The sequence below is a fragment of the Erythrolamprus reginae genome, chromosome 1, assembly GCF_031021105.1.
Source record: "Erythrolamprus reginae isolate rEryReg1 chromosome 1, rEryReg1.hap1, whole genome shotgun sequence".
In the NCBI taxonomy this organism is placed as follows: domain Eukaryota; kingdom Metazoa; phylum Chordata; class Lepidosauria; order Squamata; family Dipsadidae; genus Erythrolamprus; species Erythrolamprus reginae.
In genome coordinates this window covers 282004280-282076368 of record NC_091950.1, presented here as the reverse complement: position 1 = coordinate 282076368, position 72089 = coordinate 282004280, and the positions used below count along the sequence as shown (strand labels likewise).

Here is a 72089-nt window from a genome sequence, read left to right as displayed (position 1 = left end):
GCCTATCCCTATTGAGACCATCTACTAGCCTTCTCCAGCTGTGGTGGAAGCTGAAGAGGCCACGGAGAGAGAACGCCAGTCAGGGGCTTGCCACAAACAGTTGACCAGCATGGGCTTGTTCAAAACAGATCATGCCTGATTGATTGATCATGCATGACTGATTAATTTATTGATTGGTTGGTTGGTTGATTGGTTGGTTGGTCTGTCTTATATGCCGCCCTTCTCTGAATACTCAGGGCAGTTCACAACATATAAATAATGCAAAGCAACAATTCTGAAGCCCAATTACAAAAAGATATATAATTTAAAACCAATCTAAAACCCAGGTCATAAAATCAAGAAATCCCACTCGTTCACCTCTCAATCATACTAACAGTCATACTAAACTGCAATGTTGGAGCTTAACGGCCCCAAGCCTGCCAGCAAAGGTTGAGTTTTTAAAACCTTCCAGAAGGCCAGGAGAGTGGCGATGGTTCGAACCTGTTGGGGAAGTTGGTTCCAGAGAGTCAGAGCCAGTGTTCTCTCTAATAGTTTTTGGGGGTGGGCGGAAAAGTATAGTGTCTGAGCGGCAGTCCCTTCGGGACTGGGCGGCACAGAAATATTAAACAAACAAACAAACAAACAAACAAATAAAAAACCCACCCTGTTTTGCCTCAGAGAATTTCAAAATAAAATACTGTACTGTGTGTCTATAACAGTGAGCTCATAATAGGGCAACTCTATCAATATCAAAATGCCACTTAAATAGTTGAGCTAGTTTCAAACTAGATTTTGATTTTCTTTCTCTCTTCCTTACTCCCATTCTTTTTCTTTCTCTTTTCCTTCCTCTCTTTTTTCTATCTGTTTCTCTCTCTTCCTCTCTCTCCCCTCTCACTCTTTCCCTCTCGGCTTCTGGGCAGGTTTGAAAAACTCTGAGTTGATGATGATTTTTAAGTGAGCGATTGCTCACTGCTCAGCTTAGAGGGAACTATGGTCAGAGCTGCCCTTGATCTTCCCCTAGGCCTTGCCAGATGGCATTGCTTGGCTGACAAGACCTAGAGATGGCCAACTCTGTGGGCTCTGACGGGTCACTGGGATATATGAGTCTGGAGACAGTCCTGTAAATAACTTGGTCCTAAGCCACGTAGGGCTTTATAGATCACGACCAACATGACCAACACTTTGAATTGCATTCGGAGACTAATAGACAGCCAATGCAGCTCGTGGAGTGTTGGAGATACATGGGCAAAATTTGGTAAGACTATGATGGCTCTCACGGTTGCATGTTGGACTAGCTGTAATCTCTGGACGTTCTTCAAAGGTAGCCCCATGTAGAGGTGTTAGGTTTAGAATGTTTAGGCAGGGACCCTTGGCTGCTCCTCCTGTACCCCCAGCCAACTGCTTCAACTTATTTACAGTCAGCTTTCTTCTTCCTCTGGCCCTCCCCCAGCCATTCTTCACAGCCAATGGGCCCTGGCCCTCAATCCCTTGACCTTTGTCCCTGCCCATTCATTTGACTGTGCCTTTGGATACAAGGGACAAGTAGCCTCCAGCCAATCACGTGGCAGGCCGAAGAATGGTGCTGAGGGGGCAGTATATGATTGGCAGTGGGCAATCACAAGGGCTGGGGTTGCAATGCAAAAAAAAAAAGTCCTGCAGCTACTCTGCAGTTTTGGGGTTGTCACTAGGAGTGGAGAGGGAGGGAATGACAGTGAGAACAGCAACTGCCAGAGCCACTATGGGGAGGGGACAGACAATGTGTAGGGAGGGACCAGGAAGCGAGGGAAGGGTGCCTAAAGGAGGCTTCACAAAGAGAGCTTGGCAACTCAGTCAGCTCCAATGAAAGAGGGGAAGAGGAGCAAGGCTGGTGCAGCTCCTGGCATTGCAGGGGGTTGGGGGCATGGCAGAAGAACAGAGCATGTGGCTTGGGGACAGCCGAACTGTCTATCAGGCCTCAGACCAGCGCAGCGTTTCCCAACTGGTGTGCCGCGAGACACAGCCAGGTGTGCCGCGAAGCCTAGGGAAGCTCCAGCTGGGTGGGGCGCTGCCAGTGTCGGACCGCCGGTGCCTCAGACCTGGAGCTCCCACTCACAGCTGTCCCCGGCTACTGCCCGATGCAGCTGTTTCCGGCGCTCTCCTGATGGGCCCCAAAGAAGGAAGGCGGGAAAAAGGAGAGCTTCATTATTCGCGCCTCCTTTTTCCCACCTTCCTTCTTTGGGGCCCAGCAGGAAAGCGCTGGAAACAGCGGCATCTGGCAGTAGCCGGGGGACAGCTGCGAGCACCGTTCCCCGTAAGCTGCCCCCTCTCCGCCGCCGCCGCCTCCTGTCTTGGGGCACGATCTGCCCCCTCTCCTCCGCCACAGCTTCCTGCCTTGGGGCGAGCGATTCGGGAGTCTGGGACTGTGTGGCTTTGCGCCATGAAGAGAAAACGGCCGACTTTTCCCTGCTGCCCGAGCCGTTTTCTCTTCATGGCGCAAAGCCACACAGTCCCGGACTCCCGGATCGCTCGCTTCTCCGGTCAGCAAAGCCATCTGCCCAGGAAAGCGCCGCGCATTGAAAAAGTGCAATGCTTTTCCGGCAGCCGGCTTGCTGGCTGGAGAAGCGAGCGATCCGGGAGTCCGGGACTGTGGCTTTGCGCCATGAAGAGAAAATGGCAGCAGGGAAAAGTCAGCCGGGCTAACGGGAGGCGGCGCGTGGCTGGGCGCTGGGGACGTCTGGGAGGGCGAGGGGGCTGATCGCTGCTGCCTCTTAGCTGCAGAGCCGGCTGGCAGAGGCGAAGACAACAGCCGCTGGCTCTCTCCCTCCACTCTCTCCGGCTCTCTCACTTTCTTTTTCTCTCTGTTGCCGGCGTGGTGAACGAGAGAGAAAGAGAGAGAGAGAAAAAGGAGGGGAGAGAGAATGAGAGAGAAAAAAAGCAAGAGAGCGAGAGAAAGAGAGGGGGGAAGGAGGGAGAGGAAAAGACATAGAGGGAGGGAAGGAGGGAGAGAGAAAGAGAGCAAAAAAGAGACGAAGAAAGAAAGAAAGAGGGATGGAGAGAGAGAAAGAAGGGAAGGAAGGGAGAGAAAGAGGGAGGGAGAAATAGAGTGAAATGGAGGAAGAGATTTTTTTTTTGTTCAAACTTTTCTTTAGCCCCCCCCCCAAGTGTTCCCCAGAATTTTGAAAATATGAATAATGTGCCGCGGCTCAAAAAAGGTTGGGAAACACTGGACCAGAGTAATAGCAATAGCAGGGCTCTCCCAAGCCACACACCACTTCAGTTCATCTGTTGCTGCCCCATGCTCCCTGCAATCACAGAAGTCATGCTAGCCTTGCCATTCATCTGAGTGTCCATGCCCTCTGCAATTGTAGACTTGTGAAGAAGCCAGTATATATTTTTTAAAAAAATAAATGCCCCCTGCATTCTCCCATTGCCAATGGATCAAACAATATCTGGACAAATGAGCAGGGGCGGAGTGTCAGGAGCCCATTGGCCATGGAGAATGGCCAGGGGAGGGCCAATGCAGAAAGAAAGCTGGGGCAGATGGCTGGAAGCAAAGGAGGCACAAGCAAGGGTCCATGCTTAAACATCCCATTTCGACTGAATTAGTGGGTCAGGGAAATGCTGTGGATATGATATAATTGGGACTTCAGTAAGGCATTTGACAAGGTAGACTACAGCCTATCTCTTGATAAGATAAAACAGTATTGGATAGACAGAACCACTACCAGATGGATTCCCATTTGACTCACTAGCCACACTCAGTATGTAGTCCACAACAGAGCCACATCTACATGAAGGGAAGCATGCAGTGGGGTAATCTCAAGGTTCTGTCTTGGGCCTAGTGCTCTTCAACATCTCCATAAATATCTAGATGAAAGGAAACTCATCAGATTTTCAGGCAACAGCAAGCTAGGGAGAATTGCCAACACCTGGCAACAATTGGAAGATAAACTTGAAATTCAGTGAGATCTTGTCAGACCTGAGCATTGGGCCCTATCCAGCATGCAATTCAGTGATGAGAAAAGTGAGATCCTGCACCTAGGCAGGAAAAACCAAATGCACAGGTATAGAGTAGGAGTTACCTGGCTCAACAGTCGTTAACAGTTAGAGGGATTTAGGTACCCTGGTGGATAAGTATGAGCCAGAAATGTGCTGCGGTTGCCAAAAAACCCCTAATGCAGTCCAAGGCTACCACAACAGAGAGACACCATCAAGATCACAGGAAGTGATAGTACCAATTTGGAATACTTTGTCCAGTTCTAATTACCACAATTCAAAAAAGATGTGGAGGCCCTAGAAATCATATGAGGAATAGCAAAGAGAAACAGGTGTGCTTAGCCATATAAAGAGAAGGCTTGGGTAAGACATAGCAGTCTTCCAATACTTGAAGGACTGTCGCAGAAAAAAAATGTGTCAATTTATTCTCCATAACACCTTAGGGCATTATAAGAAGCAATGAGTGGAAACTTATTAGAGGGAAATAAGGAGAAATTCCTGACAATAAGAATGATCAATCAGTGGAACAGCTTTATTATTTATTTTATTTATTTATTAATCAAATTTGTATGCCGCCCCTCTCCGTAGACTTACCTCTTGGAGTTGTGGGTGCTCTATCCCAGGAGATTTTCAAAAAAATATCGGACAACCATTTGTCTGTGAGAGTATAAGGACTCCGGTTCTTGGGCAGGTTGTTGGACTAAAGCCCTTCATGGTCCCTTCCAGGCCTATGATTTTTATTTTATTTCAGAAAAAAAGAATATTTATTAATAAACACCTCAGAAGAAAATCCACAAGAATTACAAAGAAACTTAACAAGCTTGAACAGCAGACTTGAGCAACTCAACTTTTGATTTTGCTCAATGCCATTTAGACACTCAAAAACCCCACAGCATCCATGGGCATATACAGTTTATGAATGTAGGTGGTCTATTTGTCCAGGGATCAGATTAACATATTTCCTCCATCTTGAAAATTATGTGCTTAACTTCTTTTTGAATTAAACTATTCATCCTCTCTTTACGAAGTTTCATAAATTCCTATACAGTGGAACCCCGACATAAGAGCTGCTCTACTTAAGAGCAACTCGAGATAAGAGCTGGGAGGGGAGAGATATTTTTGTTCTACTTACAAGCCCAAATTCGAGATACAAGCGCCAAGGAGCTGTCTCCTGAAGCCAAACGCTAACTTCCGCGTTCGGCTTCAGGAGACAGCTGCGAAGCGGCGCGCGTGTTTTAAAAGGTTGCAGCCGGCCTGGGGGGCTCGGGGGGGGGTGCTTGCAGCTTTCTTTCTTGCTCTTTTTCTTTCTCTCTTTTACCTTCCCTTCCTCTATTTCTTCTTTTCTTTCTCCTTCCCACCTTCTTCCCTCCCTCCCTCCCTTCACTCATTCCTCTCTTACTCTCCCCTTTCATAAGTTTCCTTGCTTCCTTCCTCTGTTCCTGTCCCTTCCCCCTTTCTTTCTTTCTTTCTTTCTTTCTTTCTTTCTTTCTTGCTCTTTTTCTTTCTCTCTTTTACCTTTCCTTCCTCTATTTCTTCTTTTCTTTCTCCTTCCCACCTTCTTCCCTCCCTCCCTCCCTTCACTCATTCCTCTCTTACTCTCCCCTTTCATAAGTTTCCTTGCTTCCTTCCTCTGTTCCTGTCCCTTCCCTCTTTCCTTCCTTCCTTCCCACCCTCCGTCCATTCATTCACCCATTCCTCTCTTGATCGCTTAAAGCCGGTCCCTGGTGCAAAAAGGGTTGGGGACCTCTGTCCTACAGGATTGGGTGGCAGAGAAGTTGAACATATGTAAATTTAAAAGTTTAAGAAAGTTTACAAGTTAAGTGAAAGAAACTTCATTATTCATTTATATGTACATGTACATTTCTTCATTAAAAACATGTCTTTCTGCATAATTTAGACTAACTTTGTGAGTTTTTTGAGGGCTGGAACCAATTAAAATTATTTACATTAATTCCTATGGGGAAAAGTCGTTCGAGATAAGAGCTGCTCGACTTAAGAGCCCAGGTCCGGAACGAATTAAACTCGTATCTCGAGGTACCACTGTACTATTAGGTCATAAAGGTCTTCCTGTAGAACAAGAAATGCACAGTTGGGGGAGTGTTTACGGTGTTCTTCCATGGGATCATCATCAGCTTCCTATCCCTCTAATTCTTTAAAACATATAAAACATTGTGCCACATCGGAAGCATTCTCAATAGCACAGTGAATGAATCCAGCTTCAGCCATCTTGTCAGCAGTGTAGGAACAGTTGGAGACGAAGGGCCACTGGGTAAACGTAGCGAGATGGTTCTCTTTCAATTACAACTCGAGACCCGGGGGCACCTGCAGTTTCACCTCCCCAACAGACATGATGGTTGCCAGAGCTTTCAAACCACAGTGGGAAAGAAGAAGAAGAAATAAACAAAATGGCTTTCCGAGGCATGATGGGAAATAGGCTGAGCGCTAATATCCCCAGCAACTCAGTTCTGGGTCAAATAGAGTGCTAGTAAAGAGCCCATAAGTGCACTTAAATGTAATACTAACCTGGTGCATAAGTGCACCAGTGTGCCTTCCGTCCCCTGTCCAATTGTCTCTCCTTATCTCATTTATCTTTTCTTCCTTTCAAATATGATCACCTATACTTTTATATCTTTTCTTCTATTCTTTTCTTTATTTATATTATTACATATCTATTCTCTTCAATGTGTATTATGTATTGGACAAAATAAATAAATAAAAATAAATCTTAACAACCACCTAGACAGAAATATGTCCTGATGGGATGTTCTGTATTCCCGCATGTAGGCCAGACATCTTTCCAGATAATAAAGTTAAGCTCACTTGTCAATCATTGCAGAGATCATCTTTCTTTCCTTTCTTGAAGAAGGGGCCTGTATTTGTTTTCTCTAATCCTGTCCAGTCCCAATTTTTTCTGATAGACATATGACAGAGGTCCCAATCACTTCCTTCAGTATTTTAGAGTGCATTTCCCCAGGACCTGAGTATTTCAAGGCATTCAATATAGCTAGTAGATATTCCATACCATTGCTTACAACATTGGGGTAAATTATCCAAAATTGAGAAAAAGTATTTTTGGGGGGATTAATGACATAGAAACCCATTACCCAACAGGGAGATTTAAATAAAAGATTTTCTGATAAGCAGGTTTGGGTAACGAAGAGAAAAAAAATTGGGAAGCATTGGTTTACATATTCTTACTAAAATACCCCACCTCACTGTGTCCATTTGCTGGTATGTTGTGGGTTTTTTGTTTCATTTTTTTCAAACTCCTTTTTCTTTCATTTTTTAATAGACTAGTATTTTTTTAGACTAGAACTGTGTCTTTAATACTCATAAGAAAATTATTTTCAGAGAATTATTTGAAGTTCTGCCAATAATTTGCCTTTCTACTTTTAGCCTTGATCTGGTCTTGAGATGGTACATGCATGGTCATCTTAATTAAGGTATAGTGAATGTTACAACAGGGTATGAAAAACATTAGGATCATTGCTTGCTGCAAGTTGAATTACTTATAGTATGTCAAGCTTTGTGCAATATAGCACTATGGATTAGGACAACTAATTGGCAATGGCAACTCTTTACCACCTATGATTAGAAGTAGTTGTGGGAAGAGCTTGTGAGGTTGGCGGCCTTTTATGACAGCAACATAGGCAAGGATTATAAAACTCAGATCATTCAGGACAGAAGGAGGAGGTGATTGCAATGGTAGTGATGACTTTGATAAGGTTGAAGCAAGCTGTAAATGGGTATCTGGAGAAACGATGTTGCTCAAATTGGACTATTATACAAGATAGTTCCAAATAGTCCATTCTGCTCACAAACTCTACATTCAACTACACGCAACTTCATTGTGCAGTTATCGGACGGCCAAGAAACTATATTTCCATAGCTTTCTTAATTGATAATTTTACACTAAAACTTAGTTTCAAGCTAAAAATGCACCAGTCCTTATTGCCCTCTTAGGTACTTAAGATACATCCGTGTCCATGATGCTCAGTCATAAAGGAAAAGACACTTAGATGGAGCTCCCTCCACGCAGGCTGTAGACACACATCGGATAGCTTTGGACAGGTATTTTTATTAATGACAGTAAACAAAGGAAACTTTTACTCAGGCTACCATTCAGTCTTAGATCAGGGACTCATCATAACCTTTTCTGTACCTTTCTTTTTTCATTACTTATTTATTTATTTAATTTATTTATTTATTTATTAGATTTGTATGCAGCCCCTCTCCACAGACTCGGGGCGGCTAACAACAGTAGTAAACAGCATATAACAAATCTAATGTTTAAAATAATTAAAAACCCTTATTTAAAACCAAACATACACACAAACATACCATGCATAAATTGTATAGGCCTAGGGGGGAAAGGGTAGTTCAGTTCCCCCAAGCCTGACGACAGAGGTGGGTTTTAAGGAGCTTACGAAAGGCAAGGAGGGTGGGGGCAATTCTGATGTCCGGGGGGAGCTGGTTCCAGAGGGTCAGGGCCACCACAGAGAAGGCTCTTCCCTGGGTCCCGCCAGATGACATTGTTTAGTCGACAGGACCCAGAGAAGACCGACTCTGTGGGACCTAACCAGTTGCTGGAATTTGTGCGGCAGAAGGCGGACCCGGATGTATTCTGGTCCAATGCCACGAAGGGCTTTATAGATCATAATCAACACTTTGAATTGTGACCAGAAACTGATCGGCAACCAATGCAGACTGCGGAGTGTTGGAGTAACACGGGAATACTTAGGGAAGCCCATGATTGCTCTCGTAGCTGCATTCTGCACGATCTGAAGTTTCAGAACACTTTTCAAAGGTAGCCCTATGTAGAGAGCATTAAAGTAGTCGAGCCTCAAGGTGATGAGGGCATGAGTGACTGTGAGCAATGACTCCCTGTCCAAATAGGGTCACAACTGGTGCACCAGGCGAACCTGGGCAAACACCCCCCAGCACTATTTACCTCATTTTTCAGAGTATAAAATACACTGGAGTATAAGATGCACCTTAGTTTTGGGGGGATAAAATAGGGGGGAAATCTACCTACCAGGTATTCATCTGGCTGGCCTCCTTAGTCTGTTCAGCTTCAGCACATCATTTTATCCCCTGGCTAGGGCTGAAAAATGCCTTTTTCAGAGGGAGTAGGAATGAAAGCAACCCTGCAAAGATTTAGGGCTGGAAAAACCCTTCTTCAGAGGGAATAGGAAGCCAGGAAGATTGTTAGCACCTAGTTAGGGCTGGGGGGGGGGGAGCTTTGAAACAGCTACATTTGAAGTACAAGATGAACCCAAATTTTCAGCCTTTTTAGGAAGGAAAAGGGTGCATCCTATACTCCAAAAATACGGTATCCCTGAAATGAGGAATGTGTTTTCTCCCAGGTCTTCTTTCAGTGCTATTTGGAATAATTCTTCTTTAGTAAAGGGTTGAACTCTGTTTGTTTGTTCCTTTCTTTCTACAGGAAGGAAAGGAGCAAATCATAATAATGATACCAAAAGAGAATAATACCAATGGAGAATAATGAATAATAATCATTAATATAGAGAAAAATGATACGAATAGAGGATAATAATGATAATAATAATAATGATGATGATGATGATGATGTTCTAAGTAGCACAGTTTTTTGCAGTTCCGCTGTTGTCATTGCAGCAGCAGAACTGCAAGAAATTGTGCTACTTGGAACATCATATATTTTAAGAAGATACTTGGTTGATATTAGGACGCTGGCAGCAACTATCAGCACTAGTCAATTATATTTGTGACACATTTTTAAATGTTCAGTTGACTGAGTTTCATGTTTAATGGTTAAAAGAATCAATCCTTTGTTTCTATGATTAGTATTAATTTGTTGTTTTGCTTATGTACAGGAGGCAATCACATTTGACCAATAAAGAATTCCATTCCATTCCACTACCTCTCCTTCCTTATTTGTGTTATCTTCTACAACTTCCTTTGCATTTGAATTCATTACCGGACTCTATAGTGTCTACTCCCAACCCCCAACATTTCTCCCTTAGATTCTCCACGATTGACCTCTCCAGGTTCCTAAGAGGCCAGTAAGGGGCGTACATAAGTGCACTGATGTGCCTAACGTCACCTGTCCAATTACCTTTCCTTTTCTCATATATCCTATATATTCTCTCCCTCTCATCCACTCCTCTTCTTTTTTAATTACTATCCCTATATATACACTACTTAATGTCTATTTCATTCCATATGTATTGTATATTGGACAAAGAATAAATAAAAAATAAATAAATCTTTGTGTTATGGAGGAGCCTCGCTATACAACATCCCTTACTAATCCCTTTCCTTCTTTTATTTTCTTTCTTACTCTTTTCCTGCCCTATGCCCTACATTAAATACTGGCAAATTTGTCAAGGAAACATTCCCTAAATCTCTCCTTTAATTCCCATTACTGGCCTGTGTCTCTGCTTCTTCTTCTTCTCTTTTCTTTTTTTAATTTTTTGGCAGAATTGTCCCCTTGCAATTAGTTTTCAATTTATATTCTATAGCTTTTCAAAACCATATCAACCAGGATTTTGAGCTGGTTGAAATAATAGCTCAGGTATCGAATGATACTCTGGTGCATCAATATCCAGTTCCACTACAGTCCTTGGGCTTCACTCACTGTGTGCTTTAAGTCATTTGTATCCTTCCATTCTAGGCAGCGGTACATAGAAATACTGAAGCCTTGGCTTCTAAAGCAACAGGATAAGTGAAACCGGGAGATTGTTAGCTTCTCATGTTAAGAGGGCTATTACTGATTATGTGATTATAAATTATAACTGTGACCAGAGGCAGTATACTAAATACTATGAGTATTTACGGGGAGCATTAATGCAACAGTGCTACTTCCCTCATGGACAAAATAATTTCCATATGTTTCTGCCTAGGCTTCTTTGTTGCAATCTTCTTAACTGATTTTATTTATGCATTCGTTATATTCTCCTTACTTTCAGGAGCTCAAAGTTGTATACATAACTTTTCTTCCTCCAATTTCTTCTCCAATTCTCCAAAGCACCTGAGGGTAGAATAATAAGCAATGGGTGGAAGCTGAACAAGGAGAGAAGCAACTTAGAACTAAGGAGAAATTTCCCGATAGTTAGAATAATTAATCAGTGGAACAGCTTGCCTCCAGAAGTTGTGAATGCTCCAACACTGGAAGTTTTAAAGAAGATGTTGGATAACCATCTGTCTGAAGTAGTGTAGGGGTTCCTGCTTAAGCAGGGGGTTGGACTAGAAGACCTCCAAGGTCACTTCCAACTCTGTTATTATTATTATTATTATTATTAATTTCTTGTCACATCAATCACTTATAAGATAGGTTGAGCTGAGAAGTAATGTTTAGGCCTGTATGAATATGAATTTTTTCAGTCCTCATTTATTATCTTATAAACTACTAAGCACACAGCACACAGCTTAACCAGAAATATCTAGTGTGGCAAAACAAATAAAAACAGTTGTAACTTGTAATGTAAAAGACTGCAATTCTGGAGGTTATGCAAATATATCTTAGGAAGATATTTCAAAAATTGGAGGGGCATGTTGTAATAATCCTCTGCATAATATTTCAAAGGAAAAAAAGATCAAGAATAGGGACCTTGAAGCAGATTTTAAAGTTAGGCAGGTTTATATTTGAGAAGGAACTTGGTATGTACTAGTACATTTAGTTTATCAGAGCATAAATATACTTTGAATAGTGTATTTTGTTTAAGTTGCTGAAATCTGAACCATATGAAATCTTCAGCGATTTATTTTATTGAATTTGTTGAATTTGTAGACCGCCCACTCCCGACGGACTCTGGACTCTAATAAGACTGATATTACCTAAATATCACTAGATTAGAATAAATGTGGAAAGATCATATGTATCCATGAGAAAATATACAAGAAACCAGAATTACAGTATTTCCATAAGAATATAGAAATATAATGTGGTTACTATTAAACCTTTTAATTTAAAGGAACATTGGATAAACCAAACCAATATCTGATCATACCATTTAATATGCTTCTGCTGCTGTGCAATTTGAATTCGACAATGTATTATGTATTTGCCCAGTTTAGAAAAAGGCAACCCCACCACCACATATCAAGATATATATGTGTCCACCATTTTCTCAGGTGATTAAAAACCCAGTGTTTATTTGCACAACGTTGCTGTACGTGTGTACAGAAAATGCAGATACAAACACACACAGGATCTTTTGCAACTGAACTTGATTGTCATGCTGATTGAGGTATTATATTTTGTCATGATTGGTTTTACATCTTAAAGGCTTAAATGGACATAACATATAATTGTTAAGCATCATCCAAATAATCTAAATTATATTGCATATTTAATGGAATGTATTGCTTTAATATGCGAAAATAATTAATGTCTTAGAATGTAGTCCTAGCTACATGATATTGATTTCTTAAGAATCAAGAATTAAGTCAATATAGTGATCCCCCTACTAGACTTTTGCAGATGGATTAGATTCTGAAAGGCCCAATTGCACTAGTGTGCCTTTCGTCCCCTGTCCAATTGTCTTTCCTTTATCTCATATATCATATATATTTTCTTCCTTTTATATATCTTCTCCTCTATTTTATATTTTTCTTTATATATATTACCTCATGTCTATTCTCTTCTATATGTATTGTGTATTGGACAAAATAAATAAATAAAACAAATAAACAATTCAAGAAGAAAGCTGCTCAAAGTGAGTCGGAATAAAATTGATTTAAGGCTGAAGCGAATGCTTTGCAAAAGAATCATGAACAGCCATTACCAACTTCCTCTTGCCATTCTGATGGTGTCCAGGTGTGCTTTTTTCCACCAATAAGCAGTGGCGAGAGGAAAAAATGCAGAGATTAAATATTCTTGGCAAAATGCTCCATTGCTTCTTCGATAGGCAAGCAAGTTTCAAAACGGGGCACAAATTCAAGCATGTTTCACTAGTCCTACATTGCACCAATTTTGATGAATAAATGTGGGCTGTCTATTCCCTTCCTATCTCCAATTAAAGTATTGTTATTAATGTTTAAAGTCCTAAATAGCTAGGGTTATCTAAATGAGTCCCTTTAAGACACTGAGGCAAGGATTGTGATGGCTGTCTATATTTTTCTACTTATTTTACATGACTGAAATCCCAAAGGCCTTGGAGCTGCGCCTCACAGTAAAAAAAAAATCATACAAATGAGCATCAGCAATAAAGAAAAACAAGGATTCACCTCATGTTTGGCACTCTCCATCACTTGGAACCAAAAAGCATCTTGAAACGAGAGAGATTTAATCCCTTTATAGAGAACCGAGGAAAAACAAAGGCTTTGTTTGATACTTTGTGGGGAGAGCATTCCATAAACGCTCATATGGGGCAGCATATAAATCCAAATAATAAATAAAGTGGTGTTGGTGGGGGAGGCTATTCGGTGCCTCAGAATAGGAATGGGCCCTCCTTTCAAGCTGGCCTTTTGTCAGTGACAGAACCAGATTGAATCCTGGTATATCATTGCCCTGTATTTGTATCATATTTGGGAGCTGTGCCATTTAAAAGGTTTAAAGGTTTAAGTTTAGGTGGAACCAAAGCGAGTGGGCGGAAGGATGAAACATCCTTTCTAAGATGTTCTGGGGCTTTTGCCAGGATGATATTTGTCCATAGAGGTGATGTATTGCTTTATTGTACCTCTTATGCCCCATTGCCTTTGCTATGCTTAGAGACGGAGGAAGAGGCGAAGCATTAATATGGAGGGGATCCTCTGTATTTATATATGTAGGAAATACGACTTTAGTAATTGAGTAGTTAATGCATGGAACTCTCTACCCGACTCTGTAGTATCATCCCCTAACCCCCAAAACTTTACTCTTAGACTATCCATTGTTGACCTCACTCAGGTGTAGGCAAAGTTGGTTCTTCTATGACTTGTGGACTTCAACTCCCAGAATTAGATTAGATTAGATTTATTGGATTTATTTGCCGCCTCTCTCCGCAGACTCGGGGCGGCTCACAACAATGGTAAAAAACAGTACATAGTAACAAATCTAATATTTAGCAATCTAAATTACAGTTTTAGGTTAAAAAGTCCCAAAAAAGAAACCCCAATATATAAAAAACAAGCACACAATCGAATCATACACAAAAACTACATGGGCAAGGGGGAGATGTTTCAATTCCCCCATGCCTGACAGCAGAGGTGGGTTTTAAGGAGTTTACGAAAGCAAGGAGGGTGGGGGCAATCCTAAACATGCTAGCTCTGGAATTCTGGGAGTTGAAGTCCACATGTCATAGAAGAGCCAACTTTGCCTACCCCTGACCTCACCCGATTCCTAAGAGGTCAGTAAGGGGCATGCATAATAGAATTAGAATTATTTTATTGGCCAAGTGTGATTGGACACACAAGGAATTTGTCTTGGTGCATATGCTCCCAGTGCACATAAAAGAAAATATAGATTTGTCAAGAATCATGTGGTACAACACTTAATGATTAGTTAATTATTAATAACTTATTTATTTATCGGATTTATATTAATTATATTATTAACAATAAGTGCACCAGCGTGCCTTCCGGCCCCTGTCCTAATATCTCTTTCTCTCACACACACACTAGTATCATGTAAATAAACATTGTTATATCTTTGTATACTACCAATACGCACTTGACATAAATAAATACATAAAATAAATCCCCCAAAGGTTCTCCCACGACACGGTGGAGGTTGGCAGGCCGCGAGCCTTCCCAAGGCACCGCAAGAGGACCCGGGGCTCCCCTCCCAAACCCCAAGTAGCGAAGACGGCCGGGATTGACCCGGTCACTCCTCCCGGGCATCCCTCGCGTGAATGGGAGATGCGCAGGGCGGGGCGCCTGCGCCAGCCGGAAAGAGGGGGCGGGCGGGAGAAAGAGAGGCGTCACGTGCGTAAGGCGCTTACGGTCCGTCCCCAAAGGTGCTGCAGAGCCTGGCTTCGGCGCCGGTTCTTCTGCCTTTGCCCATCACCCCTGCCCCGGGCACGGGTGTCGTTCCTCCGGAGGGGCGGGGCTTGAAGATAGACACCCAAGAGACGGTGATTTAAATTTCATTTCCACCTCCAAGGAGGGGAACGAGCAGCAGCAGCAGCAGCAGCAAACCCCGGCCGAGAGCCCCAAGACTTCGCTCGTTTCGGAGCTGACCTCAGCTTCAATTAAAAAGAATTTAAAAAGCCTGCCGGTTTTCTTCCTTCTTTTGCTGCTGCTGCTGCTGCTGCCTCCGCCGCTGCTGGTTGCCGCCGCTCCAAGACTGCTGCAAAAGTCCGCCCTCCCCGCCTGCCTGCCAGCCGGCCAGCCATGGGTCACTCCGGAGAGCCGGGCCTCATAGCCAACGTGGTGAATGACACCTTGGAGTTCTACCGTTGGACCTTGACCATCCGAGGTAAAGCAGGCGCTTTTTTTCTCCTTTTTTGGGGGGTGGGGGGGTTAAGTCTCTCTCAGCCTCCTCCCCGAAGCAGCCGGCACTTGGCCTGCCTTTTCCCGTTAGCGCTCCTGGCTATGCAGCACCTGCTCGTCTTCTCTTCCATCCCCGGCGGAACCGTCTCTGCTTTCCTCGTCACCTTCCCATCCAGGCTCTCGAGGGGGGACTCCTCCCCGCCCCGTCCCCCCCCCCCCAAAAAAATCCTCCTTGGCTTGTCACTGTCACACAACGGTCAAAATGGCTCCGTCTCTCCATCTCTCTCTTTCGCTCTCGTCTTGTCTAAAGCCAATGGCTGCAGTGACAGAAGGCGGCAAACTCAAACGGAATCCTTTTACTAGACATTGGAAGATTGAGGGGAGCGCTTTTTCCTCATCTCTCCACCTTTGGAGTGGATGGGCTGGGGAGCCCTAAGTCATAAGTAGAGAGGAAGCAGGGGTACCATTTCAATTTGTGGCCATTTGTCTTCTTTTAAATATATACACTGCTTTAAAAATAATAATAAAGGGAACACTCAAATTACACACCCTAGATCGGAATGAATGAAATATTCTCATTGAATATTTCATTTGCACAACTAGCGAATGCTGGCTGGGGAATTCTGGGAGTTGAAGTCCAGATATCTTCTAGTTGCCAAGGTTGGGAAACACTGCTCTAGAGTCCCTATAGGGAGATGGGTGGCATACAAATTGAATAGATAAATAAATAAATAAGTAAACATGCCAAGGGAAAACCAGCTGCTGCCCACAAGCTGCTCTACATTTAAAAAAAAAAAAGTTTGGAAAGTGCTTACTGTAAGAGTAACAACTGAAATATGCTTACCATAACTCCGCCAGCCATAAATCTCATGCCTGTGGAGGTGCCAAGTTGACTGGCTAAGCTGATTGGGAGTGACTGAAAATGGATAGTCAATAGATCTGAAAAGTGGTTGCAAATTGGGGGAAATGAGACTAAAAGTATGATCCAGACAGTGGCATCCTTTGCACTGTAAAAGGAATGTACCTTGAATAAATCTTTAGGGAGATTCTTACTGCTTTCTCCTTCCTTTTCCCATTCCCCCTTCTTTTTTGTCTTTTTTTTTTTGTCTATTTGCCTTTTTAATGGAAGTCAGATCACTCCTGATAATGCATTCAAAGTTTCCCGGTACAGTTCGTTAAGTCTAATCCCAAACTAACAGTTTATTTCAAAAAGGGAAAGAAAAGTATAAAAATTAGCTAATAGATTTATATCAAATGTATCTAATGATACAGAAAGGGTATCATTTAGAAGATAGTAGAACAAGATGATAACATGGCTTGTTTATTCTGAGGAACAACTTTTTGTTCAGTGGGCTTTAAGCCCAGATAAATTACCTAAAATTGCAGCCTTGGATTGCTTCTTGTCTTGGCATCAGCAAAATAGCTTTGTTCTGCATGCATGATAAATGAAACAATACATGGATAACCGGATGTTTGACATTTTCATGCTTATGACTGCAGATGGTATGCATATATATTCTTCAGGAGTCAGGATTGCATTTTATATTCAACTGGCCAATGCCTAATTTTAAATGCTAGGATGATTCTGCAACATACTGTATGGATTTCACTATAGGGAATAATAACATTCATACTGTGTGAGTTATGAATTTTGAGAATACCTAAGTAAATCCTGGCATTTATTGGACCATTGCATTCTCACTTCAGAACTTTTTTGTGTGTGTACCATCTGCCTAATTATTCTCTACTACCATTTGCTTTTAGTCATACTTTAGATTTTATATTACTGTATTTATTTATTTATTTCGTCCAATTCATAATACATATAGAAGAGAATAGACATGAGGTAATATATATAAATAAAAATATGAAATAGAGGAGAAGATATATGAAAGGAAGAAAATATATATGATATATGAGATAAAGGAAAGACAATTGGACAGGGGACGAAAGGCACACTAGTGCACTTCAGCAGCAACTCTGATCAAAACCTTTAAACATTAAATATATTTACACAGAGCCACTGTCTTTCTTGTTACAATGCAAAGCTATGTAACAAGTTATTTCTTACAAGGCATAGCTATATTAGTTATTTCTGAAAACAAATTGTTAATAGTATGTAATTATCAACTTTTTAAATAACTGTGTTACCTCATGATTGTTACTCTGTACTCCATAGCCAAAATCTCACTGAACTATAACATTTCTAAACTGTCAACAATGATACAATATCAACTTCTGCTAAAAAAACCCAAAACTTTATTACTTCCTTCTCTTTAGAAAGCCTATCTGCCATCTGGGTAATTTAGAAAAGTTTGCCTAACATCTGATGCTGAGCAGACTAATTTGTACTACATTAAGTAGTAAGGCAACATCTGAGACTGGCATATGTATATCTGGCATAATCCGATGTTCCCAAAGAATATTTAGTTACAATAATTAAAACACATTTTTCAGTGTATTGGTTGTCTTGAAGCTCTTGAAATGATGTGGATATAATTTAGATGGAGCAAAGCGTAGAACTTCCATTGTATTCCTAGACAGAGGAATGGGCTAGATCTAGCAAAATCTTATTGCAGAAAGGAAGGGGGGTTTTTTTGGTCTATGGAAAACTTTTGATCCAATAAAAATTGTCACTGCTTGAAGTGGGCAGGAAATCATACTTATTCAGCTATTACTTCCCTTTGCAATCCTTTGAAAGCCTGCTCCAGAGATTTGTAGAGCTTCCAGAGTATAAAGGAAATGATTATACGGTTGCAGAGGGTAGGATACTTACAAAAAAATATTTTCTTCCATTCTGAAGATGGAAACAAACAGAGCATGTCTAAAGCTGAATACTGCTAGGAAAAAACTCTAGATTCATTATGAAGGAATTATACTAGTAATATGATTAGGTTCAGGCCACACATTTGTGTGTGTGTCCCTAGTCACTAAGGTGAGTGTGTGTGTGTGTGTAATATTCAAAACTACATTTGTACTGTTCAGTAGACTTAGAAAAATATAATGATTTCATTATGCTATGGGAGGAGTTACATGACTTCTGTTTATATCATTAACTCTTGAAATTAATGGTATTAATTTGAAAAAACCAAACATCTTGGTGTGAATTATATTAATAAAGTGATTGCTTCCTATTAATTATTCCTATTACAATTGTTATATATTTTTAACAAGGTGCTTCGCAGATGGAGTAGAAAAAATATTTTTCTTAACCCTTCCCAGTGAGTTGCTAGTTAAAAATGTTTTTTTTTTAATTTAGGGTTTCATATTTTAAACTGCTGTCCTTTGTTATCAATTTTACTGTGTTTAAATTTTCTTTTGGAAAAAAGTGGATCAAATGCTTCTATTTCTTCTCTCCTCTGATTTAACTATAGATTTGCTCCTACAGTTATTTTTATTTAGTGTGAGAGAGTATAGAAAAGTAGACTAATCTGAATGTTGGACAGATGGTAGCTTGGTCCTTCAGACAGCTTTTTGGATTCCCACCTTCTACTTTTAATCAATTGAAAAAAAGAAACACAGTCCATATAATCTTCTGAAAACAAAATATTCAATGTATCTGACCACAGTAATGTGGTCCTTCTTTGAACCTGATTATAGGCTTCTCTGATAATAGCAATGGTACTACTGAATGGATAAATCAGTAAATCTAGTGCTGTACCACAGCATTTTCATCTTGAACTTCATCTTGAAATAATACCACGCTTTTCTGGCCTTGCCCAGTACCCTATCATAAAAGCCTGGCCATGTTTGGATATTGCTCAACTCATAAAATATTTCACAACATTGCACAACAAATGAAGAAATTTTATTCTTACTAAGACACCTACACAGTTTCTCTCCATTGTTTTCAATGTTCTTATAGTTCTAAAATCAGATTCTCAAATTATTCCTTCCCAACTCTAATCAGATGCTGGAGGGCCAATTCATGCAATTGTGCTCTCACTAATTTGTGGGGGTGAGGTGATGGTGTAATAATTGGAAGTTAGTTACAAAGAATGTGTCATGGTTCCACTGCCCTGCAATTTTAGCCTATCTTCGATGCTTAGATTTTGGTCTAGACTTAAAATGGCATCTCAACTAATTGTTGTACTTCCTAACATTTTTATGATGAAACAGAAGGGATGAAAGTGAATCCAACATGAGAACCATCTTCTTGTGAGTCTAGTATATAAGTTCTGAATTTTACTTCTTGTCCTAATGTATAGATAGCTCATTTTTTATTTCCCAGTGTTTCTGTAAATTTTGTAAAAGCCTGCAGGATGCAGATAATCAAAAAGTATCAGGGAAAATATTCAATAATTTACAGATTGTGTCAGTAATATAATCCTGTGGATTTGTAACTTTATTGAAATGGTACAACAAATTGTTCCCAGTACTGTATTTCAAAATGGCCCCCAAAACAGTCTTTTGAAAAACATATGTCGTCTATGTTTAAAACTGGTACAACATAATATAAAAAAACATTTAAAAGTTTTTAAATAATAACCCTTTCAGTAGTGTTAAGACAGATAATCAAAATTCTAAACAATATCAGAAGTCATTTTGAAATTTACTTCAAAAATGAGTAAGTAAGGTATAGGCAACAATACAAGTCAAAATGACTTTTAAAAAAAAAATTAACAACAAAAATAAAACTGTTCTGCAAGAAAAGTGACATGTCATCCAATTAATTTCCTCATTATTAATATCAAAGTAACCTGCTTTCTATTTTAAAAATCATAAAGATTGTAACATCCAAAATATAAGTGCTAACCACAGTTAGAGGGAATGTGGTTAGACCATCAGAGTAGAAACCAGGACACTGTTGAGTTCTAATCCTGCCTTAGGCATGAATGTTGGCTGGGTGACCTTGAGACAGTCTCTCTGTCTCTTCCCCCTCTCCCTCTCCCTCTTGTTTCCTCCCTTCCTCCTTCCCCTCCACCCAGCAAAACTCACCTCAGGATTGTTATTGTGGACAAAGTAGGAGGAGAAAGGAACATTAGATATGTTTACCATCTTGTCTTGTTTATAAAAATATTAAAGGCAGGATGTAAATAAAATAAATAAAGAGCAAACAAAATATCTAACTTCTCTCAGTAAGGACCATTAGGCTGATATTATGCAGGACATAAATATTCAATCTACTCTCCATCAGATAATGCCACATAAGGATATTTTGCCCCAAAATATTTCTGAACTTTTCTCTTATAAACTCTAGGTGTGATTCATAGCTACAGAGTTCTAACTTAAGAGTTAATGTTATACACCAGCTGCAGAACCTTTCTCATTCATTTCATTCAAAACACACAAGCATTTGTTTGTACACATCACTTCCCTTTCTCTCCAACAAAATGAAAGGAATGGCACATATGAAAAAAATGTATGTGTTACACTTGAGATAATGACAATGAGACTTCTAGATAGTTTTTACTGCCATGGAGAAATAATGTGTGGGGATCAACGCTTGAGACCAAAAATAATACCTGAAGCATGCACATATTTAGTGTCCAGCTGCTTTATCCTTTGAGACCAATCAGTTGCATTTTGCAAAGAATCTTATAGTTGCTCTGGGAATGGATGCCCATTTGTCTGGGGTTTTTTCCTAGACAAAAATAGGAATAGCATTAATAGCATTGTCCAAATGATAGATTAGTTAGTAATGATCTGCAAACTTACCCTTCATCTCTTCTTTTTTCCCCCAGTACTTTTCAATGTTAATAGTGGATTATCTATATTTTCTTATCCAAGAGGTTGCACAATACTTTGTGATGACAGATATGCCTTTGTTCTTGATTTTGTTTTTCTTTTGAAGAAGTCATTATGAATGAAACCTTTTCTTCAAGGAAATACATGTCTGAGGATAATTTGTGCAAAGCATTGTGGCATTTTTAAAAATATAATATTTTATTCATTTATTTCATGTACTTAGAACATTACTCCATGAAAATATTTGTAAATGTGCATATGTTGATTATTTATTTCTGCTAATTTTGCAGACTTGTCTCATTTTAAATATTTAATTTTAAACTGTATACTACAAGGACAATATACTCTCAGTTCAAATACAGTAATGTTTCTCTCTCTCAAAATGTCTATGGAGATTCTAGTCATTCAGGTCCCAAAGGACCTTTTTTAAGAGGCAACTGGACTTCATTTGTTTTTCCTTAAAGACATGTTTGTTTGTTTGTTTGTTTGTTTGTTTGTTTGTTTGTTTGTGTTGAAAGGAAGCTTGCAGGTCATCTAGTCCAGTGTTTCCCAACCTTGGCAACTTGAAGACATTTGGACTTCAACTCCCAGAATTCCCCAGCCAGCAAATTCTGGGAGTTGAAGTCCAGATATCTCCAAGTTGCCAAGGTTGGGAAATACTGATCTAATCCAACCCCCTACTCAAGCATGAGACCCTTTTGCCTTTTGAGACAATCATGACCTGGATGAATCTCCATAGACATTGTTTCTTCTGTGCAAACTATCAGCTAGCATGCAAAATATGCCACAATTTAAATGACTTCTCATACTCCAAATTTCTGCCCATTGTAAAATGGTTTTCTATATGCATATTATACCTACTGGCATAACCACAAGTATTTGGCTGTGAGTCATATGATAATGACGCTTCTGAGAATTATTAAGATTGTTCTATTCTGTTCTGTGTTTAAATCATTTGTTCTGCTCAATAGCTCAAACCATTCAGCTACAAAATACAGTACAATTGCACCTTTTTACATAAAAAGCCTAGCCTGGTCTGGAGAAACTATTTCCAATGAGAGAAAGCATGCCCATTCAGGGTCTCTTTATTGCTACTGAGAGCAACTGAAAGAACTTGAATATCTTGGGAATAGTTTCTACTATTATAAATATTGAACAAAATGCATGGCTTGGGAAACTGAGGGTTAGCATCATGCCACCATGAATTATTTCTTAGAAAAATGGTGCAGAGCTGATTTCTCAGCTTTTGTGACTATGCTAAAAAATTGCACTAAGTGGGGTTAGTGCAAATACTAAACTTAATTTGATTGGCATGCAATTAATTGTATATAATTAAATTGAATTGAATTGCAATTAATAAATGCAGTTAATATAATTGGCTCATAATATTTAATGATTTCTGCTTTGTTCCAGTAAAAATTACTTTTCAACAGTGAACCCTAAAAGGGCTCTATGAAAGCCAATGCAGACCTTGATAGGCAACTTTTACATCCCTGCTATCAAATGGCCCTGTGCATGTTTTCTCAGGAATAGTTCCCATTATAATTACTGGGCAGTCTTCTGAATTAATGTGGAACATAATTTGCTAATTGTTATGTAGGTTCTCAAATGTTTTTCAGTTTCTCCAGATGTCTTTTTACTAGTGTACTACATTAGCCAGTTGAAGTATAGCGAATGCAAAAATTCAAATGAAATGTTATTATTTTAAAATACAGTATTGTGTAATTCCTACCTGTGCAGACATAACACAATCCAGTAGCAATAACAATAGCATTTAGACTTATATACCCCTCCATAGTGCTTTATAACACTTGCTGAGCAGTTTACAATGTCAGCATATTGCCCCCAACAATCTGGGTCCTCATTTTATCAGCCTTGGAAGGATGGAAGGCTTGAGCCAGTCAGGATTAATCTCCATGCTGTGGGCAGAGTTAGCCTGTAATTCTGCATTCTAAAAACCACTGCACCACCAGGGCTCTTGCAGAATCCACTCCTCATCTCAGAATGTTGAAAAGTTTTATGATCCATGACCGTGGTTTGCCCATCCATTTAAAAACTGTGGGTGCAGAGGTTCATCATAATGTATCCATGTTCCTTCTGCCATTTTATTATAATTAGCTTGTGACATACATGCATAAATCATAAAGCCGGACTTGATTTGAAGAAGCTTGGGACAAGATTGTGAGGCAAAAATTATTATTAGATTACTCAACTCTGTTTTCTTGCCCCACCAACAACTTGGCTTTCAACTTTCAATTTATTAGAGAGATAATGTGGAATGCCATCTGATAAATGAACAAATCATACCTAACTTATCTTTGGAGGCCGATAACATCTATATTCAGCAATATGAAACTAACTGTTGGACTAGATAAAAGAAATGATTGAAATATGAATGACTCGTGTATACTGACTAAGCAATATATATAATACCTGTATGTGGCACACTTTAATTATAGTATAAGGTTCCTGAGGCATCTTACAACTATTATTAAAACAGATATGGGTCTTTGTTGCTGTTTGCTAAGAAATATTAAGCTTTAGCAAAATATGTTAGTTAGAAGCAAACCACACTTCTTGAATTTATTCATCTTGACATTTATTGTATTAAAGCTGATCCAAATTTTTGTAGAATTTCTTTTTTAAACCAGATTCTTCTGGGATGGAAGATTACTATGCATAGGTTTTTCCTCACTATACCATGTATATTTGTGGGTGATGGGCAGAGGCAGATTGCTTTTACTTGCTGCTAGTAATGCGCTTTGCATGCAGCATGAGGATTCTCATGTGCGTATGCGCACACCCTCAAGATGATTTTCTTCCATGCATGCACAGGAAGCAAAAACGTGCAGAAGTCTTGTGAGAGGACATGCATATGCGTGAGATTTTGGTGATTTTTAGCTTCTGCGCATGCATGGAAGCAAAAAATTGGTGAAATCTTGTGCACGCGAGCGTCCCCTGAGGAAAGCAAACTATAGAGATTTATTTACAGTAAATGTTTCCCTCTTAGTTATTCAACTGCAGACATTAGAAGAGGTCAGGCTGATTGAATAAAAAGGTGTGCTAGATTGGCCCTGTAAATGCCTTTGTGCCAAATATAGCAGTCATAGCTATTAATACTTGGTAAAGCTCCACATGTGAATTAGCAATTAGAAGTTTATGGCTAGGAATTTGTTTACTTTAATTAAAACTGAACCAACAAACACTGATTTAACATTTGCTCATTGTATTTTTAAATATATTCACTTTTGAGTGCTATGGAAATTAGAGGGTTTTTTTTTAATTGTCTGGTGCAAATTTACAAGTAATATTTGAATTCAGCATTTTTATTAACTTATTTAACTTATACACTATCTCAATTTTTAAAATAATCCTCAGTTTTGGGTTAGGAAAACTACAGTATATCCATGCTTAAAATTTCCCCTAACTAGTAAAATTTAAATGCTCAACTTAAAGTTTTTATTTCTTTTGTTTGGGTCATTATACTGTTTCCAAACAACTGGTAACACCACCAACCAAACCAAATTGTTTAGTTATTCTACCCTTTTTTAAATGTATGAAAAGAAAAAGGGTGGAAAAATACAGGAGGATTACAGCTGAGAAGACTCCATCAGTTTTATCAGTTTTATTTTTTTCAATTATATCAAAGAGATAATTGGATTTTGAAATTCCTAAACAAATTGATTATAAACTGTATAACAAAATATAGATTGAATATTATAGGGAACTAAATTTATTATTTAGTTACATTATACAATCATATTGGTTTACGGGGCATTCATATATCGTGTTACGTACTGTAAATACAAAAAACTGTTCTGCCCAATGTAATAGTTCTATCATGGGTTTTGATAAAACTGATATTTTAATTCAGGGGGACTCCTGTGTCAGAGTGGATGTGCTGGAACAATGGGAGAGCCGGGGGGCAAGAATTGGAGTCCTGCTGCTGAGTGTGTAAACAAAAGCAGGTGGGGGACCGACTGTTTGCATTTTTCTGCACTTATTGCATCCACAGAATCGTGCCCAGCCATCTTTTCACGGTGACCCGTTCCCTTCTGAATGTGGAAGGAACAGAGGAGCCCTTAAAGGATAGAGCTGAGGAATTTGTTCAGTTTCTTGAGGACAAAGTTGCTCAAATTCGGAAGGGAATAGGAGTTTTCCATGGAATAGTATTTAATCTCATCCTGTTTGTGCAATCTGAATCATTGCTTATCATGATAAGCAATCTGAACACAGTGGATTGTTTCAAACAAACAAAAAATTCAATATACCTGAAAAAATATTTATCATAAAGTAATAATTAGAAAATTAAAAGCAATTCAGAGAATACATTTTCTGTATTTTTTATATTACTTTATAAAAAGATAACAATTAGGTACCCGTAACTATTAGGTACCATATGCTCAGTGGAATGCTTCACCTGGAATTTAGTGTTGAGAAATAGTTGTGGTAAACTATAGGGAAGTGAATTAAGATAAATCAAGTAAAGAATGTTACATGATTCATATCTAAACTTCCAGCCCTGGTTAGATATTTGAACTATATTCAGGCCAGATAAAAGCTTGAAGTGGTTAGGATTTGGCTAGCATATGGACGCTTTGGTACAGAAAGTGAATGCGATAAAGCCTTTTAGACTTCACCACCATCATGTTAGATGTCAGTCATAGTCAACATGACTTTTAGGAAAGTCAGTCTTTCCATCCCATAGTCTTCCAAATCCAATAAAAAAAATCCTAAGCACTTTTATCTACTCAAACTGAGGTGTGCTACAACAAAAGGTACTTTTATAATTTGTAAATATACACAATTTGCCAGAAACACTAACCAATTCTAGCCAAGAGTTGAGCAGACACAGTCCATCAGAGTATGCTTTTCAATCATTAACTAACCTTCTGAGTTAATGATATGTTAATGCTTAAACACTCATCCATTCCCTGTCTTCATATATGTTTGGTTCTGTAAATTTGTAAATTTTTGTTTGGTTTTGCAAATTTTTCTTTATTTATTAGGAAAAAACTTTTTCATATAGAATTCTTTATTGGCCAAGTGTGATTGCAGACACAAGGTATTTGTCATTGGTGCATATGCGCTCAGTGTACATAAAAGAAAAGCATTCATCAATAATTAATAATCATAAGGTACAGTGCGGCTAAAATTAAGCAATCAAATCATATTAGGAACCAGCCAATATAAATTGTAAGGATACAAGCAACAAAGTTGCAGCCCTACATACATTTGTGGGAGGAGATGGGTTATGGGAATGATGAGAAGATTAATAGTAGTGCAAACCTAGTAAATAGTTTGACAGTGTTGAGGAAATTATTTGTTTAGCAGAGTGATGGCATTTGAGAAAAAACTGTTCTTGTGTCTAGTTGCTCTGGTGTGCAATGCTCTATAATGTCATTTTGAGGGTAGGAGTTGAACCAGTTTGTGTCCGGGATGTGAGATATCTGTAGATATTTTCACAGCCTTCTTTTTGACTCGTGCAGTATACAGGTCCTCAATGGAAGGCAGGTTGGCATTATTTGTTTTTTCTGCAGTTCTGATTATCCTCTGAAGTCTGTGTCAGTCTTGTTGAGTTGCAGAACCAAACCAGACAGTTATAGAGGTGCAGATGACAGACTCAATGATTCCCCTGTGGAACTGTATCAACAGCTCCTTGGGCAGTTTGAGCTTTCTGAGTTAGCTTAGAAAGAACATTCTTTGTTGTGCTTTTTTGATGACATTTTTCATGTTAGGTGTCTATTTTATATTTTGCGATATGATTGAACCTAGCAATTTGAAGATTTCTACTGTTGATATTCTGTTCTCTAGTATTGTAAGAGGGGGAAGTATGTGCGGGTTTCTCTTAAAGTCTACCACCATTTCTATGATTTTGAGTGTAATCAGTTCCAGATTGTTCCAGTCATATCACAAGGTCAGTTGTTCAACCTCCTGTCTGTATACGGATTCATCATTGTCTCAAATGAGGCCGGTCACTGTTGTGCCATCTGCGAAGTTCAGTAGTTTAACAGATGAATTGTTAGAGATGCAGTCATTGGTATATAGAGAGAAGAGAAGTGGAGAAAGCACACAGCCTTGGAAAGCTTCTGGGCTAATTGTACAGGTATCTGATGTGAGTCTGCCTAGCTTCACCTGCTGCTTCCTGTTTGTTAGGAAGCTTATGATCCACTTACAAGTGTGTTCAGGTACTGCTAGCTGGTTCAGTTTAGTTAGAAGAGTGTCTGGAATGATGGTATTGAATGCTGAACTTAAGTCTACAAAGAGGACCCTTGCATAGGTCTTTGGAGATTCAAGATATTGTAGTATGTAGTGCAGGGCCATATTGTTGTAAGCCACCCTGAGTCTCAGGAAAAGGGCAGCATAGAAAACAAACAAACAAACAAACAAACAAACAAACAGCATCATCTGTTGATCTGTTTGCTTGATATGCAAATTGATGGATTATCTCTGGATCTTTGATGGTATTCAAGTGGAACACCACTAGACTTTCAAATGTTTTCATAACTACAGATGTTAAAGCAACTCGTCTATAATCGTTCAGTTCCTTAATAGTGGGCTTCTTCAGCACTGAAATTATACTAGAGCATTTGAAGCAAGAAGGAACATAGCACATCTCTAGCGATTTATTGAAGATTCAGGTGAAGATGGGGACCAATTGATCAGCAGTTGTCTTGTCTGGGCCTAGAATTTTTTCTGGCTTCTTCTCTGTGAAATATGTCTTGTACTTCCTTTTCTGTTATCTCTAGGGGTTGTGAACCCAATGGGATGGGGTCAGTTGTAGGAGACTTGGCTGATGTTGGTATGTGTGAAATGGCGGTTATGGAGATAGGTGGCTAAAGTTTCCTTTCAAACCTGCAGTAAAACCAAATGGATTGAGATTCCTTCCTGTATTCTTACTTTGTTACATTTATACCTTATAGGCCTATTTACCTATTTCATTGAAAGGATTCAAGATACTAATTCATCCTGAGTTCTACAGGTAGTCCTTGACTTATGGACAGTTGCAGTGTATGTGATTATGCGTTATGGTAGTTTTGCCAAAAAGTGGCACTTACTTCCATAGGTTTCTTTAATGACCACTGCATTTGCTTAACAATGCTTACAAAAGATGCAAAATTAGGCCAGTCACATGACCATAAAATGACATATGAGACAGTAATGGTCATATGTCAAAGACTACATGTGATATCCTGCTGATTCCTGCTTCCAAAAATATAAAAATTTAGCACAGGAATATAATAAGGAATATTATGGAAAACGTATAACTGTAGGAAACCAGAACAATGACAAAAGTTTGATACATATCTGGGAAAAAGTTCTATCAGATTTTGAGTAAGAAGATGTAACAAAAGAGTCTGTGCTAATTCTATTTTAATATTACTTGTTAAATATCTCTATAAAAGTATTTATGATTAAGAATTATAGACTTTAATTTTATGAACTGAGCAACTCTGCTATGTTACATTAAAAAAAGTATGCTAAATATAAAAAAATCCTTGAAACTAAGTGATAAAGATACTAAGATAGACAGCAATGTAACTGCTTCTTTGAAACGGTTGAAATCTATTATTAGAAAGAAATAACAGCAAGCAAAGAGAAATGCAGTGTTGACATGTTGGATTGAGTAACTATGTCTGTCAGCTAATGCTGAAGAAAACTCTTGATTGATTTAGCAGTCCCAGAAATAATATCTAGAAATTGTAATGACTATTGCAATCACTTGCAAAACTAAGATAAATCAATATACTTAGAAGAGGTCTTTGCTTCCAGCAAATAATCATATTTATATAGCCAGCCACCTCACAAAATGTGACTCTATTCCTATATTCATGTACTTGTAATAAGTACTGAGCTTGGAATTATTCCTTAGTAAATATTTAAATACAGTAAGTGAGCTTTATGTTCCAAAAGTAATAGGATATCTGAACTTTCATTTTTTCTCTAAAAATTCAATTCAACTTTATAAGCTGCTTTGTTTTCTCAAAAGTAGAGTGCAAAAGTATTTCTTGCATTATAAGAGTTCTCTAGATCAAAACCATGTTTTGACCATCAGAAGATTTATCATCATCTGTGACAGCAGAGGAAGTCACAAAATGAATGTGATTAAATACCAGAACCTGGGTTTTTTAAATCAATTGCTGTGGGGCACAGAACAATAACTTACAATGTACATTTTCTTTCCGTTTGTAGTTGACACATAGATAACTTAAATCATGTTCTCATTTTGCCCTTAGCATATTGTGTCCCCTTCTTATATAGCTTTGAATGGATCTGTGCATCTTTTTTATGCTCAAAATCTGTCAAATTCCTGTGGACAGGATATTCCTTCCTTATGTAATGCTGGGCCCTCAGCAGTTGATAATTGCTTAACATAATTCCTTGGACTCTAGCTCTTCTGTTTAAGGGAAGAAAAACAGCCTGTCAGGCTGAAGCCATTTCAATTGGGGTCTTTGGCCTGCCACATTTTATGCTATTTAAAAATGTATTCTTTGCTGTGGGAACTTGGAGGGGTAATTGCATGAGGGATGCCTACATGAAGCCATAAGGAAGTCCTTCTACATTGTCAAGGTCACCCTTTCTCTTTGCACACCTGCACACAAGGAGATGGGAGTTTCTGCCAAGTTGTCAAATGAAGATTGGTCAGCATGATGGACTTGGGAGTGTTGGGACAAGGGCTTGAACTTTCAATTAGGTGGAGCAGCTCCTGGGACTTCAAATTCGGGTTTCTCTCAGATGTGCCAATATGGCTCTGTTAATAAATTGGAACTTTGAGGAATACTTTGCCTCGGACTCTGATTTAGTTTTTGATGCTATTTGGAACCCTGACACTAACCCGAATCTCCCTTAAAATTCATCCAACTATCCCAAATCCTTGGGATGCTGTTCGGGGTCCTGAGCCTCAACGCCAGCCTGGCAATGGGTGGTGTGCAGAGTCAGGGAAGATGGAGGAAGAGAAGCATGCCACGGGGAAGCAAGCAGAAAATGGATTATGTATTCACATTGAGACCCTCTATGTTCCTTCCAAAGCTGTGATGGAAGCCAATGAAGCCACAGAGAGGGAATGCTAGCTGGCACAAACAGCTGACCCTGGAATGCCTCTCTCAGCAGTTGGATGGACTGCGCGATAGAGTTTGAGTCAGGGACTACGCTTCCAAAGCCAACGATGTACTTGATGAATCCAAAAGAATTGGAGAAACCAAGGAGATACATTGCCAATTTAGAACGAGGGTTCATCCAGCAGGGAAAATCGAGGGTTGCAACCGCCGTGCTTTTCAAAGAGAAGACTACCATGGGATCAAAGCCATATGTGTGCAAAACAAATACCCCCATAAAAACTTTATTTTATTTATTTTATTTATTTATTTGTCAAACAAGTATAGTACAGTATTATAGTACATATTAACATAACATAACATAAGTAGAACGTAGTAATAGAAAGGATAATAAGACAGTAGGACAGGGACATTAGGCACATAAGTGCACTTATGCATGCCCCTTACAGACCTCTTAGAAAAGGGGAGAGGTCGATTGTAGATAATGTAAGGTTGAAGATTTTGGGGTTGGGGGAAGCAACAACAGAGTCAGGTAATGAGTTCCAGGAGGTGACCACTCTATTGCTGAAATTGTGTTTTCTGCAGTCAAGTTTGGAGCGATTTACATTCAGTTTTTATCTATTACGTGCTCTTGTGTTGTTGTTGTTGTTGTTGTTGTTGTTAAAGGTGAAGTAGTCACTGACAGGGAGTACATTATGCTGAACCACTTGTCCAAAAGCAAGATATTCATCAAGCTGGATTTGAGGGAAGCATACTATCGCATACACATTAGGGAGGGGGAATGAATGGAAGACCACCTTTAACTGCCCATTGGGATGCTTCCAATTCAGAGTGATGCCCTTTGGATTGCAAGGCGCTCCCCCCCACCAGTCTTCATGCAATTTACCAGTGCTGGCTCTTCGGCTTTGAAATGAGATGAGCACCGCCCCCTGTAGTCGGGAGTGACTAGCACATATGTACGAGGGGAATCTTTACCAAATGTAGAGCTGACGTTTTTTCAACATGCCTAATTTCTCCATATTATCTTATCTTGGAGCCTGAGAATAGTTATAGCAGAAACAACTGTTGCTGTAACAAAGAAGCCTCCAGACCTCAGCTATTTCTGGGACCCAGTACATCACATCAAACTTAAACTTAAAGGGCCCACCCGTTGGCTTCCCCCAGCAATTTTCCCTATGAATCTGTCCCATTGAATGTGTATGTCAATTATAAAGAAATTTTGTGCATTTCATTCATACATATTTATATTCCCTCATATGTATTTACATACCTCTTCCTCAGCAGCTCCTTTTAGAGATCATCAGGTGTATCAGGATAGATATGAAGCCAGCTGAACAAAATTAGCTTTGAAAAGGTCCCTTTTGCAGCTGAAAGAAAGGATACAATTTACATTTTCCAAAAAGTCAATCAAAATTGTATGTAACAGTAGTACGTTTGTATGTAGACTTCAGCTCAATTTATAGCAGAGGTGGGCTGCTAAAGTGGAACAGTGACATGTGCTCGCCCCCGTGGCTCTGAGTGCTAGCGGAGTCCAGCGCAATTCTGCTACTGCACCTGGGCAGGTAGCGAAATTGCACGCGGACACACAGATGCCCCATGGTTTGACTAATACTTTTAGTCAAACCTAACATGCATAATCCTGAATTATTTTTTAAATTTCACTTGAAAAGTCAGTATTCAAGTAATGAGGTTTTTTTCTGCTAAAAGGCTTATCTAAAAAAAGTCTCAGGTTGCAACTTTTTCCCATTCCTCTTGATGGATTAATCAATGAATGACTTAATGTGAGAAAATGAGGATGGGAAAAGAAGAGAAGAGACAGAAATAATATCATAAAACAGAGCAGGCATTATCTAAGGAATGACAATTCAGCCCAAGGGAAGAAATGTTTCAAAGAATTCAAAGAGACTCCACCTTAATTAATTCATTATAAATTAGGCTGGGAATTCCTATTACAGTTTCCAGGATTATACATTGACTCCAGATTAACAATCCTTGTTTTTATGGTTTCTTGATCTTGTCCAGCTGCATGGAATTTGACAGCAATTTCTGTTTGAGAGGTGACTACAGCATTTTCTTCCAGCAATATTTGTTGAGCAAAATCTGTCTTTTCTCAAATATAGTAATTTTGATTTCTCATATCCCAATTAGATTGTGTGAACTATTATCAGTCTTAGCAAATCTCCACCTCCCTCCAGAACTCACATAGCATAATCAAAGCATGTGAAGATTATTAGCAAGGTAACCCTATTACTACAGGCACCCAGGTATAGCATTATTGAGTCCCAATCTCTATTTTTTTAAGTGTTTATGTTAATGGTGTGCTATCCATGTCCTTCCCTATCTTTAGGATTATATATATTAATGCCTTAACCTTTTCTTCCTGGATACTCCCAGGATTTACATCCTCTCCTGCTACAGTTAGTTTCAAATATGTATCCACAGAAATCCTCTTTAAACAAATCCAATGGAATATCGAAGAATGACTATTCTTCCAAGCATTCTAAGTGTTTATGTTAATGGTGTGCTATCCATGTCTTTCCCTATCTTTAGGATTATATATATTAATGCCTTAACCTTTTCTTCCTGGATACTCCCAGGATTTACATCCTCTCCTGCTACAGTTAGTTTCAAATATGTATCCACAGAAATCCTCTTTAAACAAATCCAATGGAATGTCGAAGAATGACTATTCTTCCAAGCATTTTACCCCTCTGCCAATTGATGATTAAGTTATCCATTCATTCATGCCTGACTCTTGACAATTCTGTGGGCCATGTCTTTCAACATCTTTTGATCTTGCACTACTTCTTTGAGTATGCTTAGGCTAGCATCAACTTTGGTGGGGCTCCACCAATCAGCATGTAGTAATCCTCAGATAAAATTCTTCGATATTATGTGCATGTACGTTTTACAAAACTGATCTCTGTCCTTTGAACTTCTTGTGCTCTGTACTGACCAGAGGGACTTTTAAAAAGCCAGTTTGCTTGTCAAATAATTTACTGATGCAAATAGTAACATATGTTCAGGCTACAAATACCATGTCATTTGGTTTCACATAGTTGAAAGAAAGAATGTAGTTTAACGCAAATGATACATATTCGTAATGTGGTCTATATAGAATAGAATAGAATTCTTTATTGGCCAAGTGTGATTGGACATGCAAGGAATTTGTCTTTGCTGCATATGCTCTCAGTGTACATAAAAGAAAATATACATTAGTCAAAAATCATTAGGTACAACACTAAATGATTGTCATAAAGGTCAAATAAGCAATCAGCAAATAAGCAATATATGCGATAGAAAAAGAAAAGTTATCTCCTCTCACATCAGTTCAACAGAATATGACAGTTAATCTGAGTTAATACTCTAAAATGATCTGTATGTATAAATATTAATGCATATATGCTCAGCTCATATGATTGGTCCTTGGATTAAATAATAATAATAATAATAATAATAATAATAATAATTATTATTATTATTATTATTATTATTATTATTATTGGATTTGTATGCCGCCCCTCTCCGCAGACTGTTATATACCAAGCCTTTGTTCAAACGTTTAAAAAAAGGACTGCCAATACAAGTCACAAAGCCACTTAAATATTTGTGGTACTGATTTGTAAATTTACATAACATTTATACGATAATCCAAAGCATACTTTTTTTTAGTTTGCAGTTTTATCCATATAACTTAGTATGGAACCCAATCAGTTTTCCAAAGCAACATTGTTTTGTTGCTAAAAAAAAAAAAAAAACATAAAGAGGCAGACTATATTTGTAGGAGTATCAAACATCTTTGGAAAAAATAAATGCTCAGTTAGGAAACAAAAATTAACACACAGCCTACAGAATTATTGTCCCATCAACAAAGGGGAGGAAACGGAAAAGGAAGGGGAAAGAGGGAAAATGCCAGTGATTGGCTAAAAGGATTACACTCCATGCACCTCATGTATGTGAATTTGTTTTAGAACAGAATGCATTCTCAGACATATTCTTTCTGTTTTCCTTCCAGATAAACGTGTTGACAACTGGCCTATGATGCAAAGTCCTTTACCAACCTTGATAATAAGCACATTTTACCTCTTCGCTGTTTGGCTTGGGCCTAAGTGGATGAAGACAAGGGAGCCTTTCCAGCTTCGCTTTCTGTTGATTTTGTACAACTTTGGAATGGTCGTACTTAACTTCTATATTTTCAAAGAGGTATTTCTGCTTTCATGCTGTGCACACGTTAGATAAGGCCTGTAGTTCACGGACAGATATGTAAAGATAGCTACATATATATATTATACTTATACTTATCTTCTCAGAAGTCAGTACAATATGAATACACTGAGTACAATATGTCTAATTGCAAGGGAGTTCTATTTAGGACTGTAGCCAGAGTTGCTATTAGCAATCCTCAACTTATGACCTGTTGCTTAGTGATCATTTGAACTTCCAATGGAAGTTCTATCCTGTATACCTAGATGATAGCTAATTGGATTTCAAGCTCCGATGTCCCCACCCCATAAGATCATGTTCCCTCACTTCAGGCAATTGGCTACTAAGCTGCATTTATAATTTACAGCACCCCTCAGTCACATGACTGCACATGACTGATTTTGCTGAAAACCAGCATTTACTTCCATTTTTGGCAAAACCATGCCCATGGTAAATCTTTGGTTCTCACTTAAGAATTGCTGCAAAAAAGATAATAAAATCACATCAGTCACCTGACTGACCCACTTTACAATCTGTCATGGATTACGGTTGCGATTGGGCAGTCATAACTCGAGGGCAACCTGTTCTTATGACTCATTATTTCAGGTGAAACTACAAATATTTGGCCAGCCTGATTTTCATTTAAAAGGTGGATGTTTCTGCATTCAATTATAGATTTCATTGAAATTGTTGAGTGGAATGCAGGAGCGTGCAGGCTTGAGGTTTGTGAACTGGCTTCTTATTAAAGGACAAGAAACAGTATTAATTCCCTTCCATAACGCCCATTCGAAACTCAGGAGCATGCATGAATTATTTAGCACCACCAATTATGTTAAGTCGTGGCATGATTTGTTTGGTTTTAGCTTAGCATAGTTACAGGAAATCTATGTAAACCATCGTTTATGGTTTAGAACTTTGTGAAAGTTCATTTCCTAAGGTTAATTACAACAAAGCCTGGTTGAAGGTAACATAAATATAGAGGGTAGTATCAGATCTGCAACAATATTCTAGCAGTATTTTTATTTGGTACATCCTTATGGCAAATCACAGTATAAGCATACAGTGCTTGCAATTGCATCTTGCAGAGTATGCAAAAGCATAACAAATTTGCCTTCACTAGGAATCAGACATGAGCCATCTACTAGAAGAGCAAGTGGCTGTGGCTGTCTCAGCACTCCATCTTCTACTAGCTGAGCAGACAAATCGAGGGCTGCTCTTAGTTCTCAGCATTAAAAAAAATATCTTGCCTGACTCTTGAAAGAAACATTAGATAAATAAATGTTTAGATAATTAAATGTTTATCTTGTTGTTGTTTTTTCAAAAAAAAAACCCACCCAGGTGATAAACAATCATTTTGGACAGTTTGCATCAAATTTTGGTGAAGTTTTTTTGTCTGTCTTCTTCACTCCCCCTCCCCCCAAGATTCCTGATAGGTTTTTATTTGCTCTAAACATTTTATATGGTAGTGATAAAGGGACAGTATGAGATGCATTGAGAACCAGACCCATGAGATACTTCCCCACCCCCCACCCTAGACATGTGAATTGCTAAAAAAAATAAATAATAATAATAATAATAATAATAATAATAATAATAATAATTTATTGGATTTTTATGCCGCCCCTCTCTGCAGACTCGGGGCGGCTAACAACAATAATAAACACAACATGTACAATCCAATAATAAAAAACAACTAAAAACCCCTATTATAAAACCAAACATACACACAAACATACCATACATAACTTGTAATGGCCTAGGGGGAAGAGCTATCGCAACTCCCCCATGCCTGGTGGTATAAATGAGTCTTGAGTAAGTTAAATAGCCTTTACATTGTGCTGAGTTGACTCTGAGTAGCAACAGGGAGAGGAATCAGTCACAAACCTGTAGTTCAATAAATTACATAAATCATTTCTATCCTCTGACCATATTTCGGAAGTGCTATGTCTAACACTCTAACCTAGTAGGAAGGGGTAAATAATGAGAAGGTCACTCAGGTGGGTTTATCAAAAACATTCTGTTGCCATGTTGTTATTTACATTGTGTTTGCCTTTGTCTTGTCTTTGAAATGTAGTAGGCCAGAGGTATATAAACTGGGGTTCTGCTTTGCTGGGAGCTGGGTGTACACAGTACTGATCCCTGCTTAATCAGTTCAAAGTGATTTGGTTGCTTTAGGGACAGAGGTTTCGGCCATAACAATGTATAGAGACAATTACTGTGTAAGCCTCAGTATCTATTATGTAACGTTGCACAGAACGTCTCATATCTTAGATATGCTGTCATTATCATATCATGTTGTTTAATCCAAAGACCACAAAAACAAACATAGTACGCTAAGTAGCTATCACAAAGATGGCTGGAATACCAATATGAGGAGACATGGTTATCAAAGTGTAGCTGTTCATGGTCTATATTATAGATGTCATATATAATGTATATAATGTCATTTGGTAACAATCCAGGCAGCTGTATCATTGATGGTTTATACCAAACCTAGCTTGAACCCACCCATACATGAAGAGCCGGGGTAGCGCAGTGGTTAGAGTACAGCACTGCAGGCTACTTCAGCTAACTGCTAGCTGTATTTCTGCAGTTCAAATCTCACAATCAGCTCAAGGTTGACTCAGCCTTCTGGGTAAAATGAGGACCCAGAATGTTGGGGGCAATATGCTGATTTTGCAAGCTTCTTAAGGGCTGTAAAAGCACTATGAAGTGGTATATAAGTCTAAATGCTATTGCTATAAAGACAACAGTCCAGACTCCAGTATTGTGTCTGTATAATGAGACAGGTACGGTCCCTCACTAATACATTCAATGTCCAGTTTTATTGCAGTAATTATTATGCTCCTTCTAAATTATTGATGTGAAGGCGAGGCTGCACTTCATCACAGAGCATTAAGAAGCTTGCTTTTGCTCAGATCTTGTTAACAGCAGTAATCTTCTTTCTGCTGAGTAATCTGGACATGGGGGGAAGGGCTTTGCCAAAGGAACAAGTTGCTTGAAGCACCCTTTCCCAACCTGGCCTTCAGCAGCATTCAGGAACTTCTTAGAAGTTAAGACAGGGGTTAGTGGTATTTTTCAAGCAAAAGGACATGCTTGTTGTTGTTTTTTAATGGTATGCTGAAAGCCACTTCCAAAAATTGTGAAGAACCAGGATAAGGAATATGCTTAGGACAAAAACTTAGGTTTGATTGGGTTTGAGTATAGACCGACATACCTAATTTCATATACGGTAATATAATTCAAATAATATGGTTGTATGATTAAGGCGTAATAACAAGTGTTAGTGCTGAAAGTTTTAAATGGCTTAGAAACTGAACTGCAACAGAGTAAGGATTGCATTTGGCCAGTAGTTTATTTTGCTTCTGCTAGCTGTCTTTTTCCAATCCAGTAAAAGAGAATATTTGTAGCTCAAGGTTGAAATGAGGGGCCCTTGGTGCTGCTCTCTGAGCTTAGTTGTTTTCTTATAGATTTTTCATTATCCAAACCAGATAACTAACACCATCAGTGCTGTCAATGCTTCCTAGTTACCTAGTTTGAGTAATGAAACATCTGCAAGAAAACAATTAAGCTCAGAGAGCACCAAGAACTCTTGTTTTCCAATCCTTTGAGTGCTTCTGCTTATGGTTTTTGTAGGCTTTTATTTAAGGTGTTCTTGTTTTCTCTTGTGGTAATAGTTGAGAGATGCCTTAAGTCTTCAATGGAATAGGGGGGAAAAACAACAACTAAGTTAAATGAATAAATAACATAGGTTTCATGCTCTCTCACACCAGAGGCTTTGGTGGTGGTGGTGCTCCATGGTACTCCCATAGGGATTTGGTACCCCAAATCAAAGGAGGCATCCTAGGGCTTACAGGGCCCATTGACCTTATTGTGACCCTTTGAGAGGAAAAGGAGAGCAGAAATTGAAACTGAAGCTTTAATAAAAGATGCTAGTTAGTTTAGAAAGGTTGTTTTTATGAGACAATTTTTTTGCAATATTAATTTGTTGAATTCCTACTTTCAGCTGTTTTTGTCATCAAGAGCTCGAGGATACAGCTATATCTGCCAGTCTGTGGATTACTCAGATAATGAATATGAAGTTAGGGTAAGTAGCAATAACAATTATTCCTATATCACTTAAATTATTTTTATAGGTTAATATTATATTATCAACTATGTCTCTTCTTATCCTCTAGTGAAAAACTATTTCAGCACACAAATAATGTAAGAGCTCTCCTAAGAGCTATGCTACATGTTACTTTCAAGCAGTATTTAAAAGTGTGTTTAAACTGATCACTTTATTTTAAAGAAATATGCAGGACCTTATAAGAATTCATTTTCTTCCCTTATCTCCTCCCATCTCTCCCCTCAATTTAAAAATTAAAATTAGTATTTTCTATATACTTCAAATTGGTTTAAATACTATATGAGAAATACTATAGGAAACAGGTAAAATGTCCTGCTTCTGGAAGCATCTGTTTTTATTGCTTAGGAACAAATAATAGCCCTTAAACTTAAGAACTGCAAGTTAAAAGGCATATCATCTAAATATCATCAACTGGCAAAATGCGAAATGTCTCTAATATAATTTATTTTGCAACTAAGTCACATTTTCTTACTATTGAATACAATTTTCCTCAGGTTGTCCCTAATTTACATGAATTTAAGTTATTAATTTAGCAACCACAATGCCAGTAAAAAAAATATTTACAACTAGTCCTTACATTTATGACTGTTGCAGCATCCCCATGGTCACATGACCAAAATTTGGGTGCTTGACAACCAGCATGTATTGACAATAGTTGCAATGTTCCACAGTGATGTAATCACCATTTGTGCCAACTGGTTTTCAACAAAGGAAGTCAATGGGGGAAAGCCAAATTTGTTTAACAATGGTGTTATATGCTTAGCAACTACAGGGATTGGCTAAACGCCTGAGCCTAAAATGTATGTTACCAAGTCAGACATTTGTTAAGTGAGTTTTGCCCCATTTTACGACTTACTTGCCACAGTTGCTAAGCGAATCACTATGGTTGATAAGTTAGTAACCTGGTGGTTAAGTGAACCTGGCTTCCCCACTGACTGCTTGTCAGAAGTTCCCAAAAGATAATCACATGATCCTGGGGCACCAGCAATAAATACCAACCACTTGCCAAACACCTACATTTTGATCACATGACTATGGGGATGCTGCAACAGTTATAAGTGTGAAAAATAGTCAAAAGTCACTTTTTTTCCCAGTGCTGTTGTAACTTTAAACAGTCACTGAATGAACTGTTGCAAGTCAAGGATTTACCTGTATTGAACCCCGACCCACTTAATGGCTGCCTGGCTTAGCAATGGAAATTCTGGCTGAAAATCAAGAACTATCACTACCAGTGATGGCAAACCTTTTTTCCTCGAGTGCCGAAAGAGCGTGTGTGTGCGCTATTGCACATGCGTGAGTGCCTACACCCATAATTCAATGCCTGGGAAGGGGAAAACAGCTTCCACCACCCCCAAGAGGCCCTCTGGAGGCCAGAAATGGCCTGTTTCCCAACTTCTGGTGGGCCCAGTAAGTTCATGTTTTGCCTTCCCCAGGCTCCAAAGGCTTCCCTGAAGCTGGGAGAAGGTAAAAACGCCCTCCCCCATTCCCCTGGAGGCTCTCTGGAAGCCAAAAACACTCTCCCAGAGCCTCTGTGTGAGCCAAAAATCAGCTGGCCAACACACACATGCACGTACACACATGCACGTAGGAGCTGAGCTAGGGCAATGGCTCGAGTGCCAGCAGATATGGCTCCATGTGCCACCTGTGGCACCCGTGCCATAAGTTTGCCATCACTAATCTATACTGTATTCTTATAGCTTTCCAGAGCCCTTTGGTCCAATTAATGGAGGCACACAATAATTCACACTGATTTTTTTTAAAGAATTTCATGGGCTGTCTCTGATATGAAGACATCTGAGATTATTCTGAGAGCAATAAGAAACAACTCAGAGAGTTATCCCAAAGATGCAGGTTCAGATACAGATTTAAATGCTAATCACGTTTCACATCTTTCAGGAAGATACTAATAGCTTCAGCCAGTTTTCATGATACCATTGCAATTTCTCTTTAGGATTATGATGAAAATGTGCTGAACCATGCAGGAACCAAGTTTAGATAACATGCTAAGCTAAAGACTGCCAGTGGGAATCAGACCTTCTAAGCACTGACTTTTACAAAATAAACAGAACAGTAGATATCAACAGCAAACAACCTTATATTTCAAAGATAGAGAATGCACTTTTACTGGATGCATGAAAACTGACTGCTTCCAACTTATAATGTGAGCAGCAAAGTTGTAAGAATCCTAAAAGTTGATTTGGCTAAAATATTTCAATATTGCCTCCTTTAAATTTTTTTTTAATAGTTTCCTTCTAGAAATTAATGACAATCACAACTATTATCACTTCTTTACCGTTTGATAATATAATACTGTGTTTCCCCGAATATAAGACCCAGTCCTGTTTATTTATTATTATTATTTTGCCCTCCCCCCCCAAAAAAATACTGGGTCTTATTTTGGGGTGGGAGGATGTTGTCCACTGACTCACCTCACTTACAAATGTTGCCGCCGACCTCCTTTTCGCTATGAGAGGCCTTCAGCAACTTCTTCGACTTTGGATAGTTGCAGCCAGGCCTGGTACACCTCATTCCATTTATTCTGCAGCCAGCAAGGCTTTCCTGAAGGCCTCTATAGCTGATAACAGAGCTCTGGATCGATCCAGAGCTCTGTTATCGGCTACAGAGGCCTTCAGTAAAGGCCTTCAGGAGAGAACATACAAGTGTTAGACTATTAATTTGGTGACATTTGTTTTCATTTGATTTCTTAAATATTTTTGAGGCAACTAATACTAAAACTTGATGATAAGAAATATTTCGTAATCAAGAATTCTCTCTCCTCAATGTTAATTTTAAATGTTGTATTTTTATAGCCATCTGTCTTTTCAGAAACTAGGTAAAGGGATCTGTAAAGCAAAATTCTACAAAAAAAATAGTTCTTAAAAAATCCTGCAAATTCCAGCATCATTTTAGCCTTTAGTTAAATCAGTTACAGTAATAGCAGATATATTAGGGATGTATAACATCATCCAGCCACCATTGTGACATTGTATCACTTCTGCAGTTGCTTAACATTAAAAATTGCTGGTGCAAACAAGGTAGGCTTTCAAAAAAAACTTTAAAATATTTCAGTTAAAGAATGGCCAACACTAATTCAGTGCAATCTCTTTCTCTCTCTGTGTATGTGTGTGTGTGTTGTACTTACATAAACATGTTTATGTAAGTACAACACAATACAGTATATTGTAAGTATAATATATATATGCATGCATTTATCCAGTGGAGGGCTACCAAACTTTTTACTACCATACTGTGGGCGTGGCTTATGCAGGACGGCCTGCATTTTCTTTCAACATCTTTCAGTGCAAATTGGGTGCTCTGGGATGGAGCTCCATTTTTGCTACCCCAATGCATCCCCCCCCCCCGGTCTGGGCAGTAGCCCACCCCTGCATGTATCTCTATGTAAAGAGAGAGTGAGAGAGAAATACAAGTTTGATGTATCACACCTATATCTATATGCATATGCTTTATACACTTATATACTTATATACACACACATACACACACTTCAGAACATGAACAACCAAGCAACTAATTCCGCCCCATAAGTAATAAAAACAGAAACAAAATAAACTTTTTATTTTTAGCATAAAGAGAATAAAATAATACACCAAAAGGCAAAAAGAATTAATTAGTTAAAATAAGTTTAAATGTAAAAAAAAATCCTTAGCAGACATAGAGGTTATGGGCCTCTCAACCATAGTAAACAAAATATTTTATATCATTTGGGGGGCTCTTAGCAAACTGTACATATATGCTTGTTGACAATAGTCTCCTATTTCTGCTCTTATTTAGTTAGGTTATTTAGAATGTTTTATGTATATAGAATGTCAACATGTTTAAATCTTTGTGAGTAGTTTATACAATTTGTAATTGAAGGCAACAATATAATATAATAAATACTTTCAGTTTTTTCTAGTGTGGATGTTTATTCAATAATCTGTGGTCTGAGGAGGCCACAAATTTATTCATTACAGTTACAATGAATTGTTACAAGATAGGACAATTAGTAGGCTTAAATTAGGGGAAAGACCTGAAGTTGCATCTCTTGGGTACATTATAAGAAAACTGATATCCTGTGTTGCTGGTTGTATAATGTCTGGTTCCTGAATCATGGCTTTATCCCAGTCATAAATTGTGTACAGTGTTCCCTCGATTTTCGCGGGTTCGAATTTTGCGAAAAGTCTATAATTAAAAAATACTTTGCGGTTCTTTCCCCTATACCATGGTTTTTCCTGCCCGATGACATCATATGTCATCATCAAACTTTTGTCTGCCTTTAATAAATATTTTTTTAATAAACCTTAATAAATAAACATGGTGAGTAATAATCTAAATGGTTGCTGAGGGAATGGGAAATTCTTATTTAGGGGTTTAAAGTGTTAAGGGAAGGCTTGTGATACTGTTCATAGCCAAAAATAGTGTTTTTACTTCTGCATCTCTACTTCGCGGAAATTCAACTTTTGCGGGCGGTCTCAGAACGCATCCCCCGCGAAAATTGAGGAAACACTGTACTCCAAAATATACTTACTATAATGTCAGGCATGAAAGACTAGGTCCACATGTGAAGGTTCAGTTAAACTGATTTATTGCTAAAGCCTATATGCATAGGCTTTAGCAATAAATAACAATCAATATCTAGAGTTAGATATGGGCCAACAGCATACTGGTGGCTACCTATCAAATCTAGACTGATTCCCTCTATTTACTCAGGCATCCCTAGGTTCTGCCATTCCTTCCCCTACATACAGTATATATGCTATTATATTAAACAAGCGTGTTTCCCCCCCCTTCCACACACACACTTCAAACTGAAGAAATGAAAGAAAATAAAACCAGTTATTCATGTATTTAACAACAAACAAAGGGAGAATAAATGTGCCACTGAACCAGACTTGGAGGCTCCACATAAAAGAACTAGGAGCATAGCATAGTAGATAGAATCTCCACATGCTCACCAGTGTCCTTGCCCCATATAGGGGCTAATTGGCTGCTAGGAATGGTGATTTCCACCCTCTTTGATCAATCTCTTTATTCTCTTTGAGTCATTTGGCTTCTGTGTTTCCCACATGCCACTTGTATTCAGTTTAGAGAACTTTCCCCAGGGAGTCACTGGGGATTGCAAACTGTCTATTCACACCTGGCAAATGTAAATGGTTGTGTTCTCATAAGTGACACTGATTAATTTTTTAGCTTTGAGCAACTGCTTAAGAAGGGCTTTGAGATTTATTGTTTTATTTATTTCCTTCTCAGATGAAAAGTAGGATAATAAAGTTATTTATAGCTTTTACCTACAATATTGCTAATTAAATTGTTTGTATTTCTCTTTAAAACTGACATTTTCTAAGCAACTAGTAGATAAGAACAAAATATATATAATTGAGCACTAAAGGCTTTGCTTATTTTTAATGTTCTTAGGCAGAAAGATGTTAAGATAATATTATTTTACAACTAATAATATGTTAGAAATGCAGGCAACATCAAAATCAATGCAGTCATTTTAATGATTTTTTAAAAGACTTTTCAGAACTTGTTATTAATTAACACATAAGACATTAGGTTCATTCTTTTCGACTACCAAGGGTCTTCCTGTTTTTATATGTAATCATTGTTTGTAGGAGTCACAGCTTTGTAGGAGTCACAGTTTGTAGGAGTCCTCAGAGAGGGGCAGCATACAAATCTAATAAATTATTATTATTATTATTATTATTATTATTTATTAGATTTGTATGCCGCCCCTCTCCGAAGACTACTACTACTACTACTACTACTACTATTATTATTATTATTATTTATTTTAATATATTTGTAGTAATCTGTTGTTTAAGATTTTTTTGCCTCTTCTTCCGAACTATTTTCACCTTATGAACCTGAGCCACCGCCGCTGGGATGTCCCGCCTCCGGACTTCCGTTGCCAGCTGAAGCGCTGGGATTCTCCTGAGGCTCGCCTCGCTGGGAAACCACGCCTCCGGACTTCCGTTGCCAGCCGAAGTGCTGGGATTTCCCTGAGCCTTCCTCGCTGGGATTCAAAGCAGCACTGGCAAAAATGAAGGAAATCCCAGCACTTCGGCTGGCAACCAAAGTCTGGAGGTGGGGTTTCCCAGCGAGGGGAGCCTCAGGGCAATCCCAGCGGTTCGGCTGGTAATGGAAGTCTGGAGGTGGGGTTGCCCAGCGGTGCAAGGCAAAAGGGGTGACTTTTGGGATGGGGTTGCATGCATTATTTGCTTTTACATTGATTCCTATGGGGAAAATTGCTTCATCTTATGAACTTTTCTACTTACGAACCTGGTCATGGAATGAATTAAATTCATAAGACGAGGTATTACTGTATTGTAATTATTTACTCTCCCTAAGTTTACAGACATTTATTTCTTCATACCCTATGCTATGTGTTATCTATAAACAAATCTTGCAGGATTCCTGTACCTAAAATCTTTGGTCCCCTCTAGTATCTACTTTTTGAAATCAAGAAATCTTTTATCCGTCTTAATTCTTGTAAAAAAACAAATCCACAGGATCTATAAAGAGGATGTGGAGTTCCATTATAAATAAGAGACAACTACATCTCTATGGAAATGCAAAACAGAATGTAAACTTTCTTGAACTCATTTGAGTTGATATAAAAGAAATGACATATACTACAGACTACCCAACCAAATAGATGAAATAGATGAACGTTTTGCTAATTAGTAAGCTAGGGTATGCAGGAAACATGCCCTGACATCAATTGGGAGGTGAAGTCTGCACTGAATGGAAGATCAGACAAATTTCTGACAAAGCTAGCGGACAACTTTGTCACCCAAAGATGGAGGAGGGAACTAGAGTGTCAACTATACTGGACTTAATCATTTCATGAAATGATAGAGAGGTTGAAGTTGTGGGGACTTTAGGAGAGAGTGATGATATCATATTGGAATTCAACATAATATAGGCATACATACTAAAACAAAGTCGAACTAATGTCCTTAATTAATTATTTTTTAGACCTGATTTCAACAAGCTTAGAGAAAGTTTGGGAATTAAAAGGAGATTTTAATTAAAGGAGAAAACAATTCAAGAAGCTTGAGAAACTTGAGATGATAAAAACTCAGTTTAATACAAAACCACTGAAAAAGAAAAAAATAAGGGAACCCAGACAAAACCAGTATGGCTGCATAAAGAACTCTCTGATAAACTGAAAAACAAAAAGAACAGTATAAGAACTGTAAAGAGGACAAAGCAGCATATAGCCCAAAGATGAAGTCAGGAAAGCTAAGGCTCAGAATGAAATGAATGAATGAATGGAAAGGAAGGAAGGCAGAAAGGAAGGAAGGAAGGAAGGAACTAAGCTATTAGTAGAAGCCAATGTGGGTTTGTCAAAGAAAATCATGTTTTGATTAGACAAACCTTATTGCATTATTTGACAAAGTGCCTAAATTATTGGATCATCAAAATTCTGTGGACATAGTTCGTTGTGTTTCTCGGAGAGTTACCTGGCTGATAAACAGAAGTATAGATAAACTTCCTGAACTTCCTGATATAATTTATTTCCAACATTTTTAGGGTTGGAAAGAGCAACAATCAAAAACTGTTTTTCATGCAGTTATTGTATAGTTGCATTCCTTACAGCGATACCAGGAACCATCCGAAATATACGTAAATATAAACTTTGAAAAAACAGAACAATACAGGGCCTAATTTGATATCGGGAAAAGGTTATCTAATTAAGAGTCATGTTTGATAGAGAGACTGATCAAACTACAATCTGCAGAGAAAGAGAAAGAGAAAAATGTCCCTGTTGTATTCATCTGGGGAAGGTAAATGACAGTTTCCTCCCTCCCTCCCTCCCTCCCTCCATCCATCCATCCCTCCATGCTGTACCATACCTACCAATTCTGCATAGCATACAAACAGAAACAGGAACTTTTAAAAAACAACAAACTACAATGGGACTATAGTGATACTCCTCATCTGAGAGTACCACTATTGTCACCTTGTATTTTGTGACTGTTTTAACATTGCAGATGCCTGAAGATGGAACTCCTTTGGGGATGGGACTGTAAGCCAGCTTTCTTTCCCTGGCCCCAACAAACAAGTTGTCAGTATAAAACTCAGAAGGGATTTGCAATAAACTAATATACAGTTTCAAAAATCCTATCCCATGGTTTGATGATGTACACTTAATGAAAGAAACAACAATGGAAATCATGCCCTTCTAACAAAAAACAACAACAACAGCCCCAAGCCAGTCAACCACATGATTCATTGCAGTGAGCAAATGCATCTAAAATACCTATTTTGTTGTGTGGGCTGTTTCTTGCCTCCAGTCTCAGGTGCACTCTGTCCTTTAATACTAGTTGATGAAAAAATACAAATGAGAAGAGTCTGCTGTTGTGTTTCCCTTAGGCGTTGAATTGGCAATTGTGGGAACAGAGTGCTGAACTGGAAGATTTTGATCTAAACCAACAGGCATGTTTTACAGTAACATTTAATGATGGCCCTCTTTACATTTGAGAAAAAAAATGGGATGTATTAATATTGCAATCTCCATTGGACCAGAAGTTTTGTCTGCTGTATGTGGCTTTTCTAGATGTTGATTGGGGTGTTGATGGCTGGCTATTAAGTCATTGGCTTGTGCTGCCAAGCCCTCACCTCCTTAGCTGGTGGTCAATCATCAACACCCCAATCAACATCTAAAAAGCCATATAACAACAGGTGCTATATAAATACCACACACAGAACAGGCCAAAATATACACTCTGTTAGAAAGATGTTCCCTGAAGATCGGCTCTAGCTTGGAAGACTGGTTTGGGTGGCTGTCCAAAATTGGATCCTGCAACATTATCCATGGAGACATATATTTGCCTTCATTCATGTATTAATATTGTTAGCTATGAAATATTGTGTTACAAAGCAAGGAGAGACTACTTTTGGTTTTTCAAATAGTAGCAGAACATGAACTTTCTAGATTGCTATGTAATAACTGGAATATATTATTTGTTTTATTCACATGCTTTTCATGCTGTCTTTCCAGGCTACTTACTTCAAGCCAGTTTATAGACATATAAAAATATTATTGCAGTTCAATAATAAAACCGACATAGAACAAGGACATGAGAACATCTAAATAGTACAATAGAACAAATTTCGTATTTTTAAAAAATCAACTTGAAACCAATGCTCACTGTTATAGAATCATTCATTCAAAAGTTGACAATGGTAAAATTATTATGTAGATCATTAGTTTTAAGCTCTGCAGTATGTTGAACAGCATCATCTCAATTAAAAGCTACAGTACTGTACTTGAAGCTGAAAATGTTAAAGTCTTTAAAGGAATTATAAGACATATGAATGATAGGCAAAGCAACAAATGGGGTCTCTGATAACAATCTTAATTTTAAAAAAATGTTTAGACAAATATACTGCTCAAAAAAAATAAAAATAAAGGGAACACTCAACACATCCTAGAACTGAATGAATGAAATATTGTCATTGAATATTCCATTTGCACAACAGCATGTGAAATTGACTGTTAATCAGTGTTGCTTCCTAAGTGGACAGTTTGATTTCACAGAAGTTTGATTTACTTGGAGTTATATTGGGTTGCTTTAGTGTTCCCTTTATTTATTTATTCTGAGCAGTGCATATTAATCCTTTAGATCAGGGCTGGGCAATTTATTTTCCCAAGGGGCCACATGAAAAATTGGGACTGATGTGGAGGGATGAACCAATGTACATCCTGATTTGATGTTACCTGATCTAGGTGAGAGTTGAGCTCTGCACAAGGGCAGAAAAATGCTTGCTCTCTCCTCCCCCTCCTGTCGCTGCCAGCCAATTGAAGGGGTGCACAGCAATTGCACAGAGTACAGCCTGACTTGGATGCTTTTCCTGACCCCTGCAGTACACTTATTTACATTTAGAGCCAGGGTGGCGCATTGGTTAGAGTGCAGCACTGCAGGCTACTTCAGCTAACTGCTAGCTGTAGTGCAGCAGTTCAAATCTCACCACTGGCTCAAGGTTGATTCAGCCTTCCATCCTTCCAAAGTGGATAAAATGAGGACCCAGATTGTTGAGGGCAATATGCTGATTCTGTAAACCGCTTAGAGAGGACTGTAAAAGCACTATGAAGTGGTACATTAGTCCAAATTGCTACTGCTATTTGATTTCTGATTTCTAATTGGTATCATGTGAGCCAGACGAGGATTGGCAAAGGGCAGATATATCCCAGGGGCTGTAAAATGCCCAGATCTGCTTTAGATTATGCTAGAAATGCATTAATCTTATTGCAATTAATACAGAATAACACAATATGTTATTCTGGATATTGTACTAATACAACAGAACCTGTTCTAAATGCATGTGGGTAGTCCTTGACTTATGACCATTTGTTTACCGGCTGTTCAAAGATATAGTGGTGCTGAAAAAGGTGACTTGCAACCAGTCTTTGTGCTTATGGCCATCCATCACCTCTAAGGTCATGTGATCAAATCATAACGATTGACTTAATCAATCCTTATGGAAACAATGGAAATTTCTGTCTTAATTGTGGTCATAAACCTATAGTCCTGACAAGTGCCCAAGAAATCATTTGTGTAAAATAATGAATTACCATTCAAAGCAGCTCAACCATAATAGGGTATTATGACTAGGCAAGGTAATAATGCATGACTGACTGAAGGCAAAATCACGCAGTGTACTTCTAAGGAGCGGGGAGCATCAGAAACCAATTCTTTATAATGTTTTCCTGAAATAAAATAATCAGAAATAAATAGAATTGTCTTCTAAGACATGGAATATTTAGGAAAGATCCAACCATTTATCTTTTCATTACCCCATGATTAGGATTAACTGTGTCTTCATTGTGCTATTAAATAATATTTGAATAGTATTACAAACACAACTTGAGGTGGGAGAATAATTGCAACAGTTTCCATAGTAAATTTTGACGATAGCAAAATGACAATATGGGTGCAGTAGCATTGTACAGATTTTTGCCATTACTTATTTGCTTGCCAACATCTGATGCAAGTATACAAGTTCTGACATCTGAATGATGCTATCGCACACATTTTGCTATTTTGTCCCTTCTTGTATCCCTTGCAGGTTCCCAAGCCTGGTTGTTTCTTCTAGTCATGTGTTGCAAACTACTTGAGTTGAAAGGACACCATCAAAGTGTTCTAGACTAGTTTAGATGTTGTTCCATAGGGACAATGTGAACTGTAACTTTTATGCTTTACTGTATGTTTTAGAAAAAGAGAGCCATCAGTTGTCCACTGTGGAAAGACTCACATTTTAGAGATACTGATTAAGTAACACCCTATATTCAGGGGTGAAATCCAGCAGGTTCTAACAGGTTCTGGAGAATTGGTACCGGAAATTTTGAGTAGTTCGGAGAACTATGAGATGTATGATTGTTTTTTATATTAAGGGTTTTTAATTGTTTTAATGTATTGGTTTTGTACTGATTCTTGTTGTGAGCTGCTCCGAGTCTTCGGAGAGGGGCAGCATACAAATCTAATAAATAAATAAATAAATAAAATAAACCAGCAAATAACAGAGTAGGGTGGGAATGTAGATTTTGCAATATCCTTCCCCCAGGAATAGGGAGGAAGTATGGATTTTACATTATCTTTCCCCTGGAGTAGGTGTGGGAATGGAGATTTTGCACCACCTAGCCACACCACTGCACACCATGCCCATCAAGGCACTCCCACAAAACTGGTAATTAAAAAAAAAAGAATTTTCACCACTGTTTATATGATCTATTCTTACTCTACCATATTTTTCATAAATATTTATAGATCCTGAAAGTTTTAAATGTGCATAGTGCGATAGAATTAAAATCGTTTCACATGTTGCATATAAACATCACTCCTATTCACTTTATTTATAAATTGAGAGCACTGACTTGTACTTTGAGCAGAACCTGAAAAGTAGTAAATGTTAATCTTGGTTCATAACAGTTAAGAACAGGGATCCTCAAATTTGGCAACTTTAAGACTTGTGGACTTCAACTCCCAGAATTCTGGGAGTTGAAATCCACAAGTCTTAAAGTTGCCAAGTTTGAAGACTTCTGGTTAAGAAGTTCTAATCACAATGATTAGAAGTACCTTTACTTTCATTAGACAAAATAGTATCTGTTTACTGCTGCCTGAACCTTGTATGTATGTATGTAAAATGTATTGTTTTAATGCTTAAATAGAACAGACTATAGAAATAATAGACATATTTATTTTATTTTTTATTAATTTATTGAATTTATATTGCTTATTTGCGCATGGCGTCTCAAGGTGACTTACAGAATATAAAACTACATTTAAAATAATACAAACTTTGAAAAATAATCAAATAAATTAATATGGTGTAATATAACAAAATCATCCCTCCACACGTCTTCCACTCATTCCTGCCCCGGTGACAGCAGATCACACGAGCCATTTAATGAGTCCATTCCACTCTGGGTTCTTGAGGCCCACTGGTAGAACTAGGTCTTCAGTGCCTTTCAGAGAGAGGGAGCCACCATGGAGAAGGCCCTTCTTCTGTGTCCCAGCAAGTGTATCTCCCTCAGTGAAGAGACCCGCAATGTTCCCTCCCTACTCTGATGGGTCGGGTAGATGTAATCGGCAAGAGACAGTTCCTCACATTCATAGTGTAACTTTAGAGAAAGAGATAAATCTACAATTATACTTATAACTGTTATAAAGGTCAGAAACTATTTCTTTATATCTTTTTTCCCTTTCTATATTTCTTCTACCTTGTTTTGTTTTTTGAACTTTGGCTCTGTTATTTCTGCCTTTTTCATTTTTACACTTTTTTGTTTGCATTTTTCTCTTGTTTTTGAAACTTTCAATAACTATTTATTTTTATTTATTTACTATGTAATTTATATGCTGTCAATCTTGTTGTCCAGAATGATGCTAGATGACTTACAAATAATAAAAATAGCAATATAAAAACTAATTATATACACATGTTATCCCTCCCCCCCACAAAATTATCTTTTGAAAGAATGAGATAATATTTGTGAATATGTAAATGAAAATAAGAATTTTAATCATATTTCTACACTTGTAGTATAAAATGGCTAGATCTGATAAAGTTATGTGCATATCTGATTTTATCTTAATTTCCAAGTCACAAAAGCTGCTTGTTTCATAATAAGACTTTGAATGGCTAAAATCAGGAAAATGTGAGATACATATATGAAAGACTTTTTTGGGAGAATAAAGTACAAAATGGTTTCGCATCTCTTATCTTAAGTTGACAAAATAATGTTTAACTCTTCATTTAAATACATACTAATTGAGACAAACAATCAAAGGGAAGAGATAAATACTATGTAAATTGTGCAGTAACTTTTTAACCCAGAAGAACAAATTGAGTAATTAAAGCTTCGTAGTGACGCAGATCCTACGCTACGTGGTACATTGGTCTGATCTTGTCTATATATTTTCTTTTGCTGCACAGATAGCAGGAGCTTTATGGTGGTACTACATATCAAAAGGAATTGAGTATCTGGACACAATATTCTTCATCCTAAGAAAGAAATTTAATCAAATCAGTTTTCTTCACGTCTATCACCATTTCACTATGTTTACTTTGTGGTGGATTGGCATCAAATGGGTTGCAGGAGGACAAGGTGAGTAAACTTGTCTACTAAGTGGAAAGTGAATATTAAAAATAAAATGAATATTCATATAGAGTATTAGCATGTAAATATTTTCTGTACTACATTTATAAAAAATGTGTATGCCTTAATTCTGTGGTGCAGTTTAAAAGTATATTCTTCCTTGTCTGGGAAATGAGGGGGAGGAAAAATAGATTACTATAGTCTTGTGAAACACTTTTCACACTGGCATAAGTGCATGATTCAGATTTTAAATCCATATTCTTCCCCTTGTGTTTAAGTCTATGAACTGCATGAAGCAACAGATAGATCTAACTTGCCTAACTAAAATTCTGCAACCACAGGCAGATACATTTTTTGATTGTGCTTTGCTTAATTTAGCATGGTGATGAAAGAATCTAATCAATTAAGTTGTAATAAATTCAACAACACTTCCATTTATTCTTAGAATATTTGTATTTATTTTATTTTTGTGCGCTGTGAAAACTGGTTTTAACTGCTTCATTTTACTCTGTGGATACAAATTGTAGATAAAGATTATATCAGCTGTAATAATTATCACACTTTTCCTTTTTTCTTTATGGTTTCTTAAGTCATACAACTCTCTTTAAATCAGAATCTTGGCCTTACTTTGCATTTTCTGTCTTTAATTATGCATATTTCCCTGTGTATATATTTCCATAGATTGACCTATAAATTAGATATTTAATTTAATTTAAATTAAATAATAAATTTAATTTATTAAATAATAAATAATACATTCATAATTTCTATTTTATATAATATAACCATCCATATGATTCTGCAGTCCCTATATACTTTATATTTGTAAACTATAAGTTTGAAAGGATGCACATCAATAATCCTTTCAATACAAGTCTAGAAAAATGAGCCATCACAAATAACAGTTTTTTTGACCTGATCAAGTTTTACATTTGAGTGTTCAGTCCAGCACAAGAAAACTGTGGAGACTACCATATTTTTTGGAGTATAAGATGGACCACAGTATAAGATGCACCTTAGTTTTGGGGGAGGAAAATAGAGGACAAAATCTACCCACCAGGTATTCATCTGGCTAGTGTTATTAGTCTGGGCAGCTTCAACACATCATTCCCCTGGTTAGGGCTGAAACAAAAAAAAACTTTTTTCGAAGGGAATAGCAATGAAAATCCTGCAAGCAGGGAAGATCGTTAGCACATCACTGGGGCTGAAAAAACCTTTTGCAGAAGGAATAGCAATGAAAACAAGCCTGCAAAGATTTAGGGCTGGGAAAAAACTTGTGAGTAGCAATGAAAACAAGCCTGCATGCCAGGAAGATCATTAGCACCTGGTTAGGGCTGGGGGGAAAACTTCGAAAAAGCTACATTCAGAGTACTGTATAAGACACACCCAAATTTTTAGCCTCTTTTAGGAGGGGAAAGGTGTGTCATATATTCCGAACAAATATTCATTTAGTGACCTTTCAAATTTATGACAGCACTGAAAAAAATGACTTATGACTGTTTTTCACACTTATGACTGTTGCAGCAATCCCACAGTTACGGGATCCAAATTTGGGTGTGTGGCAACTGGTTTATATTTATGATGTTGCAATGACCCAGGGCCATGTGATCATCTTTTGTGACTGTCTAACATGCAAAGTAAATGGGGAAGCCAGATTCACTTAACAACTGTGTTACAAATTTAACAATTGCAGGGATTCTCTTGCGGCAAAACTCACTTAACAAATGTGTTGCTTAGCAACATAAATTGTGGTTATAAATCAAGGTCTATCTGTATAACTAGCATTATCGAAGAGTTATTCATTGTTTATACTCTATAGGACTAACAATGGACGTGTATTCAGCAAATATTTCTACTCTTAGTTGTACCGTTCTGTAGTAAAATTACAAAGCAAGTTTTTCAGGCACACATATCACATAGAACAGTGATGGCAAACCTTTTTCCCTTGGTGCTGAAAAACTTGCACATGTGTGAGTGCCCACATCCATAATTCAATGCCCGGGGAGGGTGAAAACAGCTTCCCTGACACACACACACACACACACACAGAGGCCCTCTGGAGGCCAGAAACAGCCTGTTTCTCAACTTCTGGTGGGCCCAGTAGGCTCGTGTTTTGCCCTCTCCAGGCTCCAGAAGCTTCCCTGGAGCTGGAAGAGGGTAAAAACATCCTCCCCCCGGAAGCTCTCTGGAAGCCAAAAACACCTTCCCAGAGCCTCTGTGCGAACCAAAAATCAGCTGGCTGGCACACACATTCATGTTGGAGCTGAGCTAGGGCAACAGCTTGCATGTCAGCAGATATGGATCCGCGTGCCACGTGTGGCACTTGTGCCATAGGATCGCCATCACTGACATAGAACAAGTGATGTGGAAGTATGATTCCATTCTCTGATATTTGTAGCTATTTATGGTGGCAATGAAATTGTACCAATGCATTCAAGCTATAGAGTGCCTACCTATGGAGTCTCATAAGTTGGCTTTTACACGAGTAACAGAGGAGTCTCTTGCTTTTTCTTCTTCTTGTCCTCTGATCTACTCCTCAGATATTACAATTTTTCAAAATTAGAAGAAGAAATGATAAGGGAAACTGATATTGAGGCATTGTGCTTTCTTCTCCTTGGTGAGAAAAATTAAATATCATTGAATATGGTTACCTTAATAATTTTGGTAATGTGTTTTGTGTTTGTTTCTTCTTCCCAACAGCATTTTTTGGAGCTCATATGAATGCTTTCATTCATGTTGTCATGTACATGTACTATGGACTAGCTGCCTGTGGCCCAAAGGTCCAAAAGTACCTTTGGTGGAAACGATACCTGACCATATTGCAATTAGTAAGTAATATTTGCGTTTTTAAAAAATCTGTTGTTTTAAAAAAAAATTGGCCTCTTCAGTGTGAGAACCTTGAAAGTAATATGCACATACATACCATCTTTAGAGAGAGAGAGAGAGAGAGAGAGAGACTTTTCCAACATGAGGAAACCCACATAGATAAAGGAAGAAACTACACTATTGCCTCCAGCACGTAGAGAACTACAGGAATGGCAACAAGATAGAACTCTGGTAGCTGTTCTCCCTTTTCCCATGCAATAACTCCCCAGTTAGTGACTGCACTCTATTCCAACAATCATGTCATTAAGCAAAATGATCACTACACGAGCATGCACTGATAGAAAAGGATGTTGCGAAGATCACTAGTTGATGCTGCTTCATTCAAATAAAATTCTGCCTTACAAGTCCTGTGACTGACCCATTGTTTCCCCACCTTTCGGGGTGGTCATATTGCTTTAAAAAGCTCTCTTCCTGAGCTGCTTTTCTCCACAGGGCAGAACCTCCCTAAAAAAACGTTAATCCCAAGTTAACAAGCTCAGGTCTGTGGCCTTCATTAGATGTGTAGCCCAACTGTGCTACTGCCTGAAACTGATCAGACCTTAATCAGTTTCACACCAAAGGCTTTTTTGTCATAAATGTGCATTTTGGTTAAAAAAAATGTTTTCTTACCATTAGTAAATGGTATTGGTAAATGATAACTAACCAATATAGTCACTAAACAAGAAGTGGCTGTATACAGAGTATATATTTTTAAGAATAATGGGAGAAAGCTTATATATAATAATTGTTTAAATCTGCTGAAAATAGATACATTAGTATAACACAGAGAGCTTTGGTACGCTCCCAATTCTCAGAAAAAAAATAATCCTAGTGATTTTTTTCTCCAATAAATAGGAATGCATGTGCACATCTGTATATCTATATACATATTGCCCCCGGATAGCACCCTAAAAGCGGGCAAGAGCATGAAACGAAGTTATTTATTTCTTTACTTAAGAAAATTTATGACTGTCCAGCTTGCTCTCAGTGATTTTGGGCAGCTTACAAAGATAAAAGTCCAATACAAAAACAATAACAATTAAAAAAACAATAGCCCCACTCTACACCCGTGAAAACAACACAAAAACAAAGTTAGGGTTCAGTCAGTTTGCTAGCCTCTTCTCTTGTTTCTAATTCATATTGAGGGGATTCATATCTGCAATGAAGACATGCTCTATATCTAGAGTACTGACCTCTATCAGTCGGATTTCTCAGAGTTACTCTGATGGAGAGCATCTGTACATAGAGGACACCCTGCAGATACTTCCTTCTCCTGGGGAACCTCAAGAACAGTGGTTCTCAATCTTTCTAATGCAGTTAATACAGTTCCTCATGTTGTGGTGACCCCCAACCATAAGCCTAGCACCAATTCTCCCAACAGAGCTTTAAGCTGATTGACAGGAATGTCAGAGCAACACCCCCCACTGTAAATGCCTGATTGGTCAGATTGCAAAAAGATGTTTCAAGGCACCAGGATAGAAGCTTTATTTCCTAACACCATGGAAAATTTGTCTTTTTCCATGGTCTTAGGCGACCCCTGTGAAATGGTCGTTCGACACCCAAAGGGGTCCCGACCCCCAGGTTGAGAACCACTGCTCAAGAGGAGGAAGGCAGGAATCACATGTTCATCCCCTTTGAAGCCATGGTGGGAATTTCCCCCCTGTTTCAATAGCATCTTCCTTCATTGCATTCTTAGCAGCATAATGTGAAATAATCCTCCTTCCCTTAGTACACAGATAATTGGAGAGCCCTATTTTTAAGTAAATAAGGATATGTATGAACGGCATTCAGACACATTTTCGGGAGAAGGGGGGAACTCATTTAAACTCCAACAGAAATGTTATAATCAAGATTAATGGACCTTCTGTTATTCTACCTTTCAGCTTCAGTTCCACATAGCTATTGGCCACACCGCCCTGTCTATTTATATTGATTGCCCCTTTCCTAAATGGATGCACTGGGGAGTCATTATCTATGCCAGCACTTTTATTGCTCTGTTTGGTAACTTCTACTATCGGACATACAAGATGCCCAAGCAGCCCAAGGGTCTCAAGCAAAAAGAAAAGAACGGCAAGATCACCAATGGCGTAATAGCAAACGGTACAAGCAAACCAGAAAACGGCGCAGTTATGGAAAATGGAAAAGTGCAGAAGAAAGCTAAAGGAGAGTAACTTGATTCAAGCCTTAAACATTGAGAGCCGTGAGGATTCTTCAATCTGATAATAAAAGAAAAGGAAATACTGTCCTGTCTTTACCAATTGACCTTTAGGTTGTTGAAGAGATAGAAAACATTATTTATGAAGATTGTTTTAACAACAAAAATCCTATTGTAATTATGTAATTATTGAGATTCGTTAACTTTATGTAAACTTTTAGACTGCGGGTGTTGGTAACGTAAGAAAGAATTGCTGAAATATTCTTTACTGTCAATCCAGTGGTTAAATTTGCAATTAACTATGGATATAATTGATTTACTGAAACTGACATCTTTTCAAAAAAGAGAGCTTACAAATTCTACTATTTCTAATCAATATTTTGAGAAAAAAGAAAAAAAAGTCCTCAATGAAAATATGGAGAGGGAAGTTTGCTCTCTTTTTTAATAATTTGTAGTTTCTTCATCTAAATTATGCAGTATTGCTGTATTAGGTTGTTCTAATTTCCCCCTTATGTCTGTTACATTGTTGTTCATTGTGTGAAAATACACCTACCTCTTTATTTGGTAAAAAATAACAACTACTATTAAATATTCATTTCTGAAATAAGGAGCCCGTAATATATTATTTAGAAAAAAAACATTTGTCTCCCATTAACAAAATGTGTTTTCTAATTAACAAGCATAAAACCACGTTTGAACATTTTTAACGATTCTTGTATCCAATTGCACGGAATGCATGGTGTTGATGCTTTTTCAATGGTCAGATATATATAGTGGGTGGATCAAGAATAGAACTCAATTTTTACTTTGCTATTGGCCTACTTATTAAGCATGGGACAAATTCAATATAAAAAGGAGAGAGATTCAAAATTATAAAGAACTTTGCATTTGAAGGCTTGAAATCCACAGTTTACTGGAATTTAATTGGGGCAGCAAGCACTTCAATGCCATGACCAGATGCACTGTACCTATATTGCTGTGAACTGTTTATTCACACAATAATCTTGCTCTTTGGTACTGTAAAACCTCCAGACTCTTGTGTTTAAAACAGGCTCTGTGCATGTAACTGATGGTTCTTGTAATCGCATCCCTGCAAGAACAATAATGGTTTGGTAAGATTCTATTCTTTCCATATCAGCTTCTCTAAGTCTTATTTTCATGGATGCTCTTCTCATCCCTTCTGCTGCACCATTGTGGCTTCTCTCTAAAGTTTAAGAGAGCACCTCAAGCTCTCCTACTATGAACTGCATACATTATATTGCACTACAATGAAGAAAGTACAACAGTGACTCTTCATTTGCACAGCCAGGGTAATTTGGAGAGAAGTCATGATTTGCTCCAGCTTGGAGTGACTTTGAGGGAGAGCTGCATCGCCCAGAAGGTCTTTAGATTTCTCTGTTCTAAATACAAGAGCCAATCCAGAGGTGGGATTCAGCTGGTTAGGACCGGTTTGAGTGAACTGGTAGTAGCGACCTGCAGGTAGGTCGGAATCCCGTCCTATATTGCCGTGTTTTTGATGCTGCACTCATGCAAGGACGGTGAGCGCAAGTGAATTTCTGTGTTTTGTGACACTGCTGGATGAACCGGTTGTTGCAGTATGTGAAGCCCACCGCTGAGCCAATCCTCATGTATTTTACAGAAACAGTTCTTTCTAGCAGCATATTTTATATCATGGAAATAAAGTTATTTAGTTGAGATAGAAGCTCACAGAATATTCTGTTTTATTTTTCCTATCTTGTATTGTCTACAATAAACAACACAAAAACAAAATCACATTTTTTCATATTCATAATGTCTTTAACTTGAAAATTTTCAAATTTAAAGATAATTTAAATGTTTAGGTAAATAGCTTCTCCTTGAAGGTAGTAACCTTTAGATTAACCTCGTATCCATAGTAATCCAATTTAGTAATAAAATACTGATGAGATTCAGTTCCCTTACACATACTTTGTAATATATCTGCATAAATTAAATTTTACTTCTCTGATCTGAACTGATGTGGGACCACATACTAATAACTTGAATTTTTGATAATTTCAGTGAGGGGCCATTACAGTTTTTTCTTGGTTCTTTAGTTCCTTCACTAAAGTTCCTTAGTTATTCCACTAAAATCAGTAGGACATAATGTGTGCATCATTTTAGCTAGAGAGATTTAGGTGTCAGAAAATAAAGTAAAATTTATTTAGATATATTCTGTCCTTCATTTCATTATGGTGTAGTATAGTTTTCTGACATAATTCAGACTGAATAATTATTTTTACCCATTGGCAGAGTATTCAAAAGTATGATTAAGCCTGATTATAATAAGTCTTACTACATATTTTCAGCCAGATTATCCGACATAAATGGGGGTCTGATAGTCGGATAGCCAAAAATGTCAAATAATCCAGACTGTACTGTATGTGGCCTTGACCTGACTCAAAATCAAGGCAGGAGAAAAATAAATATCCCAGAGGTCCTGGGATAAAGCAATTCAGGAGATACAAAATAAAGACGAAGCCAACTCTCTGCACGCTTATGACATTCAATTTTCAATTCAATTCAATTTCAATTCAATTTATTAGATTTGTATGCCACCCCTCTCCGAAGACTCGGGGTGGCTCACAACAATAATAAAAACAATATTCCAGCGAAAACAAATCTAATATTAAAAAGCACATAAAACCCTATCATATTTTAAAAAGCAAATGACATATACATACCCAAACATAAATATAAAAAAAAGCCTGGGGGAAAGGTATCTCAACTCTGTGGGACCTTATTGGTCGCTGGGATTCGTGGGGTAGCAGGCGGTTCCGGAGGTACTCTGGACATGTATTTTCAGAGACTGCTTAGGTTTCTTCCCTCCAAGTTACCTGGTAGTTTTGCAAAGTGGGAAGCCAGAACATTGATAAGGGACACAACAGGGCTCCGGAGCAGGGTTTACGGGCATCGATCTCCACCTACTTCTTTCTTTCCCTTGCCCTCCCTCATCCAGATGCTTTCCTCTCCATAGCAACTGTGTCTGTGTGTGTGACAGAGAGAGAGAGAGAGAAGAAGAAGAAGAAGAGAGCGCTAAAATACTTGTTCTATAGTTCTTCTAGATCTGGTTTGTTGGAAAAGTAGTTTTCATGTCCTGATCAAAAGAAATTACAATTTGCAACAAACAAACACACACACACCTTGACTTGGAAATGGAGCCATGGCGGTTGCTTGTTAAAGTTGTTTCCAAGTCCTGTAAGTGGATTTAAGATTGGAGAAGGAGCGGGACAGAGCGAGAACGAACAAAGAGCAAACAGGGAAACAAAGAGGATTGTTAAATTAGATAGATCTCTCCCACCGCCAAGAGAAAGGAAGCACCTCACATGCCCCGTTCCTTCTCCCACCCCTAATTTAACAATCCTCTTCGTTCCCTGATGACGGGTCAACTTAAAGAGCACCCTCCTCCATATAATCCTTTGCAAATTGTTTCTGCTATGGCTCCAATGTAATCTCATGAATCTCCTCCAGTAGAAAAAAAATACTGGACTGATTTGTAAAATGTCAGAAAAAGGAATTAGAAAAAGGACAGGGTGAGCCTCATGAAATTACTCAAATGCTTGATGTTTGTCTGGTTCATGTTACTGGATAACTTAATGCTCAGGGAAGAAATATAGTTGAATATCAAACCTTATGGTATCCAATTTTGACAGAATTATGCAAAGGAATTAGGGATATGTATATTGGAAGTATTGGAGGTTCAGGGTATGTTAGGAGCTACTATGAGAAATCATACTCTTACTCCAGAAGCTTAGAAGACTACCATTCAAATGCTTCTTATACCTGCTCAATTTGTAGTCTGCAATAGTGAATATAGACATCAATGTCTTATCCAAGGGGCAGCCTCAGGTGGTCAATGTACACCTGATCAATTATATCGGTCAGGTCAGTTGGGCTAATGTAGATGCTCAAATTGTTCTTCCTGCACCAACTTTGCAAGTTGCTTCTCAATGCACCTTTAAAGCCTTTCAGAGCATTCCCTCAGCAGGTAAACTGGCACAAACCTTTTCAAGAAACCAATGAAGCATATGCTGACTTCATTAAGTCAGGCTATACAGATGTTATATACTCTTTGTACAACTGTGGACCAATTTGCCTCAAATTTTACCTAAAAAATACTGCCCCTGCTCAACTGATAATTATTCCTCATCTCACCTCTGCAGGGGGTAAGGATATTATTCAAGAAACAGGAGGTTTTGGGTCCACAGATACTACTATAGCAATACTTATTATGGCCCATTACTGAAAATCGCCCATGCCAGCTGGTAATTATTCAGGGTAAGCAATTTATGGAAATTCTAGATACAGGAGTTGATGTGTCAGTTATCTCTGATAAGCAATGGCCTTCTGACTGGCCAGTAGAAACTTGTCCCAGTGTATGAGGGGTTGGGGACAACAAGGTGCTAAACGAAGTACTTGTTTCATTACCTCATTGCTTCTTTACCTGATTCAGAGTTAACTGTTTCATTCTGTCCCTTTGTTCTCCCAATTCATGTTAATTTGTAGGGTCATGACTTGTTTAGCAAGTTTAGCACCACCCATGTGATTAATGGCTAAGTATACTGCTCTTCCACTTACATGCCTGAATGAAAAGCCTGTTTGGATTGAGCAATGGCCACTTCCTATTAAAAAATGTACTGCCTTACATGTATTGGTACAAGAACAATTATCTTCAAAATATATTGCAATTTCCACTAGTCCATGGAATACTCCTGTTATTAAAAGGGAAAATGGGAAATGGAGATTTTTACACAATTTGCATGCAGTAAATGCACGTATTCAACCTATGAGTCCTCTTCAATGTGGCACTCCTAATCCTAATTTGGTTCCAAATGATTATCAACTAATGATTATTGATTTGAAAGATTGTTTTTTTACCATACCATCATGTGACAAAGATAAAGAAAAATTTGCCTTTACAGTACTAGTTTTGAACAATTCTCAACCTGCATAGTGATATCAATGGAGAGTTTTACCACAAAGCATGCTTAATAGTCCAACCTATGTCAATTCTATGTGGATCAAGCTCTAACTGATTTTCATATTTCTCATCCTCAAGCACTTGTATACCATTATATGGATGATATTCTAATAGCTGCTCCTATTAATCCACCTAATTGGATGTCTCATCTGGTGCATAGTCTTCTTCCCTATGGATTAAGTATTACACCAGAAAAAATTCAGCTGCAAGCTCCTTATTTGTATCTAGGACATAAGATGTTTCAATCTTATGCTGCACCAGTTATTCCACAATTACAAATCAAGTCTCCTTTTACTTTAATTCAATTACAGCAATTGCTGGCTACTATCAATTGGATACAGTCTTTCTTTAAATTACCTATTCCTCTATTGTCTGTTATTTACATTATTAATTAAAGCTAAACATCCTAGTGATCTTATATCAATCCCTTAGGAAGCTAATCAAGCTATTCAATTGACGAATAAGGTGTTAACAACTCAATTTGTGGACAGAATACCTTCCAATATGCAGGGTTTTAGTTTATTGCTTTTGCCAACAACTCAAACTTCTACTGGTGTATTGTCCGTGCTATCCTTGCAAAATATTTATCTTGTAGAATGGTTAAATTTATCCAACGATCCTAATCAAAATATGTAACCTTATACTCAGGCTTTAGCTGAGCTTTGTGCAACTGATTGTACACAGGCACTTGCTTGAGTTGGCCAGGATCACCTCAAAATCATTTTCCCTATTTTAAAATCTGAATTTGAATTTGCATTTCAGACAGATTTGTCTTTTCAAATGGTCTTGGCAGATTTTGTAGGAGAAATTACTTTTCATCTTCCAAAAGATTCCTATCTTATCTTAGCTATTTCTGCACCTTTACAATTGATTAATTTACAATCATTTATGCCTTTGAAACATGCTCCTACCATTTTCATAGATGGAGGAAAGACTCAGGGTGCTCTTGCTTTTCAGGATGATTTTTCTTGGAGAACTCAGTATACTCTTCTTCAAACTATGCCTCAACATTCTGAATTAGCAACTGTCATTTTAACCTTTCATCTATTTTCTTCTAGAGCTATTAACATTATTTCTTATTCACATTATATTTATCAATTACAGTGATCCCCCGATTATCGCGAGGGTTCCGTTCCAAGACCCCTCGCGATAATCGATAACTCGCGATGTAGCGGCACGGAAGTAAAAACACCATCTGCGCATGCGCGTCCTGTTTTCCATGGCTGCACATGCGCAGATGGTGGAGTTTGCATGTGGGCAGCGGGGAAGACCCCTTTGGCCGACCAACAGCTGATCTGCTCCACAGCGCGGCAGCAGCGAGGAGCCGAAGATGGGGTTTCCCCGTTGCCCAGGCAAAGGGGAAACCCCAAGATCGCTTGCCGCTTGCCCGTTCGCCCGCCCGCCCAGCTGCTCGCTTGCCGCTCGCTTGCAGCGCGGCAGCAGCGAGGAGCCGAAGATGGGGTTTCCCCGTTGCCCAGGCAACGGGGAAACCCCATCTTCGGCTCCTCGCTGCTGCCGCGCTGCCGAGCAGATCAGCTGGTGGGTGGCCGAAGGAACCTTCCCTGGGTGCCGCCCGCCGCTCGAGAGCAAGAGGGGGAGAGATAGAGAAAGAGAGAGAAGGAAAGAAAGAGATGAGAGAGGGAGGAAGAGAGTGTGAGAGAGGAAGAAGCAAGATAGAGAAAGAGAGAGAGAAAGAAAGATGAGAAAGGAAGGGAGTGACGTCATCGGGTGGAAAAATCGCGATATAGCGATTCGCAATGATCGGGATCGCGAAACTCGGGGGATCACTGTAGTTCATAATCTCCATGGAGATTAGTTAGCGCCTAAGATTGATTCTAGTTTATGGCTCTTTTCCTCACTCTTCAACAACTTCTTCAGGAATGACAGTACCCTCATTTCATAGCCCTTATTTGAAGTCATTCTACCTTACCAGGGTTTGTATCAGAAAGTAATCACTATGTTGATTGTGCCATATATTCCTCTACTTTGTGTTCACTCTTTATTGATCCATTTCAAAGCCATCAATTATTTCATCAAAATGCTCAGGGTCTGGCTCGATCTTGTGGTATTGCTCTATCATAAGCACAACAAATTATTGCTGCTTGTCTCCATTGTGCTGGATTTTCTCATATTCCACATTCTGGTGTCAATCCTTTAGATTTACAATCCAATATTTTATGGCAAATGGATGTGACTTATGTTCCCCAATTATCTCGCTGGAAATATGTTCATGTTGATACTTATTCTGGTGTTCTTTGGGCAACTCCTCAGCATGGTGAAACATCTTCTCATGCCATCTCACATATATATTTCTGCCATTACCGCTCTTTGTAGACTATATTGTCTTAAAACTGACAATGTTGCTGCTTATACTTCTATTTCTTTTCTTAATTTTTGTTCCACACGGAACATTGTTCTTACTCATGATATTCCTTATAATTCTAATGGTCAAGTGATTGTTGAATGGTCTAATCACATCTTTAAACAATATTTGGAAAAACAATTAAAAGGAGTGAAATTCCATACTCCATGCCTTGCAAATATTCAACAAGTAAACAAATAAATAAAGTCTTATTTACTCTTAATCATATTAATATTAATATTTATTTTCACAATATGAGGTCTTATGAGCATCATTTTAGGTGCCAAGGACCGTTGCCTAGATCATTGCTTTATTGTCAAGCTCTACTGGATAAAACCTGATTAGGGCCTGTACCATTAATAACCTGGAGATGGAATTTTGCAGCTGTACTTACTCCTACAGATTCGCTGTGGATCCCAGCTAAGTGTGTGCATCCAGCACATGATGACTTGGCATCAGAGTTCCAGTAAAGGTGACGCTCTCGAGCACCCAGTTTGACATGGGGAGCAGTGAAGTAAACAATATCAAAAGCTCAGCAGATTTTATGGGAACAGAATAAACTAGAAACTCCCAAGAATGTAAGCTGTGCCATCTTTCTAGTTATCACTGCCAATTCAATTCTCATTGTTTGTGTTTTCATTCTTTTCCTTCCTTCATTTGCAGCAGAGCCTCTCATTCTAAAAATAATCCATGATTTACATCAAAGTCTGACATACAAATTTGTGGACACATCTGCCCAAATAAGCCAACATTTCTAACTATTGTTTAAGTAAAACTATAGATATGCAAACATATGTTTTTAAGTGTTGTGGTTAGCTCTGACCCAGCTCCTGCCCCAGGGAATGTGCAGGTGGATGTGGGGAAAACATCCACATGCTGCAGGCCTGTTTTGCTCCCGATGGAATCTGCCGACGAAGCCTCCTCTGACCAAGGAAGCGTGAGTGACAGGGAAGAGGGGAGTTTGGCAGACAGCCCAGGAGGAGATCAATCATCTGTATCATCCCTGGATTTTGAACAAGAATTAATGACACATCCACGCATGCGAAGAGTGATGCATAGGAAACAACAACTGAGGGATTATTACAAGAAAAAATGAGGCCACCTGTGGTTGGGTGGGGCTGCTGTAATTAGTGCTACAGATAAAAGTGCAGCCTGGTGTTTTAGGCTCATGGCAGTTTATCTGTGTTGTGGTTGGCTCTGGCCCAGCTCCTGCCCCAGGGAATGTGGAGGTGAATGCAGGGGAAACTTCAACATGTCATAGGCCTGTGTTATTGCGGACAGAGTCAGTTCAGAGTTTAGTTTCCTTGGACGAAGAATAAGGTGGGAGTGACTTGGAAAAGGGGGGCTTGGCACACAGCCCAGGCAGTCAATCTCCATTATCTTTCATTGATTCGGATGAAGACATCTTGGACCCACGCAAGCACAGAATTATGCGTAAAAGAGACCAAGTAAGGACATATTACCAGAGATAAGAGAGGCCACCTATGTTTTTTTTATTATTATTATTATTTATTAAATTTGTATGCTGCCCCTCTCTACAGACTCGGGGTGGCTCACAGCAGCAATAGCAAACAATAGACAATACAAATCTAATATTACAAAGTTAAAAACCCATAATTTAAAAAACATGCACACAACATACCATACATAAACTATATAGGCCTAGGGAAGATGTCTCAGTTCCCCCATGCCTGACGGCAGAGGTGGGTTTTAAGAAGTTTACAAAAGGCAAGGAGGGTGGGGGCAATCCTAATCTCTGGGGGGAGCTGGTTCCAGAGGGTCGGGGCTGCCACAGAGAAGGCTCTTCCCTTGGGTCCCACCAAATGACATTGTTTAGTCGATGGGACCCGGAGGAGGCCAATTAAGTGGGACCAGACTGGTCGCTGGGATTCGTGCAGCAGAAGACGGTCCCAGAGATATTCTGGTCCGATGCCATGAAGGGCTTTATAGGTCATAACCAACACTTTGAATTGTGACCGGAAACTGATCGGTAACCAATGCAGACTGCGGAGTGTTGGTGTAACATGGGCATACCTGGGGAAGCCCATGATTGCTCTCGCAGCTGCATTCTGCATGATCTGAAGTTTCCAAACACTCTTCAAAGGTAGCCCCATGTAGAGAGCATTACAGTAGTTGAATCTCAAGGTGATGAGGGCATGAGTGACTGTGAGCAGTGAGTTCCAGTCCAGATAGGGCCGCAACTGGTGCACCAGGCAAACCTGGGCAAACGTCCCCCTCGCCACAACTGAAAGATGGTTCTCTAATGTGAGCTGTGGGTCGAAGAGGACGCCCAAATTGCGGACCCTCTCTGAGGGGGTCAGTAATCCCCCCCCCAGGGTTATGGACGGGTTGAGTTTGAATCTGTTGACACCCATCCAGACCCTAACAGCCTCCAGGCACCGGCACATCACTTCCACTGCTTCGTTGACTGGACATGGGGTGGAGATGTACAACTGGGTATCATCAGCGTACTGATGATACCTCACCCCATGCCCCTGGATGATCTCACCTTGCGGTTTCATGTAGATATTAAATAGCAGGGGGGAGAGAACCGACCCCTGAGGCACCCCACAAGGGAGAGACCTAGAGGTCGACCTCTGACCTCTCACTAACACCGACTGCGACCGACCCGAAAGGTAGGAGAGAACCACTGAAGAACAGTGCCTCCCACTCCCAACCCCTCCAGCCGGTGCAGAAGGATACCATGGTTGATGGTATCGAAAGCCGCTGAGAGGTCAAGAAGCACCAGGACAGAAGACAAGCCCCTGTCCCAGGCTCATCAGAGATCATCCATCAACGCGACCAAACAGTTTCTGTGCTGTAACCGGGCCTGAAACCCGACTGTTGAGGGCCTAGATAATCGGCTTCTTCCAAGGACTGCTGGAGCTGGAGCGCCACCACCTTCTCAACAACCTTCCCTCTAAAGGGAAGGTTGGAGACTGGACGATAGTTATTAAGTACGGCTGGGTCCAGGAAAGGCTTCTTGAGGAGGGGCTCACAAGTGCCTCCTTATAGGGAGCCGGAAAGGACCCCCTCCCCAAGGAGGCGTTGACAATCTCCTGGACCCAGTTCCGTGTCACCTCCCTGCTGGCTGAAACCAATAATAATTTATTTATTTGTATCCTGGTTTTGTTATTTTTATAAATAACTCAAGGCAGCAAACATATTTTCCTCACAATAATAACTGGGTGAGGTGGATTGGCTGAGAGACTAACTAGTCCAAAGTCACCTAAGTCGACTTTCATGGTTAAGGTAGGACTTCAACTCACGGTCTCTTACTTTTTAGCCTGGTGCCTTAACCAATAAATTAAACTGGCTCTCACTATTTTTAAAGCCTTGACTCAAGAGGTTGATGATGGGGGGAGGGGAGGTCAGGCTAGTCTTTTAGTCTTTATATTGTCACAGGGCAGTTCTCAGCACACTTGAACCCTGGGTTAATTGCTAATTGTATCAACCAGGCTATTGACTGACAATTTGAGTTGCTCACAGAATCATTTCATTTTCATTTCATTTTATTGGATTTGTATGCCGCCCCTCTCCGTAGACTCGGGGCGGCTAACAATAGTAGTAAAAACAACATGCGACAATCCAATACTAAAGAAACTAAAAACCCTTATTTTAAAAACCAATCATACATACAAACATACCATACCTAAATTGTGGAAGCCTAGGGGGAAAGAATATCTTAATTTCCCCATGCTTGACAGCAGAGGTGGGTTTTAAGAAGCTTGCGAAAGGCAAGAAGGGTAGGGGCTATTCTAATCTCTGGGGGGAGTTGGTTCCAGAGGGCTGGGGCCACCACAGAGAAGGCTCTTCCCCTGGGTCCCGCCAAACAACATTGTTTTGTTGACGGGACCTGGAGAAGGCCAACTCTGTGGGACCTAATTGGTCGCTGGGATTCGTGCGGCAGAAGGCGGTCCCGGAGATAACCTAGCCCGGTGCCATGAAGGGCTTTATAGGTCATAACCAACACTTTGAATTGTGACTGGAAACTGATCGGCAACCAATGCAGACTGCGGAGTGTTGGTGTGACATGGGCATATTTAGAGGAGCCCATGATTGCTCTCGCAGCTGCATTCTGCACAATCTGAAGTTTCCGAACACTTTTCAAAGGTAGCCCCATGTAGAGAGCATTACAGTAGTCGGGCCTCGAGGTGATGAGGGCATGAGTTTACTGTGAGCAGTGACTCCCGATCCAGATAGGGCCGCAACTGGTGCACCAGGCGAACCTGGGCAAACGCCCCCCTCGCCACAGCTGAAAGATATTTCTCTAATGTGAGCTGTGGATCGAGGAGGACACCCAAGTTGCAGACCCTCTCTGAGGGGGTTAGTAATTCCCCCCCAGGGTAATGGATGGACAGATGGAATTGTCCTTGGGAGGCAAAACCCACAGACACTCCGTCTTATCAGGGTTGAGTTTGAGTCTGTTGACACCCATCCAGACCCCAACAGCCTCCAGACACCGGCACATCACTTCCACTGCTTCACTGACTGGACAAGGGGTGGAGATGTAAAGCTGGGTATCATCAGCATATTGATGATACCTCACCCCATGCCCTTGGATGATCTCACCCAGTGGTTTCATGTAGATATTAAATAGCAGGGGGGAGAGGACCGACCCCTGATGCACCCCACAAGGGAGCAACCTAGAGGTCAACTTCTGACCCCCCACTAACACTGACTGTGACCGACCAGAGAGGTAGGAGGAGAACCACTGAAGAACAGTGCCTCCCACTCCCAACCCCTCCAGCCAGCGCAGAAGGATACCATGGCCGATGGTATCGAAAGCCGCTGAGAGTTCAAGGAGCACCAGGACAGAGGATAAACCCCTGTCCCGGGCCCGCCAGAGATCATCCATCAGAGCGACCAAAGCAGTTTCCGTGCTGTAGCCAGGCCTGAATCCTGACTGCTGAGGACCTAGATAATCGGCTTCTTCCAAGGACCGTTGGAGCTGGAGCGCCACCACCTTCTCGATAACCTTCCCCATAAAGGGAAGGTTGGAGACTGGGCGGTAGTTGTTAAGAATGGCTGGGTCCAGGGAAGGCTTCTTGAGGAGGGGGTGCACAAGTGCTTCCTTGTAGGGATCCGGAAAGGACCCCCTCCCCAGAGAAGCGTTGACAATCTCCTGGACCCAGCTCCGTGTCACCTCCCTGCTGGCCGAAATCAGCCAGGAGGGACACGGATCCAGCAAACAGGTGGCGGAACTCACAGCTCCAATGGCCTTGTCCACTTCATCAGGTGTCACCAGATCAAACTCTTCCCAGACAGGTGGACAAGTACGGGCCCCAGTCACCTCGACTGAATCATTATCAGTCGACTCTGTTTCCCAATTTGAGTCGAGGTCGGCCCGGATCTGAGCAATTTTATCAGCTAAAAACGTGTTAAAATCCTCGACACTACTCTGCAAGGGTTCCCCAACTCCCCCCTGGTTAAGAAGGGAGCGGGTCACCCTAAACAGAGCGGCCGGGCGGGATTCCGCTGATGCAATCAAGGCGGCATGATACGCGCATCTTGCCACCTTGAGCGCCACTTTGTAAGTCTTAATGTGAGCTCTTACAAGTATTCGATCGGATTCAGACTTACTCTTCCTCCATCGCTTCTCTAGACGTCCCTTAAAAAACCTAGGGAAGCAGAATTAAGCAATAGCAAACCCCACAGATGCGCAGTCCATCCCGTCTGTGGTTAAAGAGAAATGGCCACAGACAATTCTTGGAGCTGCGTTTGTTTGTTTTCTTGCACGTTACTTTTGTCTTGGCAATAAACTGGTTGCAGAAACATAATGCTGATATTTGCTGGGAGCAAGGGAGTATCTTCTTTCTTAATCATAGCAACAATATCACTTGCAGGCATTTAATTCTTTTCTTTCTCTCCCCTTTGAACTCTTTCCCAAAGCTCATTTCTTGCCAGAAAAACATGCAAATATTCCTGATGTTTTTAGAAATAGGAAGCTATCTCTGCCAGGCATGTGGCTGTACTATCAACTTGTTACATCATGCCCCAACCCCAGTTAAATAACAAGAATCCATGGCTGTTCCTGTATTTTCCAGGTTACAATCTGAATAAAAAATGTATTCACTATTCTTTAATCTCTTACGTCTGTGCCGTTTTTAAAAAAATAAAGGAAATTCTTCAACACAACTTCATGACCATCAACTTCTCAATGTGATAATTATTAGAGGCCTTTGCCCATTGTTCTTATTTCAGGTCTTCTAGGTTGCTTTCAGACGGCAAGCATCTTCATTCAATTGGATTGAGAAGAGCATACAGTTTGGAGAGACATTCATACTTAACAATCTCTGATATTCATTATGGCATATTAGAATAAATGGTAATGCCTTTTGATCTAGTTAAGTCTCCAAGTGTCTTTTCCAGATTCATGACTGAGATATTCTGTGGACAAATGTAGTTTACCTGATCGACATCTTCATTATTTCAAAACATTATTTTCTGCATTCTACTCATGTGTTTAAAATCCCTACACAAAGAGAAGCTTTATGATACATTGGAAAAAGGAGGCAACGGGATTTTCTTATTTTTTCTCTTGAAGACATTTCACTTCTGAACCAAGAATCTTCTTCAGCTCTGACATAATGGTGGTAATCTGCATCCTTTTAAAGGGCAATTGAAGCACTTGGAGATTTATCTCTGTCCTCAGGTTCATCTAAATACTGCTCATAGTTCCTGTAGCCGGTAATTTTTGTTCTCTGAAAATCCATTTCTACTCCCACACAAGTCAAAGAGTGTTCATCCCAAATTGTATAGCTAAAAGTTTGTAGAGATTCTACAGATTTTTAGTATACTATTTGGGACAACCATGACCTGGATGACTGAGCACTACTTAGATGATCCTGAAAACACAGATAAACCTCCAAGTTCTTCAAACATTATAAAGATCACTCTTTTAGCTCTTTGACATTTGTTGATGATACTTTGAGGAAGTTACCTGTACCCTTGGGTCATATGAATCAGAGAGCAATCTTCTTAGGGCAGCTGAAAAGACTGTGTAGTGATGTATCCCTCCTCCTCTGTTGAGAGAGAACTATTCAGTTTTAATATAGATGGCCTCTTTGACCCCCATCTTTCAAATCAGTGGTCCTCTGTGTCTAGAAGCAAAGAATGTTTGAGGAAATTTCAAAATGGAAGAGGCTCGTTTTGAAGAATTATAGCAGAATACAAGAGGTAACTTGGGTTCCTCCCAGTTCGGACCAGATTGCCTGAACTGTTAGCTGGTGATGACATCAGGATGGCATCACATACCTGGTTCAGTTGGTGCTGGTCCATGGGCACCCAACATCTTTTTAAAAAAAGTTTGATGATTTTTTTTTTACTGTTTTCTTTTCTCCATTGCTACTTGAAAAAGGACCCTCTCACCCACCTCCCAGGCGGGAGGGGCCTTTATTTCTTCACCTGAAGCACAACTGATGAGCTGTGTTTCAGGTCAATTCCAGCTATTGACAAGATGCAGAAGCCAAATTGGAAATGTGCACACGGGTACATTAACGCAGTGTGCATGCGCATAAAATGTCACTATGCAAACTAATGGTGAAGTTGTGGAACCCACCCCTGGATTTGTCCTCTTTTACTGTTATACTATATTTCTTTAATAAACATGTGAAAGTATGTTTTTTAAAAAATTATTGCCTTTTTCCACCAAGTTGGAGCCAATTACCCTATATCC

At 39.1% G+C, this 72089-nt stretch overlaps 1 protein-coding gene and 1 pseudogene across 1 annotated transcript; one reads left to right on the top strand and one right to left on the bottom strand.

The window, feature by feature from the left end:
* Window positions 1–4867: 4867 nt before the first annotated feature.
* On the bottom strand, window positions 4868–6303 carry LOC139174128 (baculoviral IAP repeat-containing protein 5 pseudogene; annotated as a pseudogene).
* An 8528-nt stretch (window positions 6304–14831) lies between these two features.
* On the top strand, window positions 14832–58820 carry ELOVL4 (ELOVL fatty acid elongase 4). The gene is made up of 6 exons (XM_070739048.1): window positions 14832–15334; window positions 34108–34295; window positions 38302–38382; window positions 51868–52039; window positions 54731–54858; window positions 56779–58820. Exons 1-6 carry the CDS (start codon window positions 15250–15252, stop codon window positions 57064–57066), a joined length of 942 nt encoding a protein of 313 aa, XP_070595149.1. The 5' UTR covers window positions 14832–15249; the 3' UTR covers window positions 57067–58820.
* Window positions 58821–72089: the final 13269 nt, after the last annotated feature.

Bases quoted from the DNA above. Each gene is read 5' to 3' on its own strand.
- ELOVL4 (XM_070739048.1), top strand. From the start codon at position 15,250: ATGGGTCACTCCGGAGAGCCGGGCCTCATAGCCAACGTGGTGAATGAC. The intron at 38,383-51,867 runs GTAAGTAGCAAT...TTTGCTGCACAG, and splicing joins ATAATGAATATGAAGTTAGG to ATAGCAGGAGCTTTATGGTG. The intron at 52,040-54,730 runs GTGAGTAAACTT...TCTTCCCAACAG, and splicing joins ATGGGTTGCAGGAGGACAAG to CATTTTTTGGAGCTCATATG.